Source organism: Canis aureus, chromosome 16 (assembly GCF_053574225.1).
Source record: "Canis aureus isolate CA01 chromosome 16, VMU_Caureus_v.1.0, whole genome shotgun sequence".
Taxonomy (NCBI): Eukaryota; Metazoa; Chordata; class Mammalia; order Carnivora; family Canidae; genus Canis; species Canis aureus.
In genome coordinates, this window is record NC_135626.1 from 40,830,018 (window position 1) to 40,888,453 (window position 58,436).

The following is a 58,436-nucleotide window of genomic DNA, read 5'->3' on the forward strand; positions in this document are numbered from 1 at the left end:
TAAACTGCACATCCCTGGAATCTTGGAAATTGGTTTCCCTCCCTTTTGAGATCTCCGTGGACAAGTGACTTGAAATATCTCCTGATGGCAACCTGGCTTCCTTTCCCCCAGGGAGGCTGCCAATTCCAGCCTTTCCAGCCCCATTAGCTTCACGGTGGACCCTTGCCACTAGGTCTCTGTCCCTCCTCCCCTTTTCTCTTGTCTGGAGACCATCCTCTGGCGATTCTACTAGCTTCCATGCAGAGCTCTCCTCTCTCCTTCAAACTGGTGCTGGGTGGTGTGGAGCGCCCCACAAAGCCACAAGACCTCTGTCATCACTTCCTTTGTATGTTCCTGGAACATGAGGGCCTCAATGTCCCCAGCTGTTAAATGGGGACTTGGACAGAGCCGTCCTGTGGCCTCCTGGACGGTGCCGGGAGGTCTGCGGGGACTCTGAGTCCTGATTTAAGTGCTATCCCGAGCCCCCCACGTCTGTAACTTATTAAGAGGAAAGTCAGGTGTTAGTTCTGCCTCTGCCTCTGTTTCCTGGGTAATGAAACCATTCCCTTCTCTCGAGTCTAAAGGGCATCCACGAAGCGCTTCCGGGCCCGCCTCGCCCTCCACGGCCCAGGCCCCGGGGGGCGGAGATCAGGAATAAGGTTTCCCCCGCCTGCCCCGCCTCCCAGCTCGGCCCCGCCCCCCGGCGGGACGCGCCCCTCGCCACACAAAGTCTCGCGAGATCCCGAGGCGAGGGGAGACTTTGGCCTTCTTGCCTTTCCGTAGCTCGGAGGCGCAGCTGCGGAACTGTTTCCGGGTCGCAGCAGGTAAGGCTCCGCGGCGGCGCCAGCGGAACGTAAACCTCTAGGTCACAGTAAGTAGGGAACCGGTGCGAGCCTGAGCGTTTTCCTCTAGGCCCCTGAAGACCCCGGTACGGCCTGGCAGGAGGGCCCGGGATTTCTGGGTCCCCAGCCCTGTGACTCAGGGACCCTTGTCCAGCCTAGCTTCCCCGCCCAGGATTTCGATTCAGTTCAGCGACTTCACCGCAGCGTCTGAGAAATGTGGAAACCGAGGCCAAGCGCCTAGCCCCGAGGCGCCATGTACCAGGCCCCGTGCCCTCCCCCGGGTTCCTCTGGATCAGCACAGACCCCGTCCCTACGCCAGGTCCCCTCCCTTGGGTCCAAGGCCCAGTCTTCAGCCTCAGCACATACCCCCTCAGTCACCCACGCCCCGTCTCCCTGGCTGTCCGCAGGCCTGGGCAGCATGGCCGTATTCCGGTCGGGCCTCCTGGTGCTGACGACGCCCCTGGCCTCCCTGGCCCCTCGCCTGGCCCCCATCCTGACCTCGGCGGCCCGGCTGGTGAATCACACGCTCTATGTACACCTGCAGCCGGGCATGAGCCTCGGGGGCCCAGCTCAGCCCCAGTCCAGCGTCGTGCAGGCTACGTTTGAGGTCTTGGATTTCATCACACACCTCTACGCTGGCGCCGACGTCCACAGGCACCTGGACGTCAGAGTCCTGCTGACCAATATCGGAGCCAAGAGCGCCTTTCTCCCTCCCCTGTCCAGCTCAGTCCAGAACCTGGCCCACCCACCGGAAGTGGTGCTGACTGACTTCCAGACCCTGGATGGAAGCCAGTACAACCCGGTCAAGCAACAGCTGGAGCGATATGCCACCAGCTGCTACAGTTGCTGTCCCCAGCTGGCATCGGTGTTGCTGTACCCGGATTATGGGCCTGAAGAGCTGCCCACGGAGCCCCTGGATGTCCTCTTACCCTCCACCATCAGGCCAGCCTCCCCCGTGGCCAGGTCTCCAAAGCAACCAGTGCGTGGCTACCACCGTGGGGCTGTGGGTGGTACCTTTGACCGCCTGCATAATGCCCACAAGGTGTTGCTCAGTGTCGCCTGCGTCCTGGCCCAGGAGCAGCTTGTGGTGGGAGTAGCGGACAAAGACCTGTTGAAGAGTGAGTGAGAGAGACCCTGGAATAGAGCAGGGGAGGAACCCTCAGAACCCCTTAACCTTGCCCCCAGGGTATGACTGAGGAAGAATGGAGCCATCCTTTACTTCCCACCCCTCCCAAATGTCACAGTGCCTGGCACTCAGTTAGTGCTGAGGAAATTATGTTAAATGAGTAAGTGTAGCTTTCTCATTGTGTGGTTTAGTCACCACCCAAATCAGAATTCCCCCACACGTGGAGCCAAGGAGTCTGCACTTTTAAGAAGTTCTTCCAGTGATGAACCCTAAATGGATGAGTGGGTTGTAGGTAGTTGGGCCAGAGACACAGCAAGAGGGGACTCCTGATTGGGTGGTTTTTGGGATTCTCCACCTGACTCTGATGCTCTCTTGCACTGCTAGCTCCCTGGGCACAGGCCAGCCCTTGCCATGATAACTGTGCTTGCTGGCTGCCCCCTCTTATAGCTCCTCTGACACAGAGCACTTCCCAGCTTGGCCCTTTCTTCTGGCCATCGACCCCCCTCTGGAGATTGGATGCTTAGGGACAGTGTTCCCAAATTTGCCTGCACTTTCCCTCCCCAGTAAAAAGATCTCATTGTTCTTTTGGGCTCCTTCCCCAGGCAAATTGCTCCCTGAGCTGCTCCAACCCTACACAGAACGTGTGGAACATCTGAGTGAGTTCCTGGTGGACATCAAGCCCTCCTTGACTTTTGATATCATCCCCCTGCTGGACCCCTATGGGCCCGCTGGCTCTAATCCCTCCTTGGAGTTCCTGGTGGTCAGCGAGGAGACCTATCGTGGGGGGATGGCCGTCAACCGCTTCCGCCTTGAGAATGTAACCCCTGAGGGAGACTGGCAGAGGGCGTGGATGGGGATGGGCAAGGCCACATGGGGGGTTGTTGGAAGTACCACGACCCTAGAGGAGGGAAGAGAGGGCTTAGGGTGGTGAGGAAGATGCAAGAAGGAACTGGTTCCCAGTTTGCCCTTGGACGCAGGCTCTATCTCTGGGGCATGTAGGGGAAGGATACAGGGACAGCTCAGGTGTCACTGTCATTCTGTCCCTCCTTCCCCTGTCCTCACCCCTCCTCTTTTACCTAGGACCTGGAGGAGCTTGCCTTGTATCAGATCCAGCTGCTGAAGGACCAAAGCCACCAGGACAATGAAGAAGACAAAGTCAGCTCCTCTAGCTTCCGCCAGCGAATGCTGGGAAACCTGCTTCAGCCTCCATATGTATGCCTGCCTTCCCTCTCTCTCCCTTCTTGGGTGGGCTGGAAGTGCTGGAGAGTAAAGACTGAAGAATTCAGTCCCAAGCATGAGTCTAAAGACCCTAGTAACTGGTTCCTTCTTCTCTATCTCCAGAAGAGGCCAGAGCTCCCCACACAGCTCTACGTGATTGGGCTGACGGGCATCAGTGGCTCTGGGAAGAGCTCAGTAGCCCAGCGGCTTAAGGGCTTGGGTGCGTTTATCATCGACAGTGACCATCTGGGCCATCGGGCCTATGCCCCAGGTGGTCCTGCCTATCAGCCTGTTGTGGAAGCCTTTGGAACAGGTAATACCTAGGGAGGGCTGGAAGTGTCCTAAAGTGAGGAGACAGCCTGGCCTCCTTGCCTAGTCCTGTGTCTCTGTTGTCCAGATATTCTCCATAAAGATGGCATTATCAACAGGAAGGTCCTAGGCAGCCGGGTGTTTGGGAACAAGGTAAACACACTCCTCTCCAGGGTTTTTTCTGCTGCTTCGAGACCCAGAAGTTGGGACCTAGTGGCCGTCTCTGGTCTGCTCCAGAGTGCGACTTTCCACTCATCTGTTCCCAACTACCTCTTCCTTCAGACTGGCTCCATCTCCAAGGGAAGGTAAACTGCCCATTTCCTCTGTTTCCCTCTTCAGAAGCAGCTGAAGATACTCACGGATATTATGTGGCCAGTTATCGCAAAGCTAGCTCGAGAGGAGATGGATCAGGCTGTGGCTGAGGGTGAGTGGGAGTGATGATGGGAGCAGCCAAGGGGGACATTAAGCAGATTCTCCTGGGAGCTTCCTGACCCTGAGCCAGACCCTCTGCTTTCCTGGGATTAGGCTTCATTGGCTCTCTGGTAGCAAGTGGTGGTGTGCTGCTAGCAGTGACTGGGGTCTCCCCACAGGAAAACACGTGTGCGTGATTGACGCTGCTATGCTGCTTGAAGCTGGCTGGCAGAACATGGTGCATGAGGTGTGGACCGTTGTCATTCCTGAGACTGAGGTATCTGGACCCCATCTCCTGCCACATCCCCACTGCAGACCCTCAGCCTGCTCCGAGCCGGGAGGCTGACATAGGCCTTGTCTGTGTCAAGGCTATACGACGCATTGTGGAAAGGGATGGCCTGAGTGAGGCTGCGGCTCAGAGCCGGTTGCAGAGCCAGATGAGTGGGCAGCAGCTTGTGGACCAGAGCCACGTGGTGCTGAGCACTTTATGGGAACCACATGTCACCCAGCGCCAGGTGGGTGCCAAGGGAAGGGCTGGGTTGTGGGGAGGAAGTCTCCAGTGGGTGCCTGCCTGACCTTGTCTTCTTCTCCAAACATTCCGACGGCTCACAGGTGGAGAAAGCCTGGACTCTCCTGCAGAAGCGCATCCCCCGGACGTCGTAAGGTCCATGGCTGACATCAAGTTCTCTGTGGGGCCAAACTGGCCCCTGGAGCTGCCAAGAGATTCAGCGGTGAGGAGGAATGGGCGCTACAGTGCTCCTCCTAGCTTGGGCCTAGAGGGCTGAGCCAAACTGAGGAGGGCAGGGCAGGACCTGATGGAGACGCAAAGCCTACCCAGCTTGCTGGGGTTTGGCCATCACTGCGGATGTGGCTCATGGGGGAGCAGGCCCCTCTGGCACTGGTGCCTACTCTTGCCCACCGTGTCTGTTGTACCTGCGGCTGCCTGCGGCCAGGGCAAACACTGAACCTGTAACAGAATTAAAGGTGAATGTTGCCAGGTGCCGCGTGTATGGTGTCTGCCTCTGTCCCGAGGTCTCTGGAGGCGGCGGTTAAGAGCACGGCTTTCGAAGCTAGCCAGATCGAGGTCAGCCTGGGCCCTTTCACTGACTGCTTTGGGAGAAGCTACAGACCTTCTGGTTCCCCGGTTTTCCTATCTGTAAAGTAGCTTGGCCAACAGGCTCTCTGAAAGCGTTTCTCCCGCTGGTCTCCTGCCAGACGCCTGGCTGCTTGTCGGAGGACCGGCCTTCGCTATGCTAGGCGGGGCCTCTGCCCTCACGGAGCCGGAGCCCGGTGGGGCGGGGTCGGCCCAGGTGGCCCGGCCGCCGCCAGGGCCCGCACAGCGCGTGCACGCAACTATCGGCGACACTGGATGAGCCTTTTGATGGGACCGCATTTTACAGAATGTGCCTCACGTTGCGGCAGGAGGGACGCCGACCCCGAGGGAGCGCAGGGACGGACTCCGTGTCCGCCCCGGCGCCAGCGTCCCCTGCCCGGTGTCCGAGTCTCTGGGTCGCGCATGCGCGGCCCTCGCCCCGCCCTCCGCCTGTCGTCCCGGGTTGGTGGGTTCGGGTCACATGGGTGCGCCTCGCCTCTTCCTCGCGGCAGGGGGCTCGCCCGCGGGCTGGTTTCCGGTTCGGTGGGTCGGAGATGACGGAGCCGGGCGCCTCTCCGGACGACCCCTGGGTCAAGGCAAGCCCCGCGGGCGCGCACGCCGGCGAGGGGAGGGCGGGTCGGGCTCGTGCACGTGGGGGGGCCGGAAGACGAGGGGATTCCTTGCAGTCCCCAAAGGTCCCCCCGCCCTTCGGGCCCCGGGGCTGCAGAGAAGACAGCTCTCACCCCGCGCGTGCCAAGGTGGGGAGACAAGTGACGCGTGTGTGCACGAGTGTGAGGGGACGGGGTTTGGGGGCTGGGAGGTGCTGGAGCGGGGTGGGGGCGGACGGGATCCTGCGGAGGGGTGGCGCTCCCAAGGCCTATCGGCTGTTGGCTCGCGGGGCAGTCTTGCAACCGCCTGTGCACCCCAGAGGTCTGTGTGTGTGTGTCTGTGTGGACACGTGTGGACGTGTGGACGCGCGCGCGCATCCTGCCATTGCCTGCGCACCCTGTGGGGGTGGGGCGGGTCTGGGTAGGGGTGTGTGTGCGCGCGCACGCAGGGAAAGGAGGCGCGGTCTCAGGCCGGGGTCTGATGAGCGTCTCCTTTGCTTGGTGACGCAGGTGGAATATGCCTACAGCGATAACAGCCTGGACCCCGGTGAGTGTCTCCTCCACCGTCTCCAGCTCCCTGATGACACTCCCGCCACAGCCCTATAGATTCCCCTGCTCTTGCCAGCCACACCTGAGCACAGTCCACTGTCCCCGAGGCGAGTTCCTGCCCTGAGACAGGGAGGAGCTGCAGGACAGGGGCAGGAAGGATAAGGGGACACCTAGTTCCCTCTGCTCTGAAGCGGGGAAATGATGACAATAGTGACAGCTAGCCACCCTCACCCTCATTGTGCCCAGATGCCATCTTGTGAACCAGTGATATCATTGCAGGCCCACGGAGCAGTGTGGACACCAGGGACAGGCGCATTGCAGCATGGCACAACAGGAAGTGATGATCCAGTATGGGTGGCTTTGGGGTTGAAAGGGAGAGGTCAGCATTTAAGGATCCGGAAGCCATTGTACCCACAGGTGTCTAAGGGTGTAATGGTGTTCCTCTGCCCTACCCCTTAGTGATCAGGACCTCTCTTTTCCAGGGCTTTTTGTAGAAAATACCCGAAAGGGGAGTGTAGTGTCCAGAGCTAATAGCATCGGTTCCACCAGTGCCTCTTCCGTCCCTAATACAGGTAGGCAGCCACATGCCCCTACCTGGGGGGGGCCTCAGATATACCATCATTTTAGTATATTTCCTAGACAGGAAGCTCCAGTCATCCACATGGGAGTGCTGGAGGCCTAGTGTTAGACATAGGGTCTCCCTGTTTTTTTACCTCATTTAGGACCTTAGGTTCTTCTATCCATTTGCTGTCTCTGGGCACCGGTTTTTTCTTCCCTGCTGGGCCCCACTGGGCCTCAAAATGACCTCTTCTGCCCCCAACTTTGAGCGTAGATGACGAGGACAGTGATTACCACCAGGAGTCCTACAAGGAATCCTACAAGGACCGGCGGCGGCGAGCACATACTCAGGCTGAGCAGAAGAGGAGGGACGCCATCAAGGTGACTGGGAGGCCTGTGGCTCCACCAGCGCAGGAGGGCCCTACAGGCTTCAGGTCCCCTCTGCCCTGACCTCATCAGACAGCCCCAAGCATCTGGGGTGTGGGGTAGTTGATCTAGTCCCTTGACATGACCACCACCCTCCTTCCAGCACCCCAGCCTCTTTGTGAGCATGGAGTTCAGTTCGCAGGAAGAAAGCTTTGTGCCCATTTGCCTTAATTCCTCAGAGTTAAGGAAGCCTTGTCTCCCCTCCTGTCTCCACAGAGAGGCTATGATGACCTTCAGACCATCGTCCCCACCTGTCAGCAGCAGGACTTCTCCATTGGCTCCCAAAAGCTCAGCAAAGCCATTGTCCTACAGAAGAGTATGGCCAGGGAGCGCACTTGGGAGTGGTTGGGGCCAGTGGGGCTGTGCAAAGGCCAGAGCCTTGTACCCACTCTTGGCCTGGCCCTGGTGGGGTGGTGGTTATGAGAGAGTTGGAGCATGGGGGGAGGTGGGGAAATAAAGGACAAAGTCTTGTCCTTCCGGTTGACACTTGTGTGTCCACCCCAGCCATTGACTACATCCAGTTTTTGCACAAGGAGAAGAAAAAGCAGGAGGAGGAGGTGTCCATGCTACGCAAGGATGTCACGGCCCTAAAGATCATGAAAGTGTAAGGGGACTGCTGAGCTGGGGGAGCCAGGGCTTCTGAGGGGACCCGGGCTGACTTCAGTTCATACCTTCCTCTCGTTCAAAGGCCACATCAGATAATACAGGACAGATAATACTCTCACTCTCTTAGGCGGCCACTTAAGGCGGGACTCTGTACCCCAGCCGTCCCTGACACACAGCAGATCCTCCAAGTGCCTGTGGGATTCATTCACGGAGGGCAGGGTGGAGAGAGGTCACCAATTCTGTCCCCGCAGCAGTATCTAGCTGGGGCTGGATACAACCCCATTGCTCTCCGGGAGCCTCTTCCTGGGGGAGGACCTGGAGTACCTGAGCCCTGTTCTGCTTGCTTTCAGGAACTACGAGCAGATTGTGAAGGCACACCAGGACAACCCCCACGAGGGGGAAGACCAGGTCTCTGACCAGGTCAAGTTCAACGTGTTTCAAGGCATCATGGACTCCCTGTTCCAGTCCTTCAATGCCTCCATCTCTGTGGCCAGCTTCCAGGAGCTGTCAGCTTGTGTCTTCAGCTGGATCGAGGAGCACTGTAAGCCTCAGGTACGGGCTAGCAGGGGTCGTGGGGTGGGGGTCTTCTACCCTCCTCCGGGCACAGTGGCCCAAGTCATGATTTGTTCAGCAGGAAGGCATCAGCTTTTAGGTTTCTTGGGGGTGTCTCCCTTTTTTGCATCCTGGCCCAGGCTTTCCTGTCAAGGTTTTTTTTTTTTTTTTTTCCCCTGAGAGACAGAGAAAGGCAGAGACACAGGCAGAGGGAGAAGCAGGCTCCATGCAGGGAGTCTGATGCGGGACTCGATCCAGGGACTCCACGATCATGTCCTGAGCTGAAGGCAGACGCTCAACCGCTGAGCCCCCCAGGTGTCCCTCCCGTTAAGGTTTTGTTTGGCGAGACTGAGCTGGCCCCTACTCCCACAAGCCTAGCTCTGGCCTTTCTCAGCCCACGTTATGGCTGCCAAGTGCACAGGCCCTTATCATGGCAGCAGACTCACTTGGCTTGTTTGGAAAGATTCCTGGCTGCCACCCCAAGGCCCACTGAAATAGTTTGCCTTGAGGTCTGTTGATTATCTGTAATGGGGCAGTGTGTTCATGCTGTTGCACTGAGTCTTCTGCTTCTGAGGCCTGGTTACCTTCTCTGAGGCTTGACTTGCATCTGAGAGTCTGACTTTTTTGTTTCCTGACATTTTCTGGAAACAACTTAAGCATACTGCAACAATCAGCGAATCTCGCACTGAACACTTAAATGCTGCCATTCCCATTTCTATTTGCTTTTCCCCATAGCTATCCATGCCTCCATCCCTTTCCCCCTGCTGTCACGGGACATTTCAGAGTAAACTGTAGAAAGCAGTGCGGCCCAGGGGTTTTTTTCTGGCACACCTTGTCTAGGAATAGGTCACTTAGCTGGTGCTCTGTCCTCACCTGAGCATCACATGTCTCCCTCTGCTGCCCCACCAGACCCTGCGGGAGATCGTGATCGGTGTTCTGCACCAGCTGAAGAACCAGCTGTACTGACCTGGCTCCCAGAACCTGCAGAAGAGCCAACAAGAGGCCTGAGTCTCCTACTTGGCCACAGAGCTACCGGGCTTATGAGATTGGACTGTGATACTGCACACTGGTCCACTGGTTCTCGGTGTTTGGTTCCCCAGCACCCCCTCATCTTCAGCGGGGCTAGGGTATTTTATGAAAACTTTAATTTATTATATTGACCACAAAACTCGAGCCTGCTGTCTTTCCCTCTCTCCATAAGAGTCCTTGGGATGGGGGATCTGCTCTGGGGACCCCCCAAGAGCTCCTGGCCTCTCCCCTTCTAAGCCTCAGATTTTTGCTCCTATCTACACATATCTGGAAGCTACTATTTGCATTTGGTTTGGTCTCTTGGCCCACATTTAGCTATTTTGGCAGTAGTTGGACAGGAAGAAAGGAGCACAAGGAAATATTCCCACAGTTATGAAGTGTGACAGCTGCCTGGTTGGCCCAAGGTGGGACCAGGGCTCTTCTGGCTGGCTCCAGGCAGGGCTGCCGGGATCCTGCCCTCACCTGCTACTCCATCGCCTCTCCTTCCTCCCCTACTGTGGGCACTGGAGGGAAGCGGCCTCCCTGCGTGCCCCTGCTCCTTCTACCCCCGTAGGCAAACTCTGAGCACAGCACAGAGAAGTCAAGTGTAACAGCACTACGTATTACAAGTTTTTTTTTTTTTTTTTTTTCTAAACACCAACAGTGCAATTTTATTAAAGTTACAATTTTGGAAAATGAACTGGGCCTCAAAACCATTCCTGGCCTTCCTGTCAAGTATATCTGGGTCTGTGCCATCTCCGTGCTGCCTGTATTTCTCCCAGGACTTGGGGCTGGATTGTAAAGGGTTAGAGATGTTATTTAAAGGCCTCCTTGGGTACAGAGCCTGGAGAAGTCTTGTTGAAGGCCTTGGGCTCCGTGTGTACACTGGCCCCTCTCTACCCTGTAGCCTTCCTCAGGGTTGTTATCTGGGAGGTTCGGTTATCCAGAGGAAATTAAGTATTTTTATATCAAATTATAATAAATATTGCCAGTGCTTTCCTTTAGCGTTGTTCCAAGTTTGAGCATTAAGTTCAAGCAACTAGAATGTGGACGATAAAACGAGTGTGACCGTCCGTCTATTGTGGGCTCGCTACTCTGCTCAAGTCCCTGTCCCAGCTGCTTTGCCCAAAGGCAGAAGGCAGCAGGAACAAAACAAAGAGCCGACCTGAAGGAGGCAGCCAGTCCAGGACATTTCTTTCCATTCCCCTGTCTTGCTGGAGGACCCCTCAAGGGTCTGGGAGCTTCACGTTGTAATCTTCATCTGTCTCTATCCCAACTTCCTCCTGGGGCAGGGAGACAAGTGAATAAGCCCTCCTTGGAGAGCACCCAGGGGAGCAAGGACAGGAGGGAGAACCACTTACAAAGAACTGCTTCTTGCTCTTGGGGTAGCCTTCCAGAATTGCATCAGATAGCTCTGTTGCCTGACAAGAAACAAAACCACCCCTTTTTAGGTGGGAGCACTGCCTGGCAGGTCCATGCTGCTGGGCTGCAGTTTCTCTGGTGGCTGTAATACTTACCATCCTCTTCCGCTTCCTCCATTCCTTGCAGTACTTCTGCCTCTCTCTGTACACCTGCACAGGGAAACAGCTGCCTCTAGCCCCCTCAGCCCACAGCAACTCCTGGGGGCAAGGTGTCTCCTCACTCCTTCCTGACTCCCTGCTTCTAACCTCCCTCCCAACTTACCTGTTCTTTCTCCTCTGGAGTCACGTGGTTGGAGGCTGCTTTGATGTTCTTCAGTCTCTCTCTGTAGGCAGCACATTCCTTCTTCAACTCCTGGATCTCCTTCTGCATCTCCGGTGTGGTCAGGGCACTAGTTAGCTCCTTCAGCTCTGAAACCATATCTCTCTGGGGTCACCGCCTACCCCTGAGGATGGGGCCTTGTCTTTCACAGTGGGCGCCCCCTGCAGTAGGAGACTGGCCCCCTACCTCGTTCTAGGTTCTATACACAGGGTCCAGAATGAGTTCCATATCTGGAAATGCTCAGCAGAGATTATAGCTTATCAAATTACTGGTTTATTCTAGTTTCCCTTCCTCTTCCATCTAGAAGCAGTGAGGCTGAACAATCCATTCCCTGTAGCCAGTTAAAGAAGTGGGCACAGAGGGAGTGTGGGCACAGGACGCTGATAATGTTAGGGAGAGCAAATGCATGTCTTGCCCATTTATATTCAAAAGCCGTTAGCCGTTCTAGATTTAATAGAATGCCCAGGGCAGCCCAGCAGAGAGACAGATTCACTGTTGCAAGACAACACTGCAGTCAGCAAACCATTCACCTAGTAATTCCAGACCTCCAGACTGACCCTGACCCTAGGGGCACCTTTGGGGGCTGCCCGGTCCTACCAGCCTCCATGTGGCGGCAGCTCTGCTGTAAGCTCTGCACCTTAGCGGTCAGGGCCACAATTTTGGCATCCAAGCCCTGGAGGTCAGCGTCGCTCACAGTGGCAAACTGGTCCTGCCAGAGATGAGAGGAAAAACAGAAGGGGGCTGATGTGAGGCACAAGGAGGAGGCGGGCAGGGGGTGTGGGGCAGCATCACATGCACGCAAGACTGTGGGGCTCCCCAACCCTCCAGAGGGCCTGGGAGAACAGTGGGAGGGTCCTTGTGAGAAACCATTCAGTTTAGTACTGACTCCAATGAACAAGGTATAAACAAAGTTAAGACCTGATGCTTTTCTTCAAGGGGCTTCTAGGCTGGCAGGATGCTGAACAGAGCAGAGATCTCACTTTAGTGGTAAAAGCACTCACTGGGCTAAAGGAATAAAAGGACAGTCTTCCCCAGGTAGTGATACCTAAACTACACACATTCCACAACAGGAAGAACCAGGACAGGTAAAGGGGCAGGTACTATTCAAGGGACTCCAGTATGAGTCTGAGGAGCCCGTCCCATGAGAGAATAGCTGCTACCAAGGACAGTGGGGGGCTGGCTGGTGGTGACGGTGAGCTGGTGAGGAGGAACAGGAATGCCAGCCTGGGCAGTGTGGCCTCTACATTAAGGCGAGGCAGACCTTTAGAGCAGCAGACAGCAAACTATAGTCTGCGTGCCAAATCCTGCCAGAGACAGGGTTTTGAAAACAAAAATTTTTTGGAGCATAGCCATGCTCGCTCTATGTACTGTCTGGGGCTGCTTTTGCTCTATAGTGGCGGGAGTGGTCAGGACAATTGCAAAGCTGAGACAAGAGACCATCGGGCCTGTAAAGCACAAAAAGATCAACGGTCTGGTCCTTTATAGAATAAAATCTGCACAATTCTCCCTTAGGGAATCTTCATTAGAGTAATAACACAATGAAACCTATTTTAGCAAAATTAGCCTTGATGGTGGTTTGGTTCAGTTAAACTAGTATTCGGTGTCTACTGGGTGTTAGATACTGGGTGGCTCAGTGGTTGTGTCTGCCTTTGTTCCCAGAGTCCCGGGATCGAGTCCCACGTCGGGCTCCCTTCATGGAGCCTGCTTCTCCCTCTGCCTGTGTCTCTGCCTCTCTCTGTGTGTCTCTCATGAATAAATAAATAAAATCATTAAAAAAAATAGACAACTGAAGATACCTTTTTAAAAAAATAGGTACTGGGGTGAGAGGGTGCTGCACAAAGGAATATGAGTGAGAAGTGGGGTCTTCCCTAGAAGAGCTGCAGTCAAGACAACCACAATACAGCAGCCCTCAACAAGGTAAGCGCTTAGAGAAGAGGCGATTAGAGAATTCAGAGAAAGTCTCTGGAGGTGATGTCTGAGGGAAATCCTGAAGGATGAGTAGGAGTTAGCTGAGCAAAGAGGCAGAAGAGGAAGAAGGGTCTTTAACGCAGGCAGAGGAAGGGCACAGGAGTACAACACATCTAAATGGTCTAGTACTGGTGAATGGACATAGACGGGACAGGTGAGGCAGGCGGCAGCCTGGGACGGGGTCCCCAAGTACCTGTCCCTTGTTCTAGGGAGCGCTAGTTTGAAGTAGGAGAATGGCACCAGATCTGCACTTACACAGACCTTTCTGGCTGCAGTGTTTAAGGTGATAGAGGAGGCCAGCAGATGTTGGGGAGGGGTATCACCAGAGATGAGGAGGACCTGGGCTTGAGCAGCAAGGACAGGTGGAAAGGAGAGCGTAGACACAGGAAGGGGGGAACCAACTGGACCTGATGGCTGATGAGGATCTGAGGTCAGAGTGACTCCCCAGTCTCTGGGTTGGGGCAAGAGTGACTCCGCGGAGGGAGAAGCTGGAAAGGGAAGCCCATTCAGGGGAGGTAAAGAATTCTGCTTTAATGGTATTGACTTAGAAAGGCCTGGATGGCGTCCAGGTGGTGGTCTGGCCCAGAGATACAAAATTAGCATTACCTGTGTTGGGAGTGAGGGGTGGGGACAGAAGGCCAATCATCTGGCAGATGGCAGATCTAATCTAGAGGACGGGGAAAAAGTCACTTCCAAGCGGGAATGGATCTTGGCAGCAATCCAGCATCTGTCATCTATCATATCCCAATCTGGAAGTCTCATCACATCTGGATCACAGCGAAGGGAGTACCCACTTTGATTTAAAGGGTGCCTGGGGCCCTTTTCATGGCGCGAGTCAGTGACTTCCGTGAGGTGCCTCAAACTCTCCCAGAGAGAGTTCATTCTAGAGAAGGCCATTGACCTCATGTCGGGGTCTGACACGGGCACAGGTTCCCCTCACCTGGTCCGCAAAATAGATCTTCTGCTTGCCGTACATCTTCTCTTTGATTTTGCCTTGTTGGGCCAGCTGCTCCAGCGCCTTCACCACCGCCTGGCAGAGGGGAGGGGTCGGGCCATCAGAGGAAAGACTTGCGGGCCGGCGCAGCGGGGGGCATCTCAGCCCGAGACCAGGGAGCGCCAGACACGCTTTAGGTAGGAAGCCCGAGGCTGAAATGGCAGCCTCGAGGGGGCAGCACCCCAGGCGGGTTCGAGGGGCCCCAGGGGGAGGACTCTCAGGGGACGCTCCTCACCGCCTTGCCCAGGCCGTGTTCCCGCTGCAAGTTCCCGAACACGTCCTGCGCGCTGTAGGGCCGGTTCTGCTCCTGCAGGTACCTCAGGAGGATCCCGGGGGCTACGAGGAGACGGGCCAGGGGCGAGGCTCACTCAGCCGACCCCTCGCCCGCCCCCCCGCCCGGGCCTTGCCCGCGCCCACGGTCCCGTTTACCTCCCGCCGCAGCCTCTGCCCGGCTTTTACTCATGGCCTTTTCCCGCCGCCAACTCGGAAAGCCGGACGTTGCAGTTGCTCGGGGCAACAGCTGCTTCCGGCGCCGAGAGGGGCGGGCCGCGGGGCGGCGGGCGGAAGGGGAAGTCTTCGCGAAGCACAAAGCGACCTTTCTCGGGATCCGTAGTTCAGTTCGGAGCCGAGCGCCCACTGCGAGGTTGGGGGGGAGGGGTCTCCGCAGCGGGGGCGGGGCGGGGCGCTCCCTCCCTCGCGGGGCGCAGGCCGTAGTAGATCACTCCTTGAAGTTCCGAAACCCACTTGCAGCGGCGGCTGAGCTCTCGTGACCGTGAGCTGGGTCGGGTTCCAAGGAAGCTTAGGACCCAGCTCCCGCTGGACTAGCGACTTGCCCAAGGTCACAGGGTCAGTAACCCACAGGGACGAGTCCTGTCCCACGGCCCAATGCTCTTTTCGCCGGTCAGCCTCATATTCGTAAGACAGGAACAAGAAGTACTAGTAGGGTGTTTGGGGGGACCCGAGAAGCCTTAAGCCCCCAAAGGAGCCTTGTGCCACCCTTATTTGCCGGTTACCGAGCCTCGCACATAGGGGGCGCTCAACATGTGCTGCGGTTTGGACGCCAAGGAAAGGCAGGGTTGGGAGGGGGCTACTGTTAAGCCGCAAAACTTGTAGAAAAGTTTCCTGTTGGCCAAGTCAATCTTATGGCAACACCTGGCAGGTGTTTTCCACTCCTGCCCACAGTGGCCAATGGGACAAAGCCTGAAATAAGTGTTTCTAGTTTCTGAGGTCAGCTGAAGGCCAAAGAGCAGCTGTCCCTGCAGCTCAATCTAGAGGAGCACGGTGCTACTTTTTAAAGCCTTCTGTTACCTAAAGTCTCATTAGCCTTTGAAGCACGTACGTGTCTTCACACGGCTAGGGAACAGTATCAAGAATTAAAAATGATGGGACTGCAGGCTAGATGCCAGCCACGAGAGCCAGTTATGCTGTCTGGGCTCTCCTGGGGAGGGGAGGGGAGGGGAGGGGGCCTCATCCCATGGTGATTGTTCTGACCATCACAAAAGTCACAAATGGGGACAGGCAGGTGGGTCCCTCACACCTGGGCTTCCTCTTCTGAGGCTGTCACCTCAGATTAATCCCATTTTGGATTAACAGACTGTCAAGGGTAAGACACCATTCAACATTAGTCTCTTAAAGATTGTTCTCATACAAGATTTATTCCCCAGCACCACTCCCCCCCACCCCCGCCCTGCCCACCCATCCCCACCCCAGTTCACAGTGGAGGACTAAGGAGATTCAGAGCATGATCCCCCAGGTACAAGAAACACCTTCTGAAGATTTTGCTCTCCTTCCTCCCTCCCTCTTGCCAACTTCCAAGGCCTGAAGCTACACACTCATGCAAACACACCAAAACCCACTCCTCTTCCACACTTCCTGTTTTTTTTTCCCACATCAGAGCTCACCTGTGAGCTCATCTGGGCTCTGAGAAGATAGAAGGTGTCCAAAGTCTGAGAACCGTAAAGTGGGGAGATGCCACTGACTCCTAATCTTTCACACACAAGTGACTGTGAAACAGGCACCTAGCTCTTCTTCCTTCTCTTAATTTTCACTCCTGGCCTCTACCTTTTCCATCAACCAAGAGCAAACGTGTTAGCACACTCCCACTTGCAGCACATGAAAATGGGCTCTGTCCAACATCCCTTGCCCAGGTATGGGGGTGTTGGGGGAGTGGTCCCTGAGGATCAGCAAAGGGTTAATGCAGAGGGCAAGAGGACAGAAGAGTTTGGCCTGAGCTCTGATTGGGGAGGCAGAGAGGCTGTACGCTGGCATAGGTTTAGAATTACCATTTTTAGTTTTTGTCTCATGATTCTTCTAGGAGTGGTAGAACAGATACCCCTTAGAAAGGTCTCTGCCGACTACAGACATATTCTTGCTAACTGGCCTCATCCTTAAAAGAGGCCCCAAGTTGGGAAGCAGTTGAAAATAAAAGTATTAAAAGGAACTGAATAGGGAGTAAGAATAGCTGGTGCAAGAAGAGCTGGTGGCTCCTGGGGTGAATGCCAATGAGCCATTTGTAAAGTGCTACTTTGACATCCCCCATGCAATTATTGCTTCTCCAAAGGAGGAGCAGGGGAAGGAACAGGAACATGGAAATGGATATGGTATGGTATTGCTTTGCTCGTTGCTCAGGCTGATGGCCAAATGGAGCCGGGGGTTAGCAGCACCAAAAATGACCAGGCAGCTTCAGAAGATTCCATGAGACCAGGAGATACAGAAGCACTCACCCTCTCAGCCAGCTGACCCCACAGCCCAAGGTAATGTCGAAGAGGCCCACCCCCACATCATGTTCACATTTCTAAATTTCACAAGCACTATTTTGGAGCACTGGAGATTAGGCCTCAAGAAATGAGGATGGGCTGGGGCAGAGGGAGCAGGCCTGCTCTGCAGAACCAAAAAACTTGCTTAGAAAAAGACAAATCAAATCATGGCTTAGCAAAAGAGGAAGATGGCAATGTAACACTTCCGGCTGCTGCCTGACTTGGAGCTCCAGGAGGGTGATGAAGGGAGGAAGGAAGGAAGGGAAGGGTGCTTCTATCACTGAGGGCCCCCGAGCACCCATACCTAGAAGCAAACAGCAGCACCCCCTCAAAGGGGAACCAATACCCCTGACTACTTTGTTCCCCAAAAGTACCATTCTGATGGAGAGAAGCCTCCCTCGGGGGGGAGGGGGGGGAGGCACTCTCACTGCAGTGATTGAGCTCAGAAATGGGCATCCAGCTGGTAGCAGGGGAGTGAGTATCCTCTCAGCAGGCCTGAGCTTCGACCAGGCCACCAAGCATACATATATAATTCAGTGGATGGGACCTGGGTTCTTCCCTTGCCCCTTCACCTTAAGTGGGATAGGAAGAAAAAAAACCTAAACCACAGTGACCCCTAAAAGGAGTCTCTGCCTCAGTGGCTCCTGGAACTGGCAGGGTCCAGCTGATTCAGCTCCGACTGGTCCAGAAGTTCAAAGTCATCCCCTTCAGCATCAGTGTCCAGGTCTGAACTGGGGGCCCGGAGGAAGCCTCTTGTTGCTCTCCGGGGAGGCGGGCCAGAAGGGCCTGGCTGAGAGGCCCCTGACAGAGCCAGGTGGATCATGCCCTGGGAGACCAGGCTGGCAAGGTTGCTGGTGAGGTTGGATCCTGCAGGCAGGGAACCAAGAAGGAGTTCCGGCAGTACAGCTTCATCCTGGCTAGCAGGGGGGTTCTGGAGCTCCCCGGCCCCTGGTGGGGAACGGTACATCAAGTTAGGCATCCCAATGCTAGTATCGTCCTCATCATCCAGGCCAGCAGGATCCACGTTAATGGAAGGGAAGTCTGGAAGGTCTCTGGCAAAGGATTCTTCTGGATCGCTGTGACCATCTAGGTCTGGGAGAGTGGAATAGAGGTGTTTTTGAGACATGGCAACAGCCTGCCACTCCTGTGCCCTAGCCCCACAAAGCAAGCCCCATGTAACCAGATTTTTCTACCCTGAATTTCTCAAGGTAAAGCAAAACCTGTAGTACTGGTCGGCTTCTCCCCTCCACTTATAGACTGCTATGATCTCTACTGTCCAAAGAATTCCATCCCCTTCTGCCAACCCAAGGCTCCAGGAAGATTTCAAAGAGAGCAGTGGTGCAATCCCAGCTGTAGCCATACCCGCAAAGCTGCTCTGCCACCTGTTCCACACCTCAGAAAACAAGAGAGGACCGGGCAGTATCCTCTCTGCCCATGAAGCTGAGCAGCAACTGTCATAGCTGTATGAACTCATGTCCACGGTTTCCCTCACCTTCAGAGCCTTCTGTTAGAGGTGTCTGGCCCCGTGAAAGATTGAATGTACCATTGTCTGTACAGGAGACCTCAGCATCTGAGTGCTCAGAGTCTGTGATGGCCAACTCCCTGGCAACAGTAGAATCATCCAGCTTAGGAAAGAAAAGACCAACAAGCCTGAAGAGAGGATGCCATTAGGAAAAGGTGCAGTTCCCCAGTTACAGCTCTACTAATTAGCTGGCCCTAATGGCTAGTCTAAGGCCAGCAGTGCAACCAGGCAAGACTGGGGACTTTAGTCAATATCTTGACCCCTTTTGGGCTGCTCCAAGGAAAATACCTGTACTTATCAATCTTGAGCACAGGAAGGAAAGCAGTCTGGGGAGTCAACCAGCCACTTACTCATAAGCAAATAACTGATCCAGAGATTACTTTTCACAGGTGGCCAGGAAGATACATTGCCCAACATAACACGGGCTGGGCTGTTAAAAGACAATCACGCCAATTCCAGAAGTTCTGCCATGATGGTAGAGATTAAAAGGAGACATGGAAGAAGGTGTGCTGGTCACCAGACCCAAACAGATCTACGCACAGTCCAAAAAGAATACTAGCTTTCTCCTCACGGCTCTTACAGGCAAGGAGAGGGTGGGGCCTTGAAGCACCCATAATGAGCTTGAAAACCTAGTTACCACCTAAATGTGAGGTGCTAGATGGTTAATGGGAGCTAAAAGAAAACTAGCCAGTGCTGCACCTCCCGCACCCAAGATACCTGAGGACAGAAGGCAGCAAGCTCCTCTTCACTGTCGCTGTGGTTGTCCAAGGCACGCTCTGGATATAGAGCTCTGCGGCATACTAAACAGAGAGAGCAGAAGGCCTTGACACCCTCCCTTGCAGGGCAGGGGTGGGGGTGGGTGGGAACCCCACCCGCCCCAGACTTCAAAGGCATAAAATCAGAACATAAGAGAATGAACCCTCTGAATTTGGCCCAAAGCCTACATTACAATGCCTAAGGGTAGGGTTGCTGAGCCTAAGTGGCAAGATAAGCTGATAACATAGGAGAGAAGATCTTCCAATGCCTCTCCTCCACCAGCCCCTTCACATTTTTGTTCTGGTCAGATGATTAACAACTCCTAGGATAGGTCAGAGGCAGACAGATGTCAAGAGGAAAGTGGACAGTATCATAGAGAGGGCAAAGATGCCCCACCTTGGTTAAATCAGGCTTTTGAGTACTGATACTATTCAGCTGGCTGTGCCAGGGGATAAGCTGGGCCTTGATGACCATGCAATGGGCTCTTTGAAGGTGAGGGCTTAATAAAACACCAAATATCACCAGCCCACAGAAGGGAGGAGAAAGTTCACACAACTGTCATTCATGTATTGGGAGGGTCTTAGGCTAGTATACTTCTGGCTTCTCAGGCAGTATGAAAGTATCACCTTTGGAAAGCAGCTTTCAGTAGTGAAAAGAGGCCTGGTTTAGGAGTTGCCATTTACTACCTGTGAAGTTCAATTTCTCCTTTTTTAAAAAAGATTTATTTATTCACAAGGGACACAGAGAGAGGCAGAGGGAGAAGCAGGCTCCCCATGGGGAGCCTGATGTGGAATTGTTTCCAGGGTCCTGGCAAAAAAAAGGCACCCCTGAAGTTCAATTTCTTTTCTCAAGGTTGTCAAGATTAAGTAAAATACTTGTTAATAAAATTAAAATTAAAAAATATATAAAATAAATAAAAATATGCAGAGTTGCCACCACAGTGCTTGGGCACATGGAAAGTGCTTCATAAAAAGCAAGCAAACATTAGGGCTATCTGTCTGACTTTTATTCAACTTGGAAGAGCTTTTCCCAGATTTGCTTAAAATGGGAGTGTCCAGAATCCCAAATGCCAAAATTGGTAAGCCTGCAGAGGTTTCCCTGGAATAAAATATCACTTTTATCTACCCCCCCTTACAAAACAACCACACCCCACTTCTCCCACTTCTGAAGACCTGCCCGTTATGTCAGACCTATGGGCTTTTCTCTTCTCTTCCCCAAATTGCCCAAGTGGAAGGAAGCCTCTCCTTGACACTTACATTGTCTCTCTCTCTGCTTGGACATCATGTAGCCACGGACACTGAAGTCCAGCCGCTGCAGAGCTGGCTTCAGCCGTACATATGCTCGATCCCACAGCCGGTGGTACACAGCAAGAGGCCACGTCATGACAGTGACAACTGAGAGGAGTGGGAGACAGTGGCAAAGTGGAGAGGGGGCTGTACAAACAGTCCCGACCGTCCCTCTGCTATTGTGTCCTCTGACTAGACACTCGGTGTGGAATAGTTCTCCTTCATTCTGCTGGTGATCTTTAACAGTCTCCCGTACCACATGAGAGGGGCTCTGGAAAGTCTAAAGACTTCTGCCGCCACCTATATGGCTCTGCACATTAGAGTGGGCTACTGATTTATCAAGGACAGAACCAGGTGTGGTCACTTGCATATAAGTGTCATTGAGCCATAAATCAGGCTAAATGGTAACAATGCCTCAGTAATGACAACAAATCATGTAAGGGGCTGGCCACAGACATAGCTCCTCAGTTTTTCCAGCCCCACGCAAAATTCATGCCAACAGGAAGTAACTAAATCTAAAAAAACTGTGCTCCAGTAGAAAAAGAAGTGCTCCAGGATAAGCAGAACCTAGTAGAGAAACCCCTAAAAGTTATATTCTGTCACACAACATACTAACTCTAAAAATTTCCTCCTAAACAGGGACAGACAGTCCTTTAGGGCTGGTAATACAATATATGTTAGTGGACCCTCATCAATTTCTAAAGCTGACTTGGTAAGAAAAGCCCTTTGTGTGGGGGGAGGCTGTTATAAGCAAGAAGAAAGATATTTTCATGACACCAAACAGATTATGAAAATATAAACAGGTCATTTCCTGGAGAACCAAAATATAAAAGTCCTCTTCCTAGACCCAGAGTTAGCTGTGGCTAGAAAAGCTAGGTGTAGGGAAAGCTCCGGAGGAGGTATGTGCCATACTTACGTATCAAATAGGATAGCAGGAGCCCGGGGATGTAGCGGCCCAAGACGGCCAAAAAGGTCAATATCCCACAGCTCAGCAAGCAGAACTAGAGGAGTCAGGAAACAGTATTTTCTGTTACACGGCAGGAGACTGGGGTGCGGACAAGGGAAAGGTGGAGACGACTGAAATGACTATGACCTATAAGTGGGCACGTCAGAATGACAGCTGTGTCTAGCCACTTTTGCATCTCATGGTGACTCTGCTTGGGATGAAAAGGAGGATGTCCATTTTATTCAAACTCCTTTTCCTTTGCTAACCCAACAGGGCTGCACCTTTCCCGCTGGGAAATTGGTTTGCACAGGCTTCGCCAAAAATTCTCTCGGAAAGCAAGTGGTGGTGGTGGGTTTTTTAAGTTAAAAAAAAAAAAAAGTAAAAAAAGTAAAAAACCCAACAACCTACCACATGTTTAATATGACACAGAATGCACACAAGCAAGCTCTCTTTTCCATCGTGGGGCAGGAAGATGGCTCTATCTCAGAGGCAAGCACCTAAAGGAGTCATCAACCTCTTCCCTTAGTCCTAGTGGCTGGTCAGAAGCCCTTCCTACAAATTCTCTTTGCCTCCACAATCATCACGGTCTTTTTCTCTCTTGAATGACACTATGTAGTCAAAAGACTGTTTCACTTTAGCATAATCTATACTGAGAAGCCAGAAATGAAAGTGAAAAGGGAAGAGTCTTACCTTGCCTGGGTTTTGCTTTTTGAAAAGCACAAGATTCCTTATGAAAATGGTCCCACTAACCCAGACTTCAGCTACGTGGTGGCAGAGCTCGGGCACGCTGAGCAACCGAGGGTGCACAAAGCCCCAGCTATAGGAGAGAGAAGGGGGAGCTGTGAAAGGAGGGTATTGAGGGATTCCCCCCATCTTGCTGTGGCATTGGCAGCCATTGCTTCTAGGTTTCAACTGGAGCTTGGGAGTGGCTAGTTCTAGGTGCTTTGGAGGTGAAGTGGGACTTTTTTCTTGTCTCACCAGGTTGAAACTTGAATTTAGGGACTAGGAGGGCACATTTGTTCTGACAACTCCACCCTATGAGCAAGCAGTCCAATCCACGTGTATAAACCTGCCACTAGCTCCAAGGCACTTTGTGCTTAGAAACATCTTCCCTGCACTCGGACCATTGCAATTCACTGTGATTGCAATTCAGGGATAAAAGTAAAACACAATCTGACACTGCTGCTGCTGAGGGGGAGGCAATGGTAGATGTGTCCCTCAGAAAATAAATATAGCAAAAGTAAAATAAACCATAGCAGAGGAAATTCCTTGGATCAAACATATGGGATGAATGAACTGAGAAATGAAAGCAAGAGCTGTAAGACACAAGAGGAATCTTTGGCTTGCTGATGCCAGGAACCAATGTGTTTTCTGACCAGAAACTTTTTAAAAAGCTAGAGGTCACAGAAAACACTAAATGATCTGGAATAAAAGTCAGGAAACAAATGAAATAAGCTGCCTCTAAGTTTTTACAGTAGAGCTAAAAAATGCAGCTAACTCCTTGGCATATCAGGTTACAGGGCACTATAATGCTCCTTTTCAGAAACTTTTCTTGTTAATAGCAGAGGACACTAGCAATCTCAACTTGCTACCTGAACTTTAGGATTTGTTAAGATGATTATTCGGAACAGACTAGGTTCTCAGCTCATACTCTGTATCCATAACATGGAGTTAACAACATGTAACCAGAATATTACAACAAGAGAATCAATCAGAGCAACAAAAAGGGATTTAATTAGTGTTCCATACCTCTCATTGTCTAATGCGTCGGGTCTTGGCACTACAATATTAAAACAAACACCAGCATTAGTTGGTAGGGCAAACTAAACATAAAAATGTTAGGCTGTTGGTCTGACAGCTCGAGTTTTAATAGGTTTGGGGAAAAGAAAATAGTAATAGCCAATAAAAAGGAGACACCAGGTTATACTGACAGAGTTAGGGGAGTGCAGACATGGGGAGGATGGCTGATGCCTGCTCATTTCTCTGGTGGGCGGGTGAGGGGATCCAAATGGAACATCAGGGTCCCTTCTACTTACTACAACTGAGAGCCAAGGTGCACAAGAAAAATGATCCACCCTACCCCTCAAGGGTGTCTTGGCTGCTCACATACATCAATGTGCACCAGGTTACTGAGGCATGTTAGAACTACTCCAAATCCAGAAATCTGCCTTTTCTCTTTAAAAAGAGATGCATTAACTACAATGAATGATGTCATCTTTTGACATTCACCAGCCATAAGACAGGTGATGAACTACATGATTCCTTAAAGTCTTTGCAAAATAGGATGGGAATGTATTTAAAAGCTATATACTCTCATGTAAATATCCTGCCAACACTTCAATGGCGTTTATCCCTTATTCTTCTAATTCCCTACTTATCAGTCTTAATGTATCTTTCTTCTTCCCAGCTCTCCAAGCCACCCATTGTTTGTTTCCATGAATACCTCTCTATTTCTCACACAGATACAGTCATAGTTTCCTATCAAGTCTCCCTCTTTCCCTTTTCTTTCCATGTGATCCTGTAAAATGCTATCAATCTTCTGTATCACCTCACAATATAACTCTAAAAAAGAAATGCTCAATGATCATTCACTACCTATAGGATTAAGCCTAAACTTCTAGGCCTAACTTGAAGGCCTTGTAAAATCTAATCCCAACATATTATCAGTTTTATTTCCTTTTAATGACCTCTTCATTCTGGTGAAAGTGACTAATTCCTTGTTCTCAGGAGATGCTTTGCTGCTTCTGGTTTCTCAGACTAATCGAACTACTGGTGCCACTAGAAACACCACTTCTCTCTTCACTTGTTCAAGTCACTTGCTTCATTCAAGCCCTGAACCAGGGCCAAAATACATGACAAACATACCAATTACATACTACACAGTGACATCTCTGGTACTGTTCTGTAGCTATCATTTCACTGGTCTTTTGTTTGTGCCTATATAATCTTTGAGAAAAGGAAACGTATCTTACTTTATATGAATCACAATGCTTAGCTTAGTGTTTTTTGCAAATAAGCAATTTAAAAGAAATTCCTGAGAGGCAAATTGATACTGCCTCAGTAAAGATGCAGTATCCAATGATGTAGATATGTCTATCTATTTTTTTTAACTTGAAGACTATTTATTCCTCTGGCCAATTATAAGGGCAAGAATATCTCAGGTGGTGGATACAGATTTCTTGAGCTTAGTAACAATGGGAAAGGTGGAATGCAGCTGTAAGGAACTACCGATGGAGCACCAGCCCTTCAAGTGTCTCCTAAAACAAGTAATTCACACATCAAAAGATATTCCCAGTTCTATACACTCCCTCATAAACCCCCAAAACTAAAGGTAAAAATTAAAGGAAAGACCATTTCCAGTTCAGACTGTTCTAAATGCTATCAAACTCACCTTTTATTTCAGGCCAGATTTTGTTCTTCCATTGGTCTATACATACAATGATCATCGAGCTGAATGCAAGTAAAAACACAAGACGAAGGGATGTCAGTGCAAAGAACCTACAGAGAAGAAAAAACAGAAGATTATTATTCAATTAAGCTAATTTCGGAAAGGACCATCTGTATACTTCAGGCTTTAGTAAACATACTTAAGTCCTAGTTACGTACCTTAAGAAAATCACTTAAACTTTCTGAACATTAGGGGATCCCCGGGTGGCTCAGCGGTTTAGCGCCTGCCTTCAGCCCAGGGCGTCATCCTGGAGACCAGGGATTGAGTCCCACATCGAGCTCCCAGCATGGAGCCTGCTTCTCCCTCTACCTGTGTACCTGTGTCTCTGCCTCTCTCTCTCTCTGTGTCTCTCATGAATAAATAAATAAAATCTTAAAAAAAAAAAAAAGCTTTCTGAACATCATCTATTGTATTTATGGGGAAGAGATAATTTGCTTCTGTAAAGGCAGAGGACTAAATCAAATAACTTCTTAAAGTCTCTTTCAAGTCTGCAATTCTATTAATTTCAGGGAGAAATTCATCCCTGATAACTTATTATAATGAAAACAAACACCCTTCTACCAAATTAGACCCCACTGTAGGGCAACAAACTGATAGAGATGTGTTACAAAGCATGTAATTCAATTAGGTATCTTTTTACAGATGGAGGAACTCAGGTCTAAAACAGTAAAATGATTTGATTAAGGTCAACAGAAAGTTAGCACTGAAGCAACATTCTAAATTAAATTAATTAGAATTTAATTAATTCTAGTTAATTAGAATTTAATTAATTCTAGTTAATTAGAATTAATAGGGGCCCAGCGGTTTAGCGCCTGCCTTCAGCCCAGGGCGTGATCCTGGAGTCCCAGGATCGAGTCCCACACGTTGGTCTCCCTGCGTGGAGCCTGCTTCTCTCTGCCTGTGTCTCTTCCTCTCTCTCTCTCTCTGTCTCTCATGAATAAATAAATAAAATCTTTTTTAAAAAATAAATAATAAAAGCCAGTTCTTAAGAATTAACACCAATACTTCTTTTAAACATTTATTTTTATTTTTATTTATTTATGATAGTCACAGAGAGAGAGAGAGGCAGAGACATAGGCAGAGGGAGAAGCAGGCTCCATGCACCGAGAGCCCGATGTGGGATTCGATCCCAGGTCTCCAGGATCGCGCCCTGGGCCAAAGGCAGGCGCTAAACCGCTGCGCCACCCAGGGATCCCTAACACCAATACTTCTTAAACATTTCCAAAAAATTGAAGAGGGAACATTTCTGATTGATTTTATGAGGCCAGCATTACTCTGATATCAAAGCCAGACAAAGACAATACAAGAAAACTAAAGCCCTATATCTCCCTCTCCCTGTCGCTCCCCCTGCTTGTGCTCTCCTGCACTCTCTCTCCCGTCAAATGAATAAGTAAAAATGTAATAAATAAAATAAATCTTTCACAAAATGTGGGGGGAAAAAGATAATCAAAAAACAAGTTCTATGAGTCTTTGTACTACACCAGCCTTTCAGTATCTTTAGGACAGTGCTGGCCCACAAGCTAATTCTGTCAGTCTGTGAGGAAGCCAAGTAGAAAATTTAGAGTAAACATTTAAAAAAAAATTTATAGCAATTTGACCAAGTAATCTTGAATCACAGAACACATTTGGGTTTATATTTTCTGTCTTTTAAACTTAATTTTTCAGGCACTCCGGGTGGCTCAGCGGTTCAGCGCCGCCTTCAGCCTGGGGCGTGATCCTGGAGTCCCGGGATCGAGTCCCACATCAGGCTCCTTGCATGGAGCCTGCTTCTCCCTCGCCTGTGTCTCTGCCTCTCTGTCTCTCGTGAATAAATAAATAAAATCTTAAATAAATAAATAAACTTAATTTTTCTAGTAACTTAATTTAGTAACTTTCTAGTAACTTAATTTTTCTAGTAACTCATTTATATTGCATTTTACAAAAGTATTGATTTGCAACAGATCAGGGACACCACTGGCCCTGACCATAGATGGTTCAGCAGGGACTGTAGTAGGCATAGCTTTTCAAGTCAGACTGGCTTGAGTCTGATTCTCTGAACACTCACTTAGTCATATGACTTTGAATAAATTAGCTTAACCTCTTTAAAGACTGTTTCTTCGTTTTGTTTTGTTTTTTTAAGATTTTATATTTATTCCTGAGAGACACAGAAAGAGGGGCAGAGACACAGGCAGAGGTAAAAGCAGGCTCCCCGCAGAGAGCCTGATGTGGGACTCCCATCTCAGGACCCCGGGACCAGGCCCTGAGCCAAAGGCAGACACTCAATTGCCAAGCCACCTAGGCGTTCGTGTTCCAGTTTCTTTGTATGTAGTGGTAACAATGACAGAATTTGGAGGATTGTTTGTAGGTTTTAGAAACAACATACTTAATTCCCTGTAAAAATATCATACTTGGGGCGCCTGGGTGGTTCAGTCCATTAAGTATCTGCCTTTCGCTCAGGTTGTGACCCCAGGGTTCTGGGATCAGCCCCACATTGTGCTTCCTGCTCAGCAGGGAACCTTCTTCTCCCTCTCCCCACTGCTCATGCTCTCTCATTATCTCTCTCTCTCATAAATAAGTAAATACATAAATAAATAAAAATTTTAATAGTCATACTTCATCTTGCTTAAAAAGACAAGAAAATATAAGCCTAAGACGTAGTTCTATTCAATTTTACAATGTAGAAGTGTTACTAGCTATTATCACAGCAAATGGATCAAACAAGGGTAAGGTTGGTTTGGTTACAAATGACCTCTTGCTTTCTCAGCTCAGCACACTACCTAATGACTTGACATAACCACAGAACAATAGAGTATAATCTTTATATGTAAATGGAAAAAAAAAGCTTTATCTATGTGTACATATGAATACATCTACATATTCATGGATTGGCAGAGGAACTTTTTATTTCTAGATATTTTTGTACTGGTTTTCAATAAACATGAGTCCGGGGGGACCCCTGGGTGGCTCAGCGGTTTGGCGCCTGCCTTTGGCTCAGGGCATGATCCTGGGGTCCCGGGATCGAGTCCCACGTCGGGCTCCTGGCATGGAGCCTGCTTCTCTCTCCTCCTGTGTCTCTGCCTCTCTCTCTCTCTCTCTCATAAGTAAATAAATAATCTTAAAAAAATTGTTTAAAAAAAAACATGAGTCCATGTTATGTAATTTTAAAAACTACACAAAGAGTGAAGTTCCAGTCACCAGTGATAACCCTATTCCAATTCCCCTCCACCACCATTTAAAGGACACTGTAATTATACATGAGATTAAAGAATGAAAGCAGCTTAACAAAAATAAGCCTCTAGAGCTGCCTAGTCATTAACCTTTTCTCCAAGGCCAACTCATCAACCCAACTAACAAGCAAATTTAACAAGGCCAAGGATAAGGGCTCTAGAGCTTTTTGCTCCTCAGTGCCGCTACTTCTCATTCCTGGCAGCAGGAGGATGTGGCAGGGCCACCGTTTTCTCCAGAGTGCTTGAAAGGGCTCCCTGGGGAGGCAATCCAGACTGTCTGCAATCTCTACTTCCCAGATCATAATTACTAACAAATATAAAGTGGGGTAGGGAGAGGATATTAAGCCCTTCTAAGAAAGGCTGATCTTCCAAAAATGATGGCGGTAAAAATACTTTATCCAAGACCTGAACTATTCTAGTAGTCTGTTATAGTTCCCACCTATGTTTCAATCCAATCCAACAAACATTTATTGAGTGCTCATTTTATGTAGAGGCTTTGAGGTATGCAGCCCAGTTATAGCAGTTACAGAAAAGAGAAAGACATGGACCTTACTTTCAAGTGTATTTATGTGTCTATCTGGGTTTGCAATATAACATGACAAGCTAACGATAACAAAGAAGAGGACATCTAAACTGGAATTTAAGAGATAAGTAAGAATGGGGTGCCTGGCTGGCTCAGTCAGTGGAGTATGCAACTCTTGATCTCGGGTTGTGGGTCTGAGTCCCACACTGGGTGTGGAGATAACTGAAAAAATAAAATACAAAAAAGAAAAAAAGAAAAGAAAAAGAAAACCCAGATAAATGGTAAGAAAACAGGATAAAAGGATGTGGGGAGGAGAGGGTACTCAGGGAGAATAGCCCGCTGGCATGACATATTTAAAGAACGACAAGCAGTTTTGATAGAACTGAAACAGAACACAAGGAGGAGATGAATATGGGGATAGCGTCAGGAGTCAGATCATGGAAAAAAAAAAAAAAAAGGAGTCAGATCATGAACGGCCTTTTATGACAAGCATATTGGATTTTATCCTGCAGATAAAGGTGATACAGTAAAGTTTTATAAAAGGTATATTTTTGGGTCATGAAGGCTAAAACTGTGAACATCTTCTTGAACAAGATTAATCCTGGCCCATAAATTAATTTTAGGACTAGATTTATCTTTTTCTTGAATAAGCCAATGTAGGAATTTCAGAAGTTTTTCTGTGTGGTGTAAAATGACATTTCTTGGGAAAATAGTTTCTTCCATAAAGGTAAAACTTAATGGAAAGATCACCTCAATACACTGCAGTTGACCCCTCCAAGGTAACCAGACAATTAGCATCAATGTTCTCTTAGAGGTCTGATTGTCAAACATAAAATATGAGTAAGCGTGTGCTTCCTTCCTTCCAGGCCTCAATACTAAAACCCTAAACAAAAAGGTAGTATCAATCTCAGATTAGTGTGTTTTGAAAAAAAAAGTTCAGAAAGAGTAAAACCGGGACTAGATGAAAAGAAGTCACATCAAATGCTTATCATTTTACCAGACATAACCAGGCAGCCCACCTGTAAGAAAACTCTGCAAGTAAGTGCAGAGACAAGACATAGTTGGTGTTGGGGATTCCTGGGTGGCTCAGCTGGTTAAACATCTGCCTTCCACTGGTGTCATGATCCCAGGGTCCTGGGATCCAGCCTAGTGTAGGGCTCCCTATTCAGTGGGGAGTCTGCTTCTTCCTCTTCCCTCACTTGTACTCTCTAATAAACAAAATCTTTTTCTAAAAAAGATAAGATATAATTGAAGATACAGTATTTTTGAGATCAGTATAGGTAAAGGATGGATGAAAAATAAGGATTCTCCTGGACTGGTTTAGTCCTCCAATGTCTATTCATCCAGATCAAAAAACTCACATGCAGATATAGCAGTATATGAGTTTAATAAGACAGTATGTGAAACATTTTTCAGCTACTAAAATCAGCATGAGAACTTCCCAACTTAACTAAAGCAACTGCAAATGAAGTCAATTCTGAATATTCACATGTGAATTGTTCAATTTGGGGATTGCCCATAGCCTTTATCCTTTGTGGGTTCACAATCTATTTTTTCTTAATGATGCATTTTTTTCTTATTCGTAAAGGCAACCATGTTTATTGGAGAGAGTTTAAAAATGTAAGCGATAATGAAAAATGAAATTAAAAAGGAAATTAGTATACCATCTACGAAACACTCTTACCAAACAACAAAAGAAATTTCTTGAACCTGAATCTGATCAAGCCTCTAGATCCAACTACCAATTTACAAAAATATAGAGCACAAGGGAAAATGTGCACAGGGATGCAATAAGCAAAATCCAGTCTGGGAAACACTTTATAGGACAAACTGATTTCTTCAACCAACAAATTAGGGAGGAAAAAAAGACTAAAGGAGGTCAACAGAATAAAAGATATGTAAAAAACAGATCAGTTATAATATGTGGACTTCATTTGGGTCCTGATCCAAACAATCTTATTATTTAAAAAAAAATTTTTTTAGGGGAGGGGGCAGAGAGACAAAATCCCAAGCAGGCTCCATGCCCCTGACACAGAGCCCAACTCCAAGCTCAATCTCGTGACCCTGAGATTATGACCTGAGCTGAAATCGAGTTGGATGCTTAACTGACTATGCCACCTAGGTGCCCTCCAAACAATTTTTAAAAACAAATAATATTTAAATATATATACATATATAAATTTAAATAAGCTCTATGCCCAATGTGAGGTTTGAACTCACCAAGCTGAGATCAAGAGTCATATGTTCTACTGACTGAGCCAGCTAAGCACCCCAAAACACAAATAGTATTTATGAAAAAACTGGAAATTTGAACACTGAAAGGAGTCATTAATTTTTTACATATGATAATGGTGCTGTTATTTTTTTTTTTAAGATTTTATTTATTTATTCATAGAGATGCAGGCAGAGACACAGGCAGAGGGAGAAGCAGGCTCCATGCAGGGAGCCCGATGCGGGACTCGATCCCGGGTCTCCAGGATCACACCCTGGGCTGCAGGCGGCGCTAAACCGCTGCGTCACCAGGGCTGCCCGGTGCTGTTATTTTTTTAAAGTCTTTATTTTTCAGAGATTCACATTCTAAAATATTTACAGATAACATTATAAGACACCTGGGATTTGCTTCGAAACAATGAAGAGGTGAAAAAGAACTGAGGTACAGAAGACACAAAGTTGGCCATGAACCGAAGAATTTTAAAGCTGGGTACATGATGGTACATATTATTACTCTACCTACTTATGGACATGTTTAAAATTTTCCTTAAGACAATGTTTGGTGAAAAAAAAAAAAAAAGACAATGTTTGGTGGTTTTTAAAAATGATTTATTTATTCATTCATTCATTCATTCATTCACAAGAGGATCACACTCCAGGATCACACTCCAGGATCACACCCTGAGCCAAAGGCAGAAACCCAACTGCTGAGCCACTCAGGCATCCCAAGAAAAAGTTTTGAAAAATGGCCCCTTATCCACATACATGCCCCCAAATGTGAACAGATGCTATTCTTTCATTTTAAAAAAAATTTAAAAAAATATGGTATATACATCCATGGATGTATATACCATATCTGGTTTAAAAACCTTCTTCTTTGGGACATCACGCTCAGGCCGTGATCCTGGAATCCTGGAATTGAGTCCCTTGTCAGGCTCCCTGCATGGAGCCTGCTTCTCCCTTTGCCTATGTCTCTGCCTCTCTCTGTGTGTCTCTCATGAATAAATAAAATCTTAAAAAAAAACCAAAACAATTTTCTTCATTTGACAATAGATAGGTTTTCCTGTGTCACCAGAAAAACATCAAAAACTTCTAAAATGATTGTACTGTATATATGTGTGTGTGTGTATATATATATACACAATTAGTCTTGTTAAATCTTTTCTAATTGAACAAATGTCTCCAATTTTTGATATAAAAAAAGCTGAACTATGTATCACTGAGCATATATCTTTGTTCTCACAATTACTTTAACTGGAATTACTGGGTCAAAGGGCATTGACTTTTTTTATAAGTGTTTCTGAGATAGAGTTTGCAAACCATAAAATTCACCCTTTTAAATTGTCTGATTCAATGGTTTTTAATATATTCAAGGTTGTACAACTATCACCATCATCTAATTTAGAACATTTTCACGATCCCAAAAGGAAAGCCATTACCAGTTGGCAATCATTCCCCATTTCCTCCAGTCTCTAAAAAGACACTTTTTTTTCTTTTTTAAGAGAGAGAAGGGGCAGAGGGAGAGGGAGAATCCCAAGCAGGCTCCATACCCAGCATGGAGCCCAAGGTTGGGTTTGATCTCACAACCTTGAGATCGTGACCGGAGTCGAAATCAAGAGTTGGTCGCTTAACTGAATGAGCCACCTAGGCACCCCAAGATACTAACTTAAATGTCTTAATATATGTTGCCTAATTACTTTCCAGAAAGATTATCCAATTTATGTTTCTGTCAACCACATGCCAATTTTTACATATTTTCCCCAGAATTAGATACTACCATTTAAAAGAACCTAATAAGCAGAAATTAGTAACTCATTGCCATTTACATTCACATTTTTTACTACTACTGAGATATATATCCATCAATTATTTTCTGCTTTTTCCCCAGCCCTTTTGTAAACTTTCCATCCCCTTTATTAGGAGTTAAAATCCGGGATCCCTGGGTGGCGCAGCGGTTTGGCACCTGCCTTTGGCCCAGGGAGTGATCCTGGAGACCCAGGATCGAATCCCACGTCGGGCTCCCGGTGCATGGAGCCTGCTTCTCCCTCTGCCTGTGTCTCTGCCTCTCTCTCTCTGACTATCATTAAGAAAAAAAAAAAAAAAAAAAGGAGTTAAAATCCAATTATCGGGGATCCCTGGATGGCTCAGTGGTTTAGTACCTGCCTTCCGCCCAGGGCATGATCCTAGAGTCCTGGGATTGAGTCCCAAATCAGTAACTCTGCATTAAGCCTGCTTCTCCCTCTGCCTGTGTCTCTGCCTCTCCCTCTCCCTCTCTGTGTCTCTAATGAAGGTTGGATAGGGTCTAAATAAACAAACAAATAAATAAATCCAATTATCAGTCTAAATAAAATATTCCTTGGAAAAATAAACTGGTCTCCAGAAATATCATGAGGAATTCCAAAACTGAACAATTTTTTTGAGGTTAACTATCTGATGAATCCTCATTAGTACAGGTAAATTAGAATTTGCTATAATCATAAACAAAGAGCACATGTCTATCTTCCATCAAAGAAGATACTATTTCTGGTTTCCTTTTGTTATTACAGAGTAAGCCTGTCTCACTGGCACTTCAGAACAAAGCTTCCTTCCCATCCTATAGGGACAAAAAGCCCATTATTGTACGGCACTTGTGGCCGCTGGTTAATGAGCCAGTCACTGGTAAATCAGAATGAAAAAAATTAACCCAACTCACATAATGTAGTGATAGTTGTTGCTTACACAAAACCAGAAATGAAACCAGCTAGCTGCTAAACACCTACTTTATGTTAATGGACAGAAAGCACCCAACCTTACAATTAGGACAGATAAAAACTGATGGTGAAAGAGAGGTGAAAAAAATGTAAGCCAAGGCATCTTTGGGTGTCTCCTTGGCTACCAAAAGCAATAAGAACCTTCTGAAGACTAGCATTAGAAACATTTGCTCAACAGATTTCATCTGAAATTCGATGTGTAAATTCTCACAAAACAAATGTTTCTACTTAAATGGGCCCTGCCTTCCATTTCCTGTTCCTCACTGTTGTTTTTCACTCAAATTCTGACCTTTTAAATCAAAACTGCTGTACACCTTTAATCACTTCTCATTTTTTTATTTGGGGGGGTGAAGGAACAATTTTATTTTTTTAATTGTGGAAACAATAGATTCCATAATATCCCCTAGAATATAGGATGGTTAATGCAGACAAGTGACTGTCAAAGCAGGTCTCAACAGGGAATCAGCTAGTGATTGCTCTAAAGCAATATCCCTAATTTAAAGACTGTCTAGAATCCTAGAATGTTAAAAACTGGAAAGGAGCTCCAGAATCATCTAGCCTTCCTTGAATCATGTGCTGCTCTTCACAGAAAGGGGAGGCTTAGAATGCATCCATATTTCCAGGGCTCCTGGGTGCTCCCCTGATCTGCTAAATCAGAATTTAACCAGCAGGTAACTCCAACCTGTTCTTTTCTGAATCTGTCAGGATACATTCTTGCTGACTCAGATATTCTTCCTTCAAATCTCTCATTTACAGGTGGTGCTCACACTAATGCAAACACAACCTACTGGAAAGGAAGGCCCGACATTGCCGTTATTATCCTAGAGATAATAACATTATCAGTGACCAGAAGCAATATAGACTGGAAGACTTCTGACATAATCACCATAATTGCTCTGGAACCTGAAGAAAAAAAAAAAAAGAATGAAAGCCCTGAAATACTATAGCAAGGCTATACATCTATCTCTTTTATTTTGTTGTTTTTATTCTGTTTTACTAAAATTTAAGAGGGTACATTCATAGGTACAGAAAAACTTTGACTGAGAATCCATATTACTGAAAGTTAAGAGAGGGACGCCTGGATGGCTCAGTGGTTGAGTGTCTGCCTTCGGCTCAGGTCGTGATCCTGGGGTCCGGGATGGAGTTCCACATCGGGCTCCCTGCATGGAGCCTGCTTCTCCCTCGGCCGTGTCTCTGTCTCTGTGACTCTCATGAATAAATAAATAAAATCTTTTTTTTTTTTTTTTAAGAAAGTTAAGAGATACCTATGTCAACTCTGGTGATTTTTGTACTCCTATCCAATCTTCTAATACCTCCTCAAAATGTGTAAGACATCTTAGTTAATAGATGTACCATTATTCAACACAAATAAGGAAAAAAACTTTCAGACTTAATTTCTCTCCGACCTGAGCCAATGATCCTTACATTTTCTAAACATTTATAGTATCAGAGAACTACACAGTTACCCTTCAACATTCCTAACTGAAATGTCAACATACATACATAATAATATGATACTACTAGAATGTTAAGTCTAACCTTCAGTTTTAACCCAAACTGCCTCCCAAGGAAGCTCATTTCCTAAAACAACAATCCTGTGAACTGTCACACCAAACTACCTTAGCCTCTGGGGGTTTAACACTATAGGTCACTCTGTAGCCTTAAGGGGTAGGAGTCCTCTTCTCCTTAAAGTGCAAGAGTCTCAGGAGTCGCACCTTCATTTTGCTATAGCTCTTTTCCACCTACTTCTAGAGGGATGGGAAGGTACCAAGTAACCATATTCTGGACACACAGCAGGCAAGCTACCAGGAAATGCCAGAGACAAAGACCAATCACAAGGCTTTCAGAGACCAAGAGTAAAAATGGGGAGCTGAGTGAGATTCTAAACATAGCATATTAGTAAACTTTAACAAACACTTGTTGAGAGCCAGCAAATTAAAGCTACCTGTAACATTTAAAGTGGTGCCTCAGTAGGAGATCATGTTCAGACCTCAATTCCACATTCTACTTCAAAAGTCTCTCAGGCAAGAGGCCTACGGAAAGTCCCTTCAGAAATAACAACATACATGCTACTGATCTATTTGTATTAACAAACCCTTGGTTTCATTACTCATTTAAATCCTGATGAAGCTTATACGTCAGCTAACCACACTTTGATCCAAACTGGCTTACTGAGGACAAATTGCCTCCCCTTGGAGTACAATCTCAATGTAGGTAAAAAATGAAGTTTTGACTAGATGGTCTGGGGTTAGGGGTTGTAATGGGGGAGATGGGGAAAGGAAAAGAAGATCATTTTGGAAAACGCTCCCAATTGAGATGCTACAGTTAAAGGTTTCTGCCAGAGAGGAACAGGAAGAGAAGTAGGTACCTGGGGATCAAAGAAGCACTACCAAAAATAAATGAAGAATGCTGTAGGAAAACTTTATCACCAAGTTTGTTAAAGACTGGAAACAACTAATGCCAGAGACTGCTGCAACACCTTTAACCTGAGTCCCTTTCAAACTGTTAGGGGAGTAATAGCTGAAAATTACATCTTTCTGTCAATGAATTTGAAATTGTTTTACTCTAGTTCACTGAAAATCTTTCAGACAAAGGATAATAAACGGGTTGGTTTTAAAACAAGAAATTTTAGGATAAAAATATTTTTAGCAAAAAAATATGTATTTTTAGCAGAAACAAATTTTCTTTGGAAACATTGTTCCATTTCATACTTATCCAGAATAGGTTTATTTCATTCAGCTGTTGAAGCCCCTCCCCCCACCCACTTCAGTTCCCTTGGAATTTGGTGAATAACCTTTCCTAGTTATGAGTTAATTCCAAAGTATGCTCAGCAGATCTTATGAAGACCTATGCCCACCTTAGATCATGACAACTGAGAAGCAGCAGTTCCATTTTCACAAAGCATGACACACTGACTTTTAAAGCATATTTATAGTCTCACTTTTCCAGCTCAGGAAAATTCACACACGCTATTAGGCATCCTCAATTTCCCCGCCTATAAACCGTGCCTAAGAATGAATCTCTAATTCCTTGGGACAGGGATGAGTTGCAATCCTAAGTGGCTTTGAAATGGGTGAAATCTCACTCTCACTATTTCATAACTGTTTCTTGTTCTTCAAGAGCTTCTAATTTTCTTTCAAGTTGCAGCTCTGGAGGCTCTCATTGACGCTCACACTTCACAACTTCCCTTGAGCAGGAGAGAGGACACCTAACGTGCCAATTCAGATCACTCAAGCTTGTTTTCTTATCACACCTAGGGATACCTTTGCAAACATCTCACGCCTCATGCAACTACCCCGATAACAACTGCTAAAATCAGAGCTCTGGGGATGGTCTTCAAACCATACTGGAGCAAACAAGAGACGGAAAGTGATGGCCTTAAGTGACACAGCTTTCCCGAGCCAAGACGAGGCGCCCTCGCTCACTGCGAGCGGCTCAAGATGTTACCAGAAGCTCCTGCCGTATGTGCGGGGCGAGGCTGCGGGAACAGGTAAAGCAGGGAAGATGACTGGAGGACCACGGGGAGGACTGCGGTGCCAAAGCCTAAAGGCGGGATGCGGTGGAAGGAGGTGAGGCAAAATTAGGCTGGTACTGGAAGGAGCCGATGCAGCGAAGAAAACAGGGGAGGCGAGTGGTAGAGCCCTAGAAAAACCTGACGGATTCGCGCCTGGGAGGGTTTCCAAGGGTCCAGTTCTCTCACCAGAAAGCCGCGTTCAGCCCCAGGCACCACAGGGCGCTCCTGGCTGGCCGCTCCCACACCAGGGCTGCCTGCACCCGGCTCAGCAGAGGCTCGTAAGGCCCCAGCACCTCCACCAGGGCCCGCTGCGCCGCCTCAACCTGCTGGTCTCGTTCCCAGGAGCCTGACAGAGCGCGGCGGCTCCTGAAAGCCGGCCCCGAAGCTGGGCCTGGGGCCGCGGCCACCCCCTCTGCCTCCGCCATCTCCCCCCCGGCAGCCACAACATCCGGGGCCGCGGCCCGACGGTCACAATAAACACCAACTGCGCAGATGCGCGATTCGGCGGGGGAGGCCGCGTCCCTCCACAGTGCGCCTGCGTACAGGGACCTGCCCACGTCCACCCCGAGGAGAGAGCGCTGCGTCAAAGTACGTGCCCCGCGCCCCGGCGCAGAGCCCGGCCTGGAGTTGCGCACGCGCAGCCCTCTTGACTGAAGCCAAATGAATAAGGACCTGCCGTCGTCAGAACTCCGTTCCCATTGGAGCCGAGAAAGTTCGTGGGCGGAGCAGGCTGTTCGGCGCCTGCGTGGTGCGGCTAGCGGCTAGCGAGCCGCGGCTTGGCTGGCGGGAGCGGCTGCAACGCCGGTACCTGAGGAGCGATGCCGAGGGAGATCATCACCCTACAGTTGGGCCAGTGCGGCAATCAGAGTGAGCGAACCTCCGGCCCCTCCACTAGCCAGGTTCCTTAGACGCTGCGGGATCTCGCTGTGGGATCCTGGACTCCATCTGCCCTTCCCAGAATCGTGGTTTCCCAAAGGCGGGACATTCCTGACCCAGTGTCCAGTTGCCCAAGGCGAGGGGCCCTCCCCTCCCAGTCGCTGGCGATACAGCGCTTTCCTCTGACGTGGGAGACTCCCGAGGCTTGACTTCCTATCTTCGGACCCAGGCGCTCAGTCCCCCAGCTCCTGGTTGGAATCTGCCCAGACCAAGATATCCTCTTTCTCCCCCGTCCGCCCCTCCTCCCCTAGTTGGGTTCGAGTTCTGGAAGCAGCTGTGCGCCGAGCATGGTATCAGCCCCGAGGGCATCGTGGAGGAGTTCGCCACCGAGGGCACTGACCGCAAGGACGTCTTTTTCTACCAGGTGCCCCTAGCGACTTGGCCAGGGGGCCTGTAGGGAAGGGCAGCGGCCTGGTACCGGGAAACCCGCTGGGCAGAGGAGCCATTGCGGCTGGCTTGAGGAGGGAGGGCAGGCAGGAGTTGGGAGGATGGAGGACTGGGCCTTTGCTGACTCGGCCCCCCTCCTGGGCTCCCCTTGACAGGCAGACGATGAGCACTACATCCCCAGGGCAGTGCTGCTGGACCTCGAGCCACGGGTGATCCACTCCATCCTCAACTCCCCCTATGCCAAGCTCTACAACCCAGAGAACATCTACCTGTCAGAGCATGGAGGAGGAGCTGGCAACAATTGGGCCAGTGGATTCTCGCAGGTCATTTGCTATTCCCTGGCAGGACCCGCAACTCCCTTCCTGTGTGAGGACAGGTGGTATGACTTGCCAGAGAGAGACAAAACCGGATCAGGGCCGTATGAGTAGTAGAGAGAGAGAGAGGGCTGAGGAGAGTTCTTTAGCTAACTCAACTATGTAATACGGTTAAGACTGCACTTGCTAGTGCTATGTGCCAGGCCGTACTAAGCACTTTAGCTAGAAGTTGTTTAAACCTCCCGACAACTGTAGAGGTAAATATTATAGGTTCACAGTCTCTTAACTGCTTTTTCAGATTCCTAAAAGCTCTGAAACCACAAGATTTATAAGTTACTCAGTAACAAAACCAAATCTTGGGTGCTTGGCTGGCTCATTCAATAGAGTATGTGACTCTTGATCTCGGGGTTGTGAGTTTGAGCCTCACATTAGGTGTAGAAATTATTTAAACATAAAATCTTAAAAACAAAAACAAATTTCAGTGGAGACAGGCTATTTTATAGCTTTTATCCAACTTGTCATTACTTAATGTTTCATTGCAGAAATATTAATATATTTGATTAGCATACATCAGACACCCACTGGTGTTTTACTTTATATATATATATATATATATATATTACATATAAGTACCGTATTTATTACCTTACTAGCGCGGCAAATATTTGAATTCCAAAACATAACTGGCCCCAAGAATTTTACATAAGGGACTGAGGAGTTGTATTATTTCCTTCATTATACAGATGAAGAAACTGAATAACTTGCCCAGAGTCACTTGGTTAAATAAAACTAGAGCTACATGACCCCACACACTGTGGATGTAGAATGTCTGCTCATACCCACTGTGCTTTACTGCCTCTCAATGCAAATATAAAGCAGGGCCATTGTGCTCCAAAAAAGGACTTTTATGTTCTATAAGGAGAATACAGGGTGGCTATTCCAAGGTCAGAGTCCTTGTCCCATAGCTCTGTCCCACTCTGACACTCCCCATGTCTATACAGGGAGAGAAGATCCACGAAGACATTTTTGACATCATAGACCGGGAGGCAGATGGTAGTGACAGTCTAGAGGTGAGTGTCTTAGGAATGCTGGTGGGAGCTGTCATAGAGAAGGCTTAGCAACATCCTTTAGAAGCCATCTGTTAGGTGTAAGACCTACCCATGTGCCCTTTGCACTGGACAAGCCACTGGGCTTTGCTGGACACAAGGCAGAGTCTCCTAAGCTGTATGTATGGAGTGAGGAAGATGGAGGAGAGGGCTCGGGCAAATAGGAGTCCAAGAAATTGTAGGATGGGTCCAGTTTGAAATGCAATACCTAGGCACTCATTGCCCCTTCCCCATGTAGGGCTTCGTGCTGTGTCACTCCATTGCTGGGGGGACAGGCTCTGGCCTAGGCTCCTACCTCTTAGAACGGCTGAATGACAGGTAAGTCTGTGTTTTGTGGGGCTGGAGGACTTGGTTTTTCAAGTAATTGGGAGGCCTATCAGTTATGCCTTCCTATTGGCTGGAGCAGTGAAAGAGCCCTTCTGTTTGCTCTTGTAGTTAGGAAAGGGAAGATACAATAACCATGAACCTGATTACACTCTGGGTGGTTGGATCCAGAGCCTAGAATCTAGGCCCTAGGTGAAGAGATGAAAGTTCACAGAGTATGGCTGCTTTAGAGTTAGAACCCTAGGTCCTAAGATGTGTCTCTGCCATTCATCCTTTGGGGTTGCAGACTTCCAAAAGTCAAGTCTCCCTTCTCTACTGATCCTGTGTCCCACCCCAAGTTCCTCATCTAGATTCAACTGCTTTCTGACTATCCTGAGCCTCCTGTTTACCAAGCCTCCAGTGTCTTACCCTGACCCTCGTCTTCACCCCAGGTACCCCAAGAAGCTGGTGCAGACATACTCAGTGTTTCCCAACCAGGACGAGATGAGCGATGTGGTGGTCCAGCCCTACAACTCCCTGCTCACACTTAAGAGGCTGACTCAGAATGCAGACTGTGTGGTGCGTCCTGGATTCTGCCATTGTCCACTCCCAGCACCCCTGTCTTATTTAATTATTTTCTTGCACTTAAAAAGACTGTTTTGAGTCACCTATGTCCCAGTCCTGTACCAGTGCCTTTTAATGGGTCTTTCTGGTGATGAAGCACCAAAGAAATTAAGCTTCAGAGACCAGAGTCCGGCAGAGCGCCCATTCCTTCTGTCCCCCCCAGGTGGTGCTGGACAACACAGCCCTGAACCGGATCGCCACAGACCGTCTGCACATCCAGAACCCGTCCTTCTCCCAGATCAACCAGCTGGTGAGCCCCCACTCCTGGACTCGCTGGGCTGGAACCCCTCCTTGTTGGAGTGCCACCTCAGGAAGGGAGCCCCACCCCACCCCCCAGGCCAAGGCCCATGCTGTGGCACTGCTGTCCCCAGGTGTCCACCATCATGTCGGCCAGCACCACCACCCTGCGCTACCCCGGCTACATGAACAACGACCTCATCGGCCTCATTGCCTCGCTCATTCCCACTCCTCGACTCCACTTCCTCATGACGGGCTACACCCCGCTCACCACGGACCAGTCGGTAGGAGCAACCCTAGCAGCCCCCACCCTATCCTTTCCCTCCCCCTGCTGCCCCCAGAGGGAGGCTCTGTGCTCTGGGACTGGCACAGACTGTCCAGCTTCAAGCTGACTTGCTCTCCTCTTCCCTCTGCCTCTGCCTCCCTGCAGGGCTCGGGCTCTGTGGGGTCTGCTAATGATCCTGCACCCAGGGTCAGCGGGGAAGGGGTAGGGGTCAGGGGAGGCTGACCTTGCTGAGCTAGGGATGGCTAAGGTTCCTGGTCCCACAGCAGAGGCTCAGTGTAGACCTGAATCTCGGGACACTTCCCAAGGAGAACAATTAGCCCGAGTCTGGTGGGGTCAGGCACTGACTGTGCCCTGAGTGCTGGCCTGGTCCCTGTGGCCTCCTCTCCCCTCAGGTGGCCAGCGTGAGGAAGACCACGGTCCTGGATGTCATGAGGCGGTTGCTGCAGCCCAAGAACGTGATGGTGTCCACAGGCCGGGATCGCCAGACCAACCACTGCTACATCGCCATCCTCAACATCATCCAGGGGGAGGTGGACCCCACCCAGGTAGGTGAGGCCCCTTCGTGCCACCCCCAGAACCCACAGGGTAGAGGAGAGGCTACCACCACCACTGCTGTGTCCACCCCCTCCCCGCCAGGTGCACAAGAGTCTGCAGAGGATCCGGGAACGGAAGCTGGCCAACTTCATCCCCTGGGGCCCTGCCAGCATCCAGGTGGCCCTGTCAAGGAAGTCTCCCTACCTGCCTTCGGCCCACCGGGTCAGTGGGCTCATGATGGCCAACCATACCAGCATCTCCTCGGTGAGGCTCACTGTTAACACTCACTTCCCTGGTTGGGGCTCACCTTTCCACATTCCTGCTGTCCTCCCCTTGTAGCTCTCTTAATGTGCGGATTGCCCAGCTCTGGTTCCCCGGCTCTCTGGGTCTTATTGCTACTCTAAGCTCTTTGTGACCCCTGCTTTCTGCACATACCAAGCTCTTTGAGCGGACCTGTCGCCAGTATGACAAGCTGCGGAAGCGGGAGGCCTTCCTGGAGCAGTTCCGCAAGGAGGACATCTTCAAGGAGAACTTCGACGAATTGGACACGTCCAGGGAAGTTGTGCAGCAGCTCATTGACGAGTACCATGCAGCCACACGGCCAGACTACATCTCCTGGGGCGCCCAGGAGCAGTGAGTACCCCAGGATGGGGACCTCATCTGCCTTACCGGTTGGCCCAGGCCCTGCCTGACTGACCACCCCCTCAGAGAACAGATCAGGGACCTCACATATTTCTTTCTCAGAAATACACTCACACGTATTCTGTATCGGCTTGGGGATGTGTTTATGTCTCCTCTTATGAGACTATTTATGTTTAATAAAGCACTGGACATAAATCAAGTCACTGGTCTCTTAAATGGTTGTAGATGGGGATCCCTGGGTGGCGCAGCGGTTTAGCGCCTGCCTTTGGCCCAGGGCACGATCCTGGAGACCTGGGATCAAATCCCACGTCGGGCTCCCGGTGCATGGAGCCTGCTTCTCCCTCTGCCTATGTCTCTGCCTCTCTCTCTCTGTGTGACTATCATAAAAAAAAAAAAAAAAAATTGGTTGTAGACGTGGGGAAGGGGATGCCTGTTCTTTCTCCATCACAATGAAAGAGTGTTCCCCTACTTCCAGCCTCTTTGACTCTGGGCAGTTGCCTCCCCTAGCTTTTGCTTCTCCTTTCTTGTTTTGGAGAACATGGGTGGGGTGCACCCATGTGAGACATTTCTTTCCAGGGTAAAAAGGCCAACTGATATTACCTTACTCTCTACTGACATTCTGGGTCTCAGGTCCCCCCCACATCCCTCCCAGTATCGGATGACCATTCCACCAGTTTCATGTTCCCACATCAGAGTGTCCTGTTAATTATCACAGCAGTAGGCCTGCAGCCGCCACCTCTATCACCAGGCCTTGGGCAAGCAATGAGTTGGTCCAAGTACCTTTAATCTTATAAGCAGGGTGTGTCAGAGAGCCAGTCCAAGAAAGCCACTGTTCAGGCAGCTGGAGTCCAGGACAATCCACTCAGGAGACCCAAATCCAAAAGCTAGACTGTAAGCAGGGCTTGAAGTGGGCCCATAGCTGTCTCCATAATTCTCTTTGCCAGGTGGTCTCTAGTTTAAAAGGCCAGAGCCCTCCACTTCTGGTGGAGGATTGCAAGGAAGTAGTAAATAGGTAGTGACCTAAATTTTCAGAATCACAAGGGCAAAGCAGCCTATTCCTTTTTTTTTTTAAGCAGCTTGTTCCTAATCATGGTGGATGATCAGGACCCCTCTCAGGCCCTTATGCACCCCAAAGGTGGGGGTTGGGTAACAATAGCAAACAGGTATGTGAACACTATGCTAGATACTTCACATTATTTTGTTCAATTCTATTAAGTGATAGATATTAATTCCATTTTATTATTTTATTTATTTATGTTAAAGGTTTTATTTTTTTATTTATGAGAGACACAGAAAGAGAGGCAGAGACATAGGCAGAGGGAGGAGAAGCAGGCTCCACCATGCAAGGAGCCTGATGTGGGACTCGATCCCAGGAATCCAGGATCATGCCCTGAGCCAAAGGCAGACACTCAACCGCTGAGCCACCCAGGCATCCCTAATCCCATTTTATAAATGAGGCAACTAAGACTAATCATTAACTTACTAGGTCACCTATCTAATAAATGACAAAGTTGGAGTCACATCCTGATTTCACTGGTATCAGTATTCCTAACCATTGCATGTCCTGCCTTGTGTGATATCTGATGGGTTAGTGTAGAATCATCCCATTTCTGAAGTCTTTTGGAGCCATTGGATGAGCCCATGGTTGTCAGAGGATGTGAGGACCTTGAACACCTGTTTAGATAGGGCAGGTGCAATCCCAGTGTTGGAGGGAGGATCAGCCTCAACAGGCTTCACATAAACCTGCAAAGTGTCCCCATCATTCAGATCAGGATAGCTGGGGACTTGTGCCTGCCTTGTCATTACTGTCACCACCAGGATTCTGGGGCCAAAGCCAGAGGATCAGCCCAGTGGATCAGAAGGATTGGGGCTGGTGGAGCTCAGCACGCAGGGGAAGGACCAGCCCAGTAAGGTATTTGTGAGTCCCTACAGAGGGCTATGAGTACCCAGGAACTTTGGGCAGATTTTTTTTCCCTTCTGGTTCGTTTGGCCTGAGGACATACTTTTTCTTCTATGGACCTACTTACCTTTAATAAAGCTTTGAATACAAACAGTGAGAAACCAGATGACTCTTAGGAACAAAAGGGACTGATGAGCAGAGAAGGGGCAGTCAGAGACCAGGCCCTGGGCTGCTGAGGGGTGGCAGGGAGGCCATAAGCCTGTCACCACCACAGTCAAAGCATGAACTTGTCACTTTCAGTTGCCAGGGCTGCAGGAGGCTGACTCAGGAGAGCCAGCCTAGTCAGTGTCAACCAGCTGCCTGTCATCTCAGTACAGAAGATGACTTCAGGGAAAACCAGCGTGCACCTGGTGCCTTCTACACTCCACCTCTGGCCCTTGCACCACTGGGCACCTTGCCTTGTTCCTCCCCTTGTACTGCCTCGGCCACCAATGACCAATCTTTCATCACCTGGGGTATTGGTATGGGTGACTGGCACAAAGTGGGGATCATGAGCACTGGCAGATGTGGTGAGGCTGCTATATGTGAACCCCTCTAAGCCACAAGCCCAGGGCCTTCCTTTGGCAGACCCAGTTAAAGGGTGTGGAGCCTTGGGGAGGAAGCCCCGGGTCGTCCAGAATAAAAGGTTTGTATGGATAGGAGTATAGTCACCAACCCAGAGCAGAGGATACGCTGTGCAGGTGGGCCTCCTTGGAAGGGAGGGCTGGATCTGCAAAGATACCTCCCTTTTTTGACTGTCTGCGGAGGGCTATATACTACCAGCACAGACACCCTAATGCCAGCTTTAAAGCCAGGCCCCTCCCCCATGGCTATTTCCAGATCACCCATCCCCCCCAGGCCAGCGGGCAGCCCCTCCCAGTTCTTGGCCACCAGCAAAGCGAAGTATGTCAACCAGAGGGCAGCGGGGAGGCCAGGTGGAAAGGGAGGAGGGCCCCTGGGAATCAGGGCAGCAGGTGGTGCTGGTGGTGAAAAATCCATGATCTGAGAGACTGCAAGCACAGAAGTAACTGTCCCGATGAGAGAGGAGGGCGGCTGCAGAGAAGCTGCAGAGAAAACTGTGCCCAGAACAGGAACCTCTGACTAAAAAAATAAGAAAAAATCAGCCATTTCAAGGTAATATTCCCAGAACACCAGTGTGATGGGACCCAGGGACAGAGATCCAGTTTCAGGAAGCACTTTATAATAGAAATAGAAGGTATAAGTGATTCTAGAACTTAGGATTGTCATTTTGGGAGGTGTAACAGGATGAGGCAAAGAGAGGATGAGCTCAAGGCTGGATCGGGAGCTCATGGTAAGCACAGATGCCTCTACTTAGCCTCATCTGTGGTCTCCGCTGGTTGCTGGTCGCCAGCAAGCTCCATCTCCCTAGCAAGGGGCTCTCTGCGGCGGGGAGGGGGGGGGGGGAGTCAACTCAAATCCAACACCAGTAACACCAGTATACCTTCCAGGAAGGCCAGTCTCCACCACTCGCTCACTCTCCATCCCTCTTGGATATCAAGCAGGTAAGGGGCTGCTGCCCTAGGAAAGTCATGGGGACATTTTAAAGTGACATTCCGGGGCCACCTGGGTGGCTCAATTGGTTGAGCGTCTGCCTTCAGCTCTGAGTCGTGATCTCAGAGTCCTGGGGATCAAGCGAGCCCCTGATCAGCCTCCCTCTCCCTCTGCTGCTTGCCCCTGTTCATGCGAGCTCTCTCTCTCTCTCTCTCACACACACACACACACAAACACACACACATACACAAATGAATAATATTTTAAAATTTTAAAAATAAAATGATGTTCCGATTTTCTAATCCATCATTTATAAGTTTCAATGAAATGTCCTAGGGCCTGGTCACCACAACACGAATTGGTAAAATCGAGTTTCTTGCAAAGTTACAGCCTCGGCTAGTCAAGGTCTAACTCCCCTGTGAGACCCAGATGGAAATAACCTCCTTGTATCTCTGGCATTGCTATAGTAGTGACCCTGGCCATGGACTCCAGAGGTAGGCAGTTCATCCCTCCAGTCCTCAAATCTGTTATGAGTTATTAATAGGGTGATCAGCTCATCCTTGTTTTAGCACTGAAAGCTCCAAGTCTTGAGAACACCCTCAGATTCAGTTTTAACTAAAATTCCCACATTCCCTCAATCCTGAGAAAACTGGGATGGCTGGTCACCCTAAATGAAAGAACACCACAGAGAACGATCAGAAAATCTCAAAGCAGTATATACGAACGATCAGGGCCAAATTAAGGTCTGGTAGACAGTTGTTCATTTTGTTCATTAATTAAGTGTTCATTAAAAATAGAAAACAAGTTGCCCGTCACGCTTCATAATGAACCCTACCTAAGGGAGTTTCCAATTTTATTGGGGGTATGGAATAGAATATATAATTAACTTATATAATATTTACAGTATATTAATATAATTTTTGCATGTGATCATGTTTTATTATTCTGCTTTTTTTTTTTAACTATATAAGCTCCTCACCCAACATGGTGCTTGAACTCATGACCCTGAGATCAAGAGTCTCATGCTCTACCCACTGAGCCATCCAGGTGCCCCTGTAATTCTGTTCAATTTTAAGTAGTATATGTAAAATATAATATGAAATAATATTGAAATCAATATTGAGCATTTAATATACACCAAGTACTGTTCTAAGCACTTTACATATCTGAGCTCATTTAATTTTGACAACCACTATATAAATAGGCACTGTCTTATCTGCATTTTTACAAATAAGGGAAGTGAGGCTTAGCGTCACACAGCCAGGCAGTGGTCCTTTCTCCCCTGGAAAGAGAAAACTTAGGAAGAGATGCATTAACTGCCAAATATATGGTGGCTGTCAACTGCCTGAGGGAAGGGCTCTTCTGTGACACTCCAGGGAGCAGAATAGGGGCCAGTAGCGGGACATACGAAGCGGCAGGTTGCAGCTCTGCATCTGGAAGAACATCCACACAATTGCTGCTGTCCTCAGGTGGAATGAGCAGCCATGGACTTTACTGAACTCAGGCACATTCTGCATGATGACTCAGCCTGGAATGTTTGGGGCCTAGGAGATAGATGACGTGACCTTTATTGTGTTTTCCAACCTTAAGGATTTAGGAACTCCTTGGAAACAAATTTCCTTTGTAATAAAGCTTATTCATTTTATTATTTTTTAAAGATTTTTATTTATTCATGAGAGACACAGACATAGGCAGAGGTAGAAGCAGGCTACCTGCATGGAGCCTGATGTAGGACTCGATCCCAGGACCCTGAGATCATGACCTGAGCTGAAGGCAGACGCTCAACCACTGAGCTACCCAGGTGCCCCTCATTTTTATTTATTTTTATTTTTAAAAAATATATATTTATTTATTATTTATGATAGACATAGAGAGAGAGAGAGAGAGAGAGGCAGAGACACAGGAGGAGGGAGAAGCAGGCTCCATGCCAGGAGCCCGACGCAGGACTCGATCCTGGGACCCCAGGATCGCGCCCTGGGCCAAAGGCAGGCACCAAACCGCTGAGCCACCCAGGGATCCCCGGTGCCCCTCATTTTTAATTTTTATTTTTTAACTAGGTGCCACACCCAGCGTGGAGCCCAGCTCGAGGCTTGAACTCACGACCCTGAGATCAAGACCTGAGCTGAGATCAAGATTTGAACACTTGACCAACTGAGCCACCCAGCACCCAGTCACCCCATGAGTTGATTTTTATTTTATTATTTTTTAAGATTTTATTTATTTATTCATGAAAATACACACACACAGAGAGAGGCAGAAACACAGGCAGAGGGAGAAGCTGGCTCCCTGCAAGGAGCCGGATGTGGGACTCGATCCCGGATCCTGGGATCATGCCCTGAGCCGAAGGCAGATGCTCAACCACTGAGCCAACCAGGCGTCCTCATGAGTTCATTTTTAAAACAAATATATCAAGGCCTACTGTGTGCCTGAACCCTTTCCAGGAACTGGGGATACCTGGGTGTTTTGTTTTTTTTTTTTAAGATTTATTTATTTATTCACAAGAGACACAGAGAGAAAGGCAGAGACACAGGCAGAGGGAGAAGCAGGCTCCATGCAGGGAGCCTGATGTGGGACTTGGTCCCGGGTCTCCAGGATCACACCCTGGGCTGAAGGCAGTGCTAAACCACTGAGCCACCTGGGCTGCCTGATACCTGGGTGCTTAAGCTAAGGTCCCGAAATTTCAAGAAATTCACAGCCTGAGACATCTACGCAGCAAAGTGACAGTTAAGGTGGTAAGAACACATCAGCAGGATCTCAACAGTGTGTGCTCAGTAAATATTTATTGAGTGTTAGCAAGAATGAAAGACTATGGGAGGCCCGTGTGGGAGTCACACAGAGGAACGATCATTGACAGGGTCTTGAATTCTGAGGGAAGGTTTCCAAGTGGAGACATAAGAGAAGGTAGGGGGCGAGCATGCAGTAAGGCCCTTGCTGGCAGGGAAGTGTGAGATGGAGTTTACTTCTCTTCTGCGGCTCAACCACCTCCTTCCTGTCCTCTGGGGAGAGGAAGCTCACACCAGGCAAATGACGCCACTAGAGCCCACCTGGAGCTGAGGGAAAGCCAAAGGCAGGAAAAAAGGGTTATGGCCCAACCTAGAGAAGGCTTCCCGGAGAGAAGCTAGCTGGGCCTTGTGCGCAGGGGAGGAGTTAATGTGTTGACATCCAGAGGGAATGCTAGGCAATGGGATAAAGGACCAGAGCTGCAGGAGACAAGGTCAGGTTGATATTCCAAGACCCGCCAGGTCATGCAGGGCCTTTTTTGCCATGTAGAGTTTGGACTTTATCCTCTGAGCAAAGGGGAACCCCTGAAGGCCAGCTGGGAAACTATAGCCACCAGCCTGCCCTTTCTGGACTTTTCACCTAGAATGGCACTGCACCCCTGCCCCCACCCGCTTCTTTCTCTTCCCTCCTGTTCCCTAGCTCTCTGCAAACCAGTATTTGGCAGCGTCTGCTATCAGAACTCTAGCCTATGTCCTGCCACTCCTTCCCAAAAGTGGATTCTTAGATGCTGCTGCCCACGCAGGCAGTCTTCTCTTTACCGTCTTGCTCTCCAGCACCATGGCCTGCCCTGCCCTGACCTGAGCTGCCCCGGACCAGCAGACTATCCCACTTCCCTCCCTCCCCCAAAACCTTCAAGATCATTCCTGACCAGGGATACCCGGGGTATCCTCACCACGCTCAACCACAACAATCTCCTGTCTCCAGTCCACCACATGCATAATTTCACATTATTTTGTTAGTGTTATCCTTGTATTTTTGTCATGTAATTTCCTTTTCTAATACTCTCAAGTACAACCCCAGGTGTTCTATAGAATGTTCAGGCATTCTGGCAAGAATTAAGTTCCAAGAAATAACAGATTTTAAAATATATACCCTCAAAAATTTATTTTTTTTAATTTTTAAAAAAGATTTTATTTATTTATTTGACAGAGAAATAGTGAAAGAGCACAAGCAGGGGAGCAGCAGAGGGAGAGGGAGAGGGAGAAGCTTCCCCACAGAGCAAAGAGCCCCATGCAGGACTTGATCCCAGGATGCCAGGATCATGACCTGAGCTGAAGGCAGATGCTTAAACGACTGAGCCACCAGGCACCCCCCAAATTTTTTAAATAAAAAAAAATATGTACCCTCTTCTTCACAGTTAACTTTGAAATATTTCAAGAGAAACTTTTTTGGTTCATTTTTTAAACAAGACATGGATATGAAACTTGGATCTTCTCTTTCTGTTAAATATGAAAAAATATGTCACATATATAATATACATATAAAGTGAAAATGTACAGCATAAGACTCTAGCTACAGGTTGATTTTCTTTTTCGAAATAATGATAGATTTATAGGAAAGTGAAAGGAAATGTACAGGAGGTCTCCTGTACCCTTCACCCAGGCCTCCCCTATGTTAATTTGCATAACGATAGTATGATAGCAAAATCAGGAAATTGATGCTGGCACAATCCACAGGGCTTATGTGGCCTTCACCAGCTATGTGCAGCTCACTCACTTGTGTATGTGCAATTTTACTAAATGTTTACCTTTCTGTGACCAAAATAATCGAGCTACTTTATTGTACCAACAATGCAGGAGTCTCTCCACCACCTCATGCCCCATTTTAATATCCACATTCACCTTTCCCCCTGCAGCCTAAATTAAGCATGAAAAAGCATTAAATGGAGCACAGGAAAAAAATGTTACACAAAATACACTGAAATGATTACCAATAGATGTCTGGATTATGAGATACTGCTTAATTTATTTTTTTATTTTATAAAATATAAATAAATATTTATAAAATATAAATAAATAAAATATATTTATTTTACAATTTTTCAACTGTTTCTATTTTTCTTTAGTGAGAATGCATTACTCTTTTTTTAAGATTTTATTTTTGGGGTGCCTGCGTGGCCAGTCGGTTAAGCATCTGCCTGTGGCTCAGGTCATGATCCCAGCAAACCCCATGTTGGGCTCCCTGCTCAGTGGGAAGTCTGCTTCTCTCTCTGCCCCTCTCCCCACTCATGCTTGCTCGCTCTCTCTCTGTCAAATAAATAAAATGTTTTTTAAAAAGATTTTGTTTTTAAGTAATTTCCATACCTGTCATAGGGCTCAAACTCATCACCCTGAGATCAGTAGTCCCATGCTCCACTCCCCGAGCCAGGCAGATGCCCTGAGAATGCATTACTTATGTGAGAAAATGCTCTTAAAAAGAATTTATAATATATACCAGAATATTTATAGTAGTGTGATCCAACAAGTTTCAAATTAGAAAAAGATCTGGTGGATCTTAACTTATCTTACTTATTAACTTAAAATGTACTTTACCAGCAGATCGAAATAAGCCATCCCATTCCATGTGTATGATTTTTTCCACCTCCCACAGAGCAATTTAAGTAAACCATCCACCCATTGTTCATAATTCTATCTCAGCCTGCCTTTAAAGTGAAACTTGAATAATGTAAAAGGACATTGTTTCTGTTACATATTGCTACATAAAATTCACTGCAAAACCGTAGAGGCATAAAATACTGATTTACTATTTCTCTTGATTGTGTGAGTCGATTGGGCAATTCTTCTGCGGGTCTCCTCTGGCTCACTTGGGCTATTACAGATGGCTGGAACAGGTGGAAAATCCAAGTTGGCCTCATTCACATGTCTGGCAATTGGTGCTGGGTGAGGAGCCTCAGCTCTCTTCCTCATGACCTTCCAACCTCCAGTGGACAAGACCCACTTCCTTGCATAGCACTCCAGGATGGTGTTCCAGAGGACAAGCCAGGGCACAAGCCCGACCCTCCTGTGCTTGTGTCATGCATATTGGCCAAGGCAAGTTTTATGGCCAAGCCCAGAGTCAAGTCTGGAGGGAGCTACAACAAGGGCATGAATACTGGGAGGCAGGGTTCGCTAGGGGCTACTGGTGCAATAATCTACCACAGATGTAAAAGCTTGCACTGTAATTTAAATTTAAACATGGTTGAAACAAAATTGCTTTGGGTTCAATGGTAAGGTTAAGTAAGTCAATCATAAGTGATTTCACATCTGCATCTAACTCTGATTCACTGAAGATAATAGAAAAGGCCAATTTCCCTGTAGCTAACTTAAGAACTAACGCCTCATAAGGGAGTTGCATAATCTCTTACACAAGCAATTAGATGTCATATTCAGTTACACATCGTAGCCTAAACTTCATAAACCTATTTCTATATGTAGGAAATAATAAAGAGGGATGCCTGGGTGGCTGAGAGGTTGAGTATCTGCTTTCAGCTCAGGGCATGATTCCAGGGTCCTGGGATCGAGTCTTGAATCGGGCTCCACATGGGGAGCTTGTTTCTCCCTTTGCCTATGTCTCTGCCTCTCTCTCTGTATCTCTCATGAACAAATAAAGCTTTAAAAAATAATAATAATAAAGAACTTCTGTTTTCTTAACATCCTCCAAACATAATCTTGTTGTTTATTTTTAAAAAAGAGTTATTGTTTAAAAACAAGCATTTGTGAAAAGTCTCATTCCCAAAAGTTATATATGAAACCAACTTTCACTTCAGAACTAATTTCTGCAAATACAGGAAATACAAAAATAGATAGGTTTAACATTTTTTAAATTTCATGAATACATTTCTTTATTTCCTCAAAGCACTTAGGCAAATAAAACCTAAGATCCTCTGGGAATTTGGGGCCTCCAGTGTTTCAACTGAAGGTGAGACTAGAGTAGTTCCTCAGACATCTGCCATGACGTGTGTTCTCTCACCTGGAAGATGGTCCCTCCAGAAGAACCAGTCCCTGTCCAGTTCTGTGCCACACCTCTCATTGGCTCTCTTCACTCCAGCCATGTGAGCTTCCCCCAGGTCCTTCAACCATCCACTCTGGCTTCCCAGCCCTCGCCACCTGTCTTCTCTGGGATCTCTCCTCCTCACTCCACTTCCTTCATCTGTCTGACTCCTAACTGATCCTCCAGGTCACTTACATGTCACTTCCAGGGAAGATTTCTGGCTTCTCCATGGATGTTCCACAGGTTCTAGAAAGTATCCTGTATTTTCTTTGCCATAAATGTCATCACACTTTATTATTTTACGTTTTTGGTTTTGTTTTTTACTCCTTATGGACAAGGACTGACCTGTTTATTGCCGTATTGCTAGTGTCTGATACAAGGTGGGGATTCAGAGACATCCCTCAAAAGAATGTAAGTACCAAGCAGAAGGAAAAGGACAAAGAGGGCACTCTGGATAGCCAAGTTCACATACTTAAAATTAGATACTTCACCCATAGGTGAGGCCATCAAGTCTTGACTCATAGTCTACTCACTCTTTTTTTTTTTTTTTAAGAGTTTTATTTATTTACTTGAGACAGTGAGTGAGAGCAGGAACAGGGGTAGGGGCAGAAGGAGAGGAATGGGTGAGGGGCTAGACTGGGTGTTTGGCTTGGGGCTCCATTCACAGATTCATTTGGGGCTCCATTCCAGGACCCTGGGTCATGACCTGAGCCAAAGGCAGACACTCAACCAACTGAGCCATCGAGGTGCCCCTAATCACTCTTATTTTAAACAAAAGTTTAAAAACAACAAGTCTAACCTATTTAGATGTATGAATTCCTAGACCAATATAAATTTGCAAGGAGAAAGGAGAGGGGTACTAGGGACTTTTTAAAGAGTTCTTTAAAAAAAAAAAAAGATTTTATTTGAGAGAGAGAGCACAAGTGGGGGGGAGGAGTAGAGGGAGAGGGAGTAGCAGACTCCCTGGCGAGCAGAGAGCTTGATCCCAGGACCCCAGGATCATGATCCAGGCAAGAAGCAGATGCTTAACAGACTGAACTACCCAGGCACTCCTAGAGGTACTAAAAGGCTTTAAAGTAAAAGCAGTTAGGACCATGGCTATTACCCCAATAAAGAGAAAAGAGACAGAAAAACTACAAAAAAGCTATAAGGAAGGGGCCACCTGGCTTAAGGATGAACACACCTCAAAGGAGTCTGTGTAAAGGCTGGTGTTCATACCCATGCCTTGAGTCAACAAGAAAAGATTGAATTTACTTTTTTTTTTTTAAGATTTTATTTATGTATTCATGAGAGACACACAGAGAGAGGCAGAGACATAGACAGAGGGAGAAGCAGGCTCCCAGTAGGGAGCCCGATGTGGGACTCAATCCCATATCCTGGGATCCTGCCCTGCGCCACCTAGGCATCCCAAAAAGATTGAATTTCATTCAGTATATTCCACTTAAGAAAAGAGAGGAGTAGGGACACCTGGGTGGCTTGGTGGTTGAGTGTTTGCCTTTGGCTGGGGGCATGGTCCTGGAGTCCTGGGATAGAGTCCCGCATCAGGTTCCCCATGGGGAGTCTGCTTCTCCCTGTGCCTACGTTTCTGCCTCTCTCTGTGTCTCATAAATAAATAAATAGATAAATAAACAAACAAACCTTTAAAAAAGAAAGAAAAAGAAAAGAGAGGAGTAAAGAATATATTTTACAGGGGCACCTGGGTGACTCAGTGGTTGAGCATCTGTCTTTGTCTCAGGTCGTGATCCTGGGGTCCTGGAATCAAGTCCTGCTTGGAACTCCCTGCGGGAAGCCTGCTTCTCCCTCTGCCTATGTCTCTGCCTCTATCTTTGTGTCTCTCATGAATAAATAAATAAAATCTTTAAAAAAAGAATACATTTTACAAATACTCCTACCTACAGTAATTTTAAAGGGTTTTTAATAATAATAATAATATAATAATAATAATAATTTTAAAAGGGTTTTTTTTAAGATTTTTTAAGTAAAAAAAATCTTTTTTTTTAAGTAATCTCTCCACCCAACATAGGGCTCGAACTCACAACCATGACATCAAATCACGTGCCCTACCAACCAAGCCAGCCAGGTGCCACCCAGATAATTTTTAAATGTTTTAAGTTATGGGAGCTAGAGAGATAAGCCAGATTTTTTTTTCTTCTGGTAGAAATGTAACAATGATTAAAAACGATAGTGAAACAATGAGGGGTTACTGCTTTCCCACTGGAAGAAGCAATGACCTTCCTCAGGGAATACTGCACTCTGTTCCTGCTCTTCTAGCAATTGCCCCCTATATTCCAACTAATGGTTCACTTCTCTGTCTTCTATACTTGGTCTTTCTATGCATTTCTTGTGGGCTGGGATGGCATCTTTTATCTCTGCATCCCACTAACCACCACAGGTCCTGGTACATTGTAGCTGTTCAACAAACATTTGTTGAACAAATGAGAGAATGATGTCAAGGTCATAGCTTCTCTTCCCTGCCTTTCCTTTAACAAGAAGACGTTAAAAGACAAACTGGCTGGCTCAGTCCATAGAGCATGTGACTCTTGATCTTGGGACTGTAAATTCGAGCCCCAAGTTGAGTACAGAGATTACTTAATAATAAAATCTTAAAAAATAAATAGTAAAATAAATAAAAGACTTGCCACACAATCAGTTAATAGTCTACCCCAGGATAAATTCATGTGTTAACCACATTGGCCTATAGATCAGGAATATTGTGACTTTAATCCTAGTCAGTTTTCAAAAAGAGGGGCAAAGGGAGGGGGAGTGAGATGTCCTTTCTGCACCTTTAGAAATGAATTTTTTCAATTTCTTTTATGCATGACATAAGAAAAGATATCCCAAGATTCTTACACGGAGTAGCTATGGTATCAAGGAACCAAATGGCATGATGTTGCTGAATTTCTGATATTTGATCCTTTGGAAATATTCCCAACAGATACATTATACGATAGTCCATTAGCACCTGAATGGAAACAAACGAGTGACAACGAGTATTTTACTTCCTACAATATCAAATAATAGTCATGAATCATGAATTGGATCTGTAGACACCTGCCCCAGAACATAGACTCAGCAGAAGGTAGGGCAGTTTCAAGGCCTGATCTGGAAAGTGAGCTGGGAAGAGGGAGCAGTCAGACCCAGCACAGCTGGAGGTCATCTACAGGGTAAAACAAAGTTGCCTGGATGTGTTCCTCTAAAACAACTTTGTGGTAGCTTGCCTTGCTCCAGGATCACAGCCACCATCAAGAGATGGCCGGGAGGAGGTGGTGAGGAGTGAGAAAGAGCCTCAAGGGACCACAAACTCTAGGAAAACACTGGGCCAGACGCCCCCAAATCTTGCCCAAAGACTTGAAAACAATCCATCTTCCTTTCCTTTACCTGAAATTCTGTCTGAGGACTCCCACTCCCTTTATGGCCCATTCTTTTTTTTTTTTTAATTTTTTAAAATTATGATAGTCACACAGAGAGAGAGAGAGAGAGGGGCAGAGACACAGGCAGAGGGAGAAGCAGGCTCCATGCACCAGGAGCCCGACGTGGGATTCGATCCCGGGTCTCCAAGATCGTGCCCCAGGCCAAAGGCAGGCGCCAAACCACTGCGCCACCCAGGGATCCCTATGGCCCATTCTTGCTTAGGATTCATGAACCTACAGGGCACTGACTCCCAAAACCTTCTCTTGCCCACTTAGATTCCAGTTCTGGAAAAGTCACTATTCTGAGCATACCCATCAGCCTGGACCCTAAGGATGGAAATGAGTCCCAGAGACCACTGGTATGAAAAAATACCAGGTTCCCTGAGGTTCATGCAAAGGATGAGTAGAGTAGAACATCATAGTGTTTAGGGGCTCAGGGAGACTGACTCCTACCTCTGCTTCTAGGACATAACCATAGGCAATACAATTAAGGGGGTCCCCCACCCAGAGCCAGGGAACAACTTTAACTGAAGCCTCCTGTGGCCCTTGGAAATCCTTATGGCCTGGCTCTCTTATGAACTGTAAACGGAATCAGCTCTAAAAGCACTATAATACTCTGCTTGTGTTCAGGAATCTCCTCACGGTGACTGGTCTATTCCAACCAGCCATGTTCTTTTGGACACACAGTATTCATTTCTCTGTAGGCATTGTAGTTGTCCCCTGCTCGTTCAGCAGGTTTCTGGCCACTACCTCTAATCCATGTGTGTGGATATGCCTTCGGATAACAACTATTGTCAGGTGATACAACACCTGTTAATCCATAGGCCCCAAGCCACCAAACTGATCATTACAGCACTGTCATACTCCATTTATATCCCTGCCATGTGAACAACAAGGATCCTAAAAATTCATGCACTCTTTCTGCTGTGCCCTACGGCAATGGTTCTTAACCTTTGCTGATTCATGGATCTCTGGGAATCTGCTATGAACCTCCCCAGAAAAAAATTAACATATGGATTTGAAAACCATTTAATCTTTTTTTTTTTACGATTTTATTTATTTATTCATGAGAGACAGAGAGAGAGAGAGAGAGAGGCAGAGACACGGGCAGAGGGAGAAGCAGGCTCCACGCAGGCAGCCCGAAGCGGAACTCGAACCCGGGACCCCAGGATCACACCCTGGGCCAAAGGCAGGCACCAAACCGCTGAGCCACCCAGGGATCCCCATTTCAAGGAATTCTTGACTCAGAAAGCCCATTCTTCAGACCCCAAGCCAATGCTAACAATTCCCGATGGCAAGAAATGATGACATTTCTAAAAAGAGAGCTAGTCAGAAGGGTGAGAGTTTCAGCTTACTTCTTCCCTACTCATTTTCCAGATGCATAAAGGCCTACAAAGGATGTGGGAACAAAAGTTGGTCAATGTCATCTGTGAGGTGCAGCCGGTGCTGTTCTCACCTGTCCACCTAGCTGAGGCAGCAGGCTCATAATAATCAACTAAGGCAGCAGCTCCTGTCTGAGACTGGCACAGGCCTCTCCCTTGCCCACACCAATACACTCCCACCTGCATCTGGCCCAGACCTCACACACCTTCCCTATGGCTATCCAGGTGAGCCAGGTGACTCTGACACTCACCTTGTCACCCAGGAATAGTGGATGAGAAGGACGTCTACCAGGTCTTCTGAGCCACACCTACTCCCTTCATTTCTCTCACACACACACATGCACACACATGTAGTACACACTCCAGCCTTCACTCAGAAGAGCCAGAGTGAGCATCTTGAGAGCTCCCTGTAGCAGATCTCCCAGAGCACACCTTCAGGCTGGACTCTGCCAAATTCAATGATGACTGCCACCCGGCCACTGGCCAGATTACATTTCTTAGGTTACTCTGACCTCCTCAAAGGCCACGCATTCTCATCTGATATCTCATCTGATACTCCAACACTCTGCCTCAAAAATAATGACTATAACAACAACAACAACAACAACAAACCAGCCTTGATCTTGGGGCACCAAGGTGGCTCAGTTGGTGAAGTGTCTGTTTTTAGGTCATGATCCTGCAGTCCCGTGATTGAGCCCTGTGTTGGGCTCCCTGCTCAGCGGGGAGCTTGCTTCTCCCTCTGCTCTCCCCTCCCCACTTCTGTTCTCTCTCTCTCTCTCTCAAATAAATAAGTGAATAAAGTCTTAAAAAAAAAAAAAACCTTGATATTGGCACAAGACTAAATGTTCATCACACACACACACACACACACACACACACAGGATTGCCACCAGCCTTCCCCAACCTCTGCCAAAAATAATGACATATTTCTAACAAAGACTGACCATTAATATATAAACAAGGGTCTGTGGACCCCAGAGGTCTCCCTGCCCTTCCATAGATTAGGGACTTCTCCTATTCTAGCCTTTCCCAATCATGCGAAAGACAACCAAGGTGGCTTTCTCCTCACCACATCCATCATTTTAACTGGTAGAGTATTTTTTTTAATTTTTATTTTATTTATTTTTATTTATTTATGATAGTCACACACACAGAGAGAGAGAGGCAGA

The 58,436-nt window shown here is 47.9% G+C and overlaps 5 protein-coding genes across 12 annotated transcripts; 3 read left to right on the forward strand and 2 right to left on the reverse strand.

Annotated features, from left to right (window-relative positions):
* The first annotated feature begins 657 nt into the window (after positions 1-657).
* Positions 658-4,883, forward strand: COASY (Coenzyme A synthase). Of its 3 annotated transcripts, none has more exons than XM_077853311.1 (10): positions 658-803; positions 1,229-1,939; positions 2,550-2,764; positions 3,028-3,159; positions 3,289-3,478; positions 3,563-3,627; positions 3,814-3,898; positions 4,065-4,162; positions 4,254-4,400; positions 4,498-4,883. In XM_077853311.1, the coding sequence occupies exons 2-10, from the start codon at positions 1,240-1,242 to the stop codon at positions 4,546-4,548; spliced, it is 1,683 nt and encodes a 560-aa protein (XP_077709437.1). In that variant the 5' UTR covers positions 658-803; positions 1,229-1,239; the 3' UTR covers positions 4,549-4,883. The 3 variants fall into 3 exon arrangements, with proteins under 3 accessions (XP_077709437.1, XP_077709436.1, XP_077709435.1); XM_077853310.1 differs by having other exon boundaries at positions 797-850; XM_077853309.1 differs by lacking the exon at positions 658-803 and having other exon boundaries at positions 812-1,939.
* A 537-nt stretch (positions 4,884-5,420) lies between these two features.
* Positions 5,421-9,985, forward strand: MLX (MAX dimerization protein MLX). 4 transcript variants are annotated; one of them, XM_077853316.1, is made up of 8 exons: positions 5,421-5,574; positions 6,097-6,242; positions 6,618-6,707; positions 6,968-7,074; positions 7,336-7,435; positions 7,624-7,723; positions 8,076-8,277; positions 9,187-9,985. In XM_077853316.1, exons 2-8 carry the CDS (start codon positions 6,104-6,106, stop codon positions 9,241-9,243), a joined length of 795 nt encoding a protein of 264 aa, XP_077709442.1. In that variant the 5' UTR covers positions 5,421-5,574; positions 6,097-6,103; the 3' UTR covers positions 9,244-9,985. The 4 variants fall into 4 exon arrangements, with proteins under 4 accessions (XP_077709442.1, XP_077709439.1, XP_077709441.1 ...); XM_077853313.1 differs by having other exon boundaries at positions 5,451-5,574; positions 6,097-6,133; XM_077853312.1 differs by having other exon boundaries at positions 5,459-5,736; positions 6,097-6,133.
* Positions 8,780-14,571, reverse strand: PSMC3IP (PSMC3 interacting protein). Of its 3 annotated transcripts, none has more exons than XM_077853317.1 (8): positions 14,417-14,571; positions 14,223-14,323; positions 13,934-14,023; positions 11,623-11,734; positions 10,969-11,114; positions 10,803-10,856; positions 10,647-10,706; positions 8,780-10,568 (listed from the first exon to the last, which is right to left on the reverse strand). In XM_077853317.1, the coding sequence occupies exons 1-8, from the start codon at positions 14,448-14,450 to the stop codon at positions 10,512-10,514; spliced, it is 654 nt and encodes a 217-aa protein (XP_077709443.1). In that variant the 5' UTR covers positions 14,451-14,571; the 3' UTR covers positions 8,780-10,511. The 3 variants fall into 3 exon arrangements, with proteins under 3 accessions (XP_077709443.1, XP_077709445.1, XP_077709444.1); XM_077853319.1 differs by having other exon boundaries at positions 10,647-10,728; XM_077853318.1 differs by lacking the exon at positions 10,803-10,856.
* Positions 14,572-15,788: 1,217 nt separating this feature from the next.
* RETREG3 (reticulophagy regulator family member 3) lies at positions 15,789-37,453 on the reverse strand. Its single transcript, XM_077853320.1, has 9 exons — positions 37,092-37,453; positions 24,645-24,751; positions 23,003-23,033; positions 21,944-22,070; positions 21,224-21,308; positions 20,278-20,415; positions 18,983-19,065; positions 18,236-18,368; positions 15,789-17,835 (listed from the first exon to the last, which is right to left on the reverse strand). The coding sequence occupies exons 1-9, from the start codon at positions 37,328-37,330 to the stop codon at positions 17,378-17,380; spliced, it is 1,401 nt and encodes a 466-aa protein (XP_077709446.1). The 5' UTR covers positions 37,331-37,453; the 3' UTR covers positions 15,789-17,377.
* A 144-nt stretch (positions 37,454-37,597) lies between these two features.
* TUBG1 (tubulin gamma 1) lies at positions 37,598-42,473 on the forward strand. The gene is made up of 11 exons (XM_077853321.1): positions 37,598-37,772; positions 38,093-38,205; positions 38,384-38,551; positions 39,544-39,612; positions 39,887-39,966; positions 40,404-40,530; positions 40,739-40,825; positions 40,947-41,096; positions 41,491-41,643; positions 41,735-41,896; positions 42,072-42,473. Exons 1-11 carry the CDS (start codon positions 37,724-37,726, stop codon positions 42,267-42,269), a joined length of 1,356 nt encoding a protein of 451 aa, XP_077709447.1. The 5' UTR covers positions 37,598-37,723; the 3' UTR covers positions 42,270-42,473.
* The last annotated feature ends 15,963 nt before the right edge of the window (positions 42,474-58,436 follow it).

Bases quoted from the DNA above. Each gene is read 5' to 3' on its own strand.
- RETREG3 (XM_077853320.1), bottom strand. From the start codon at position 37,330: ATGGCGGAGGCAGAGGGGGTGGCCGCGGCCCCAGGCCCAGCTTCGGGG. The intron at 23,034-24,644 runs GTGAGTTTGATA...TTAATATTGTAG, and splicing joins AATCTGGCCTGAAATAAAAG to TGCCAAGACCCGACGCATTA. The intron at 17,836-18,235 runs GTGAGGGAAACC...CCACTCTCCCAG, and splicing joins TCTAACAGAAGGCTCTGAAG to ACCTAGATGGTCACAGCGAT.
- PSMC3IP (XM_077853317.1), bottom strand. From the start codon at position 14,450: ATGAGTAAAAGCCGGGCAGAGGCTGCGGCGGGAG. The intron at 14,324-14,416 runs GTAAACGGGACC...GTCTCCTCGTAG, and splicing joins GGCAGAGGCTGCGGCGGGAG to CCCCCGGGATCCTCCTGAGG. The intron at 10,707-10,802 runs GTAAGTATTACA...GTTTCTTGTCAG, and splicing joins GGAGGAAGCGGAAGAGGATG to GCAACAGAGCTATCTGATGC.
- COASY (XM_077853309.1), top strand. From the start codon at position 1,075: ATGTACCAGGCCCCGTGCCCTCCCCCGGGTTCCTCTGGATCAGCACAG. The intron at 3,479-3,562 runs GTAATACCTAGG...TCTGTTGTCCAG, and splicing joins TGTGGAAGCCTTTGGAACAG to ATATTCTCCATAAAGATGGC. The intron at 3,899-4,064 runs GTGAGTGGGAGT...GTCTCCCCACAG, and splicing joins GGATCAGGCTGTGGCTGAGG to GAAAACACGTGTGCGTGATT.
- TUBG1 (XM_077853321.1), top strand. From the start codon at position 37,724: ATGCCGAGGGAGATCATCACCCTACAGTTGGGCCAGTGCGGCAATCAG. The intron at 40,531-40,738 runs GTGCGTCCTGGA...TGTCCCCCCCAG, and splicing joins CTCAGAATGCAGACTGTGTG to GTGGTGCTGGACAACACAGC. The intron at 40,826-40,946 runs GTGAGCCCCCAC...TGCTGTCCCCAG, and splicing joins TCTCCCAGATCAACCAGCTG to GTGTCCACCATCATGTCGGC.
- MLX (XM_077853312.1), top strand. From the start codon at position 5,533: ATGACGGAGCCGGGCGCCTCTCCGGACGACCCCTGGGTCAAGGCAAGC. The intron at 6,134-6,617 runs GTGAGTGTCTCC...TCTCTTTTCCAG, and splicing joins CGATAACAGCCTGGACCCCG to GGCTTTTTGTAGAAAATACC. The intron at 7,724-8,075 runs GTAAGGGGACTG...GCTTGCTTTCAG, and splicing joins GCCCTAAAGATCATGAAAGT to GAACTACGAGCAGATTGTGA.